Source organism: Cricetulus griseus, chromosome 5 (genome assembly GCF_003668045.3).
Source record: "Cricetulus griseus strain 17A/GY chromosome 5, alternate assembly CriGri-PICRH-1.0, whole genome shotgun sequence".
NCBI lineage: Eukaryota > Metazoa > Chordata > Mammalia > Rodentia > Cricetidae > Cricetulus > Cricetulus griseus.
Window position 1 is genome coordinate 4,965,030 of NC_048598.1, and position 72,089 is coordinate 5,037,118.

General features: G+C 46.3%; 1 long non-coding RNA gene across 1 annotated transcript; it reads right to left on the reverse strand.

Moving 5' to 3' along the window:
• Positions 1 to 29,701: 29,701 nt before the first annotated feature.
• Positions 29,702 to 50,535, reverse strand: LOC118238871. The gene is made up of 3 exons (XR_004770206.1): positions 50,134 to 50,535; positions 45,562 to 45,741; positions 29,702 to 31,608 (listed from the first exon to the last, which is right to left on the reverse strand). It is a non-coding gene; the product is annotated as an uncharacterized LOC118238871 (long non-coding RNA).
• Between the last annotated feature and the right edge of the window lie 21,554 nt (positions 50,536 to 72,089).

Below are 72,089 nucleotides of genomic sequence, written 5' to 3' on the forward strand. Positions count from 1 at the left end.
GGGACCCTCTTGTTCTTGCTGTTGTATTGCTGGCTGAAATGCTAGTACTTGGGGCTAGCTGACCCACGAGCTCAGCGTCAAGGCAATCCTCCCGTCCTGTCTCCCATCTTGCCATAGGAGTCCTGTCTCCCATCTTGCCATAGGAGTTTTGCAATTACAGATGTGAGCCACCACATCCAGTTTTTCACATGGGTTCCAGGAACTGAACTTGGGTCTTTTGGCTTGTGAGGCTAGTCCTTTTACCAGCTGAGGCAACACCCCTGTTCTCAAAGGCTCTATTAATCCTCACAGGACTTGATAGTTACCTTACCCAGTGTCAAGTGAAAAGTTTAGCATGTCTGACCCCTAGACTTCTTTTTGCTCTGTACGGGTTAATCTTACAAGAGTTAAACAACCTCAGAAAAGCTGTCTAGGGACTGAGTGACCTTGGAAAAGAGGATCTAAAGATACCCATCTGAGGTGCACACATAGGTACACACCTAGACACTTAATGCGTGATAAAGGAGGTATTTCAAGAACCATTTATGTGGGAAAGGAAACTAGTCAGCCCCTCAGGTTGCTAAGGAGAATATTTCTAGGATTAGGAATGGGGGGGCAGTATTTTTTAAAACCACAACTCTTGCATCTAAAACAAAAAGAGGGGTGCTTAAAGATGCAATCAGCTCCATTCCATCAGAGTCAGATGTATGCCGGCAACAGGGGCGGGCCCACGGCGGGAAAGAGCAGAGAATAAGCAATGCAGGCACCAACTCTTGTGTATTTCCCTGACTGAACCGTCTCCCAGTCCTCCTATGCTATATATGTTTTCCCACTACTTTAAAAATTAAAATAGGGGGCTGGAGAGAGGGCTCAGTGTTTAAGAGCACTTGCTGCTCTTGCAGAGAACATGGGTTCAGTTCCTAGCATCCACATGGTGGTTCATAGCCATCCATAACTCCAGACTCAGGGGATCTGACACCCTCTTCTGACTTCTGTAGGCTTGCATGTGGTACACACACAGAGGGGGGGAGGGAGAGGGATAGAGAGAGATTGGACAAAGTTGCTAAGATTTCATTAACTGGAAAGTTAAGCACTGCATCTTGAGGTCTGTGCCATCCACAGAATATTTACAAAACTGCCGAAGAACAGATGGTGTGTATTTTCATAGATGTGTCTTTAGCTATATTCTAAGCATTTCTATTTTCATTGTCATTAAAAATATTTAATTATAATGATAACCTCTAACCTTTTTTTTCCCTTACACAGCACCTTCACAGCCATTCACATTGCTTTTCTCAGAGCAGCCCTGCGGGAGGACACAGCGTGGAACGTGCCACTGCCCTCCACATACTAACCCTGTGTGGGCATCACAGCACCTCTGCAGTGTGCAAGGCTCACACTGTTGTCCAGTGTGCAAGGCTCACACTGACCGCCCAGATTCCCCACTGTTTACCTGAGACCTGCTGAATTCATTGTCAGTGCCTCCGTTTCCCCAGTTGCAAAAGGGCTACTTGGGTTGCCATGCCCTTACTAGGGTGCTTGGCATATATGACTCTCATTAGTACTAGCTGGACATCAACAGGGTGACAACTGGAGAGAGGCCATGACTGCCCAGGGGGAGGGGCAACACAGCAAGGGAGACACAAGAGATTTCATACTGCAAAGAACACAGGAAGTGAGGGCAGCAGAACAGGAAGTGGATGCATGCTTGTGCTCATGAATAACCATACCCCAGACACACTTGGGTAGCTTTCAAAGTGTTGCTCTTGTGCTGTGAGAACACGCGCCCATGAGGCAGGCAGGACTGAGACCATGCCAACCTTATTTCTTCCTGAGAATCCGTGTCTCGGGTTCAACATTTGTTCAAATGCAGTGGTTTAAACAGGGGAGCTGGCACAGAGCCAGCCAAGGACCCTCATTCACTGGGCTTCGAACCCCCACCTCAGTCATTTGTCCAGCTAGTCTTTAGTGGCACCAAGAAGAACAAAATTATCTAAAATAAAGAAAGTAAATAAAGCCTCAAGCAGTTAAAAGATGAAAACTGCAAAATGAAGGGATGGAATGGAAGGAGGGAGGAGGGAAACAAGAAAGGAAGAAAAGGAGGGAGGGCAGAAGGAAGAAAGAGGAAGGGAAGGATGGCGGGCGGGAGCCTAAGAAGAGGGGTTAGGGTGGCAGTCTGCACTGAATTAGGAAACCCTGGAAAGCTGAGGGTTGATAAAAAATAAATAAATAAAATCAAAAGTCCCTTCTCTGTGGGAGACATTATGGATGTCTACTCCTCCTCCAAAGGTACCAATGACTAACCAGTGTATGACTCCACCAAAGCTCACACTGGGAACCAGTGAGTTCATTAGGCTCCCTTGCTGAGCAGTGGGAGTTATGGGCAGGAGAATAGGTGGCCTTCAAGTAGTCACACTGGAAGGTCTACATCCAGCATGGATGATGACTCCCCACAGGCCACATAGATAGACACGAGCGCGCGCGCGCGCTCTCACACACCCTGCAGTTCTTTGCAGCCTATACACTCCTAGCCCCGCCCTGAGTGCAGTTAGGGCAGAATTACACAGACCTGGCTGGGAGGGGCACTTAAGTGAGGATCTGCCCCTTTTTCCCTCTCTGATGAGGGAAGACTAACAGTCAGCAAACCCAACCGTGGTGATCTTCTGCAAGCAGACACAGCTAATGAAGATGGTGGCAGTTGGGCTCAGAGGCCAGTCCTGTGGAACCCTGAGATGTGAACCATCCTGGTGGCCCCATTGAGCTCTGAAATCCATTCCTCACCTGTTCCTGGGTCACCACAAGGAAGCTTCCTCCTCCATGTCTCAGGTGCAGAGACTTATGGGCAACACCCCCACCTTGAGCCTTCTGGTGCAGCAGGACCCACAATCCCATTCTGATTCCTTGTCTCCTCTTGAGAAAAGCCCCCTCATCCTCCACACCCTCCCTAGAGTTGAGAGAGAGCGCAGTGCATGACGGGTTTTCTTCCCATGAGCAGCAAGCTCGCCTTCAAGAACTTATACAGTGAAGGCAAAAGACCTCATGCTCACTAGATTCGGTATACGTTGGTTGTCAGTCTTGAAGGTTTGGGGGTTACTGTTTGCAGCGCTGGGGTTGAACCCAAAGCATCACGCAAACTAAGCAAACTGAAGGCCTCTTTGGTCCCGAAGCAGAAGGTTCATTTGGCGCTGTTTAACATAAAAAGCATACATGGGCTCTTATGTTCTACAGAACATGGGTCCTCAAATCCAGACTGCAGTGCCAAAATATTCTGTAGACCTTCCCATGAGTCAGGAGCGCATGCTCACTCCAATGGGGGCCTCACCGGGGACCCTACCGGCCCTGTGACCCGATCCGTGTTCTGGGCTCCTATGGGGTGCTTTCTTTACATCTGCACCTTGCATCAGGAAACCAGTGGTCAAGTTTTGAAGTCCCTCCCCGTCCACCGGGTACACAGGGGGCAGCCTGGGTCCCAGAAGGGTGGAGAACAAGCCCGGCCCTCCTGGGCACCCCAGCGCCTAAGCAGAGCCCGGGGTGCAAAGCCAGCCAAAGGCGGTTCCCTGAATCACCCCCGGCTCCACCTCCCAACTTTCAACCTCAATAAAACCAACTTGCTGGCGGCTCACAAAGGCTGCCCAGCGTTGAGAGGCGAGTTGGGCTCTTCTTCAGCGTGCCTGCTTTCATTTCCGAACGTCTTTGATTTGAGCTGAATGAGCCACGGCAGATGGGCCCGGGCTGGGGTTTGAAAAGACTTTGGTAGGGTGCGGGATACCACGTCTGCCCACGCGGAGTCGCCTAACCAGCGGCCACGTTTCAAGGGTTTTCCTGTGCAGTCCAGTTTCTTAGAACTGTCCCACGGCAGCGCAGACTACAGAGGACTTCTGTCCTCCCCTGACCCTGCCGGCCTTCGCAGCTGGGGGACTCTGGGAATCACTTCCGGCACTGAAAAGGTTAATTGTCTCCCGCTGCGAAGTGGAAGCTGAGAAAAGGGTCCAGGGCAGGGGAGGAATTGCGGTAAATGAGATTTTCTTTATAGTGCGGGTTCATTCTCTCCGAGATGAAAGGGCACTTTCGCTGGAAATTCCAAATCTGCTCAGGAAGCCTTCATTAGGATATTAAACAAGACTTAATAAGTGAAAGTGATTTGCATGGCTGATAATCACGGCCATTAATCAAGACAGCTTCTGTCTCTCTCTCTGCAATATGTTTCATGTTCCATTGAAAAGCCCCTTTAATTCTGGAGGGCTTCTTAAAGGGGAAATATTGCATTTAGCCATTTTTTAAATGATTTACTTAGCAAAGATCACTATAAATAATGGTCTCCCCCCCTTCACAGCTGTAACGATCAGAATAATTAATACTGGGAGGTTTGTGTCAGAGATGGGGCCAGATGTGTCCCATTTATCAGTCGCCGGCTGCACTTACTCTAATAGGTTCCCCGGCTTTTAAAGAGAACATTAAGTATGACCCAAAAAAATCAAACATTCTGTACTCCTACTCCAAACGCCTGCTCAGCCAGGTCCTAGGTCACGGTGGGGGCTGATGCCTTCCACGTCAACTTCTCTGCCACTCAAATCATCTGACATCCAGCAATAAAACAAGACAACCTGTTTGTGGCGGCCAATAAAATTAGAAACAAATAAAAAGAAAGCTATTTAGCAGTGCTGGCCTCCTTCACGGGCAGCTGCCCCTCTTAAAACCAGTGACTTCAGCATCCAGACACTTTCATGGGGGGGAAGGGGCTGCTTTATGACAATTTAGGAAAGGAAAGAAATAGGAGTTAATACTTTGACTCAGGCAAGAAAAACATCAAGGGTTTTTTGCTGAATTTTTTTCTCTTTTCTTTTTCCTTTTCTTGCCTTTTTTTTTTTTTTTTTTTTTTTTTTTTTTTATTCCTCACAAATGAATTACTTCTCAAGGTCTTAGGAACAAAAGATCAAGGCCATCTTCTGGCTTTTCATGGTTGGAAACTGCGGGGACACCAGGTTTTAGATGTCGCTGAAGTCAAGGGTGGCTGGCGGAGGTGAGGGCAGGGCTCTCCACCCAGGACTTCTGCCCCCGTGTAGGTCTTTAACTTGACGGATGTCCTCTGACACGGTCCCGGCAGCTGCCTATGGCATGTATGGACATCTGGGAGTTTGTATGTAAACACGCGCTCTCACGCTCCATCAGGAAGATTTCCATCTTTTGGCAAAATTCAGTTGCTGCCTCTGTCCTACTTGGGTGACAAAACCTACTGTCCCCTTCCCTGCTGCTCCCATGGCCTCACTCTGCTAAAATTCACTCACCCCAATCTCTGGAGGCTTGGGAGTTTACTTGGGGGTGGTGTTGCTGGTGGTAACAGGGACAGGATAGTTTCCAAACACTGGGACTCAGCACACCGTTTAATCCTATGCAACAGAAGAGAGCAGAGGAGCCCTCCCCAGTGCTTCCTCACAGACCAGAGACATTTCTTCTAGAGCTGGGCATCCAGCAGACAGGACTGAATTCCCAGCCATGGGCTCCATCACTCTCTTTTATTTACTTTCTTATTTAGTTTCCTTTTTTTCTTCTTAGATCCCTCACCCCTACTCCTCTGCATTATTTCTCTAGCTTGCCATGTTTTACCCCACGGCCTGAGGTGGTTCATCTTCATTGTCAATTTGAATGGATTTATAATCACCATGGAAACACACTTGTGGATATGGATCTCTATTACGGGATCTCCAGAAAGGTATAACTGAAAAAGGAAGGCCGGTGGCGAATGGGTCTCCATTCCATGGGCTGGATTGCCAAATACAAAGGAAAAAGCTGGTTACCCCCCATGGCTTCCCCTGCATGGGGACGGACTGTGACCCCTCAAACTGTGATCCAGGACAAACCCTCCCTCCCTGGGAGGTCCTTCATGTCAGGCATTTGCTCACAGTGATGAGAAAGGTAACAAATAAGTTGCCATAGTGACCCAGTGATCACCTCTACCTGGGCACTTGTGAAATATCAAAGCGCAGAGAGGCCCCAGTCCTTCCAAGAAAACAGCCGCATCCTAACTTCCAGGGCAGGAAAGGGTCCAAATGTACACAGGCCTGCAATGAGGCCAGATGGAAGTTGACCACAGTTGTCATGTTTTCCAGATGCCAAACCTCAAACAGCTTTTCAAAACCACCCTGTCCCTTGCTACCATGCCAGGCTAGAAAGAATGGCTACGCAGGTGTTAGGGGGTGATGTCATTTCCCTGAACACTCTCAGTAAGTGTACAAAGGTCCTCATAACTGGAAGAAAAAAAAACCACATGGCTATAGCCGTGCCCTCTGCTGAAACCCCAGAATATACTGCATGCAGCCTCTCAGCTATTCAGGCTGAAAACCAAAGTTGGCTGATATGAAACACAAGGCTGAGGAAATGGCCTAGTCAGTAAAGTGCTCACTGCATAAATGAGAGGACCTGAGTTCCATTCACCAGTGCCCAAATAAACAAGCCACACACAGCAGTGCATGCTGGTGACCCCAGCACTGCCGGGGTAGAGACAGGTCATTCCTGGGGGCTAGCTGGCCAGCTAGTCTAGTAAGCTTTAGGTTCAGAGTCTCAAAATTAAAGTGGAGAATTACTGAGAGAGACATATGACATCCTAACATCTTCTTCTTCTGGCCTCCACATGCATGAGCACACGTCACCCATAGCTAAAAAGCCCCCACAGACACTCCCACAGTCCAATGTGATGGAGGCAACTCCTCAGTGGAAATTTCCTCTTCTCACCAGGTAGGTCACGATGACAACCAGCAATAGCCATCTCAGACTGTGTACAAGGACTGAACCTCAGTTTCCTTCACATTCTCTGCTAATAGAACAGACTTTTAAAGAAATAAATTCATGAGAACAAAGATTGGAGGGGAAAAATCAAAATCTTATTTTGGAATCTTGACAGTGAATAAGTGAAAAAAAAGTCCTCAGATTTGGAAAAAACTGCTTTGTCACCACTCCTGAAAAGTTCAGAGTCCATAAAGACTCCCAGCTTGGTAGCACCTGGTGCCATGGAAGCAGAGGTGTGGGGGCTAACAGCAGCCTGGAGCAGGGGGATTAACACCCTGCACAATCCACCAAAGACAAAGAACTAACCTCCCCATGTGGCCAGCAGAGTGGCTTCCTCTCTTGAGACCTGGAGGCTGGGGCAGGAGCACCTGAGATGCAGTGCCAGACTGGAAACTGAACAGAGAAAATTCCCATCAGGAATGTTGCTCAGAGCCACCCTCATCCCTCACCACCATTGCTCCCAGAAAACTGACTGACAGCAAGAAGGTTGAAGTCTCTCAAACAAGGAGTCTCATCAGCACTCCCCAAAAAAGGCTAGAGATACCATCACAGTTCCCAAAAGAAAAAAGCGGATGGCCACAAACACAACTAGGCACACACTTCCCACCCAGAGGTGCATTTTTGTCTGTCTGTCTGTCTGTCTGTCTGTCTGTCTGTCTGTCTGTTCCTGTTTAGTTTTTCAGATTTTTAAGACAGAGTTTGCTATATATCCCAAGCTAGCCTTAAAATCAAGATCCTCTACCTTGGTCTCCCCGTTGCTAGGATTATAAGGGTATTCCACTAGGATCTTATAGCTACGTTCTATAAAATTTGAGCAGGTAGCTGTTACTGGCATTTGGAAAATTCATCTAGAATGAAAATACAAACTTGAAGTTATAGAGGCCATGCCAGAAGAAACAATAAGATTAGCAAACAACACTCCCTAGCCTACAATCATGACTATTTCCAGAAATGAGAAGCCAGAGCAGGATGTTCTGCAAAAGGAGCAGTCAGAGAAGAAAAGGGGACTGGCTAAAGAGATGGCCCAGGGTGTAAAGTCTTGCCATTCAATCGGTGAGTTCAAATCCCCAGCACCAATGCAAGCTTGGATATGTAGTTTATGTCTGTAATTACAACATTCCTGTGCCAAGACAGGAAGTAGAAATGAAGGACCCGCTCCCCGTTTTGGCAGCCATAACAGCTTGTCTGACCTTGTCTTAGTCACTAAGGTCAGATGCCTGTCGGCAGCCATAACAGCTGAACACATGCTTGTCTGACCTTGTCCTAGTCACTAGAAAGTCAGATCCCTGCCTCGTGGCAAGGAACCAATCAGAAGTTAGCTGGTGGCGCTATGCTTTACGGCTCTGGGTGTGCTTTACGGACAAGTGCACAGCAATGACGCACAGAGCATAGTAACCACCCTGGGAGGGCCTATGAGCCATAACAACCAGTTGACCAATCAACACAGGGCAAGCCCTCCAAGCCTGGAGGCACACCAATCGTGAGCCTGTGCGTACCCCTAGACACTCCCCCTACACTGCCCTACAAGATCTCTATGCAGCCTGTTTGAGCTGTCTTTGCTAGCCATCCGCCATGGCGGGTGGGTGAAAGACCAGAGCTAACATGGGGTTAGCTCCTTAAACAACAATAAAGCCTCATGCTGTTTGCATCAAGCTTTCGAATCTGCCTGGTGATTGGGGTGACCGTGGTCCTGGGCTGAGACCCCGGAGGCCTGAGTTTTCCAGGGGTCTAACAGAAACAGAAGAAACCCAGGAAGACCAAGGCACATGCAGAGACAAGAAGGCAAGAGACCCTGTCCCAAACAGGTGCAAGATGAGGGCCAACATCTGAGCTTGTCTTCTCACCTCTACACAGGAACATGGCATGATCTCTCCTCTCTCTCTCTCTCTCTCTCTCTCTCTCTCTCTCTCTCTCTCTGACACACACACACACACACACACACACACACACACACACACACACACGGGATGATGTCTGGTGGGAGAGGAAACTGAGACAACTCAGAAAAAAACACAAAGACAAAAAGATGAAAAACAGATTAAATATAAAATTAGAAGACTAGTACATGAGGCCAAATATCCCTGTAATTGGAGTCCGAAGATAGAATAAAGGCAGAGGAGATGACAATTAATGAAATAAATAAAATCTCTCAGACACAATGACAGTGATTCCCCAGATTTACAGGACCCACCGTGTACCTCCAATAAAGAGTAAGAAACGGAAGTGCACAATAAAGAGTAAGAAACGGAAGTGCACAGCACGTGAAACACCATCACCGTGACAACAAAAGAGAGTGTCTACAACCTTCTAGAGACAACACCAGGTACTCTAGATGGCATCAAGCCTGTGCGTAAGACCAGACTTGGACCCAGCAACCCTGGGGGCTGGGAGACACTGGAGAAATGATCTTCAAGTGTTTAAAGGAAAATGATTTCCAGCCTAGACTCAGATGTCCAGATGAAACTGTAAGCTGGCATTAAAGTAAGACGAAAACTCCTTCAAACAGACATGCTATCAGCGAATTTATTCCACCTACACCCCACTCAGGTAATTACTGAAGAGTGTTCTAGAATTAAAGCATCAAAAGGAAAACGAAGACTGGACTCACTGGGGGCTAGAGAGTTGGCTCTGGGGCCCAGTGTACACTGTTCTTGCAGAGGGATCTGAGTGTGGTTCTCAGCGCCTGTGTCAGGCAGCTCGAAACCACAGTGACTCAAGCTCCAGGGGATCTGACACCCCCTCTGGCCTTTGTGGGTAATGCATTCACACGTATACATGACCCTCCCCCAAGACACTTATATACACACAATTAAACACAAAGTAAACCTTTGCAGAAGTAAAAAGACTGGACTCTGAATACAGTGTGTGGGTCTCTGAAAGTGGTGTGTCCAATGCTTGAGGAGATGTGGGGAATAGCCAAGGTGATGACAGACAGACAGCTGCCCTCTGATACAGACAGGGGAAGCCCGCTGGAGAGGAGGAACTAAGGAGAGTACCTAACGCATTTGCAAGTGTGGACAGGAGACTTACATAACTGGGGAAAGAGACGAACGCACAAAGCACGGAGCAGGGTTTTTAGAAAAGGCAATAGTGAAAAGGTGGCAGTAAGCCTGTGTGACTATTGTGCAAGCTAACCCTAGGAAGTCATCGGGCGTGTCTGCACTTGCCCCTTGCTCCAATCAGAAAAGAACGCTAGTCAAGCCCACATGGTGACCTCGAGTCTGAGGACCAGAAGTGAGAGTGAGGTGAGGGAGTGAGGGCCAGCGGCCACGGTCATGTTCCAGAGAATGCCTGCCATGGAAGCCTCAAGAGTTGGAGGCCGAGTTCTATGCATTTGTGAGGGAAATATCCAAAGGCTCAGCTTCAAGAACTGAAACCAGGGGCTGGGGAGTCAGGTCAGTGGGTAAAGGACTTACTGTACAATCATGAGGACCTGAGTTTGGATCACCAAAGGCCAGGCATTGCAGCACACATCTGTAACTCCAAAACTGGAGTGAGCATGCACTGAAACACATAGCTCCCTGGAGCTCCCTGGCCTGACTAGCGCCGGCCTAACCAACCAGTGAACGCCCAGTTCAATGAGAGACAGATGCTAACTGAAAACAGAAGGTGAAGAGTGATAGAAAAAGACAACTGGTGTTGACATCTGGACTTCACCAGCTCAAATTCCCCAGGACATTTCCAAAATGCAGATGTCCATCCATAGTCAGCCAGTATGCACAGTTCTAACACTTGGAAGTCAGTAAAGCTAGGGGTTTGTCCCCTTTAAAATACTCCCCAAGCTGATACCCAGGGACACACTTAACCAAGGGCAGAGCCCACTGAGCATGGACCAGTGAGCAATGTTCAGGTCCCACCAACATCTTCAGTCAGATGCTCTCTGGGGCTGCTGAAGAAGTCACACAGATGGAATTGGGATAATGTGTCCCTAGATTTAAAAGACCTGATAACCCCTGCCTCACGATAATGCCAAAGAGACCCAAGTCTGCCTTCTAGTTAATAAGATTTGACCCAAGTTAAGATACAGACGCTGGCACAGGCAAACTGCATACAGCCCTGGCTGCTTGAGATATGAGTGTACAACTGGCTCCCTGGGTATGCAGAGCAGGTGATGCTTGGGAAGTGAGTGCAGGACCGGCTCCTTGGGGTGTGCAGGACAGGCAGCAAAGGTTGTTCCCATAGGAAAAACAGGCAGGAGTTTGGCTCAACAGCCTGCGAGTCTCTCTTCCTGCACATGTGGTAGGAACTGTCACCTTCCCCAGAGCTAAATACATTTTATACCTAAGCAGGCTTTATCCAAACACACAGTGTGTCTGTGCTGGGACGAATCTGGCTTGCTCCTTGTTGGAGCTGTGGGATGAGCTGGCCTCGGTCCGGCAGGGAGGGCTTTTCATCTTTTTCATGGTGACAAGCAGCCTCTGGGAGCCCCGAGATCAGGCTCAGGCAGCACACTGGTGTTAACTGCTGCTGACATCCGAGAGCATCATCTTCCTCCAACGTTACCGCGTCCATCACACTGTCACTTGACAAAACTCCACGGCAGTCTCCCTTGTCTGTCACATCCATGACAGCCTAACTCTGTTGGCACATCTGTAGCCAGCATCACCCACAACTCCGTCATCTTTTTAATCTGAGCTGTCCCCTCCAGAGGCAGGGTCAGCTTAGCAACTGCGCTTCTCTCTGGTCAGCTTTAGTCCCCAGAAGGAAGGAGGCTTTGTTCTAGTTTCATTTCTGCTGTAATTAAAACACCCTCACAAGAAAAGGCAGAGGGGAGGAAAGGGTTTATCTGGCTTTCAAGTCCAGGCTACAGCCCCTCATTTCTGGGAAATCAGGGCAGGAACTCAGGTAGAAAGTCAAAGGTAGGACTGCTTGCTATTGCAAGTACCATTACCCCTAGCCAAGGAACTCACTTCATATCCAAGAGTATGGCAAGAAACATGAAGGCGGTGGAGGTTTGCTGGATGGCAGGCTTACACTTAACTGGCTTTCTTATACAGTTCAGGACCACGTGCCTAGGGAATGGTGCCTCCTCAGTGGGCTGATCTTCCTGCATCAATTAATAATCAAGATATGCCTCACAGAGACACTGGTGGGCCCATCTGATGTAGACGCTCTCTCCCTTTTCAGATGATGGTAGGTCATGGCAAGTTGGCAGTGAGTGCTCGCTGGGACTCTACAACTCCCTAAGGATTCCAAAAGTTCAGAAACGAGACACTCATCCAAGAGGGGGCTCCCCGAGGGGGCTTTGTTCATATTAATGTAGCCCTCCCCCAGCACCTGGCCTCAAGTCCTGGGTACATCTAATCAGGCTGCACTGTCACTACAGACAGTGCTGGGGACCTGTGGCTCCACCCAAATTCCGTCCTGACTGGGCCACCTCTCCACACAATTCCCTTGCTGTTTCTCGGATTCAGACCACAAGGTGATATGTTTGGCTCAATCATCTTCAAGGTCCCTTCGAACCAGAAGGCAGTGATGCACACAAATGTGTATTGGTGCCAGGCATTGGTGGCACACACCTTTAATCCCAGCACTCAGGAGGCAGAGGCAGGCGGATCTCTGTGAGTTCGAGGCCAGCCTGGTCTACAGAGAGTGCCAGGATAGACTCCAAAGCTATACAGAGAAACCCTCTTAGCCTGTTTAGCTATTTAAAGTGTATCCTCATCTGGGATGCTCACCAGTAGCTCCTCCTGGTTTGGAGTCTGGAAGGCAGAGGCACCACAGGGGGTAGGGAGATGGGTGAGGAGAGGTGGGGGAGGGGAGCTGCTATGTCCAGAATGAGCCACGAGGGAGGAGACACAGCTGAAGATGATGGGCATGGGTTCTTTCTCTCTGATAGAGTTTGGGGGGAAATCCCAGGAACTTGAAGAACCATTGTATCAGATCCCTTCACCACAGTCCCAATAAATACAGCAATTGAACCTGGACCTACTTTTATTTTTTTTAAAAATGTTCTTCAAAGGGACTTTTCTTTCAAAACCGCATTTCCAACCAGCCGTTCTCACCACCTCCTTGTGCACCTCCGAGTTTCTGTGGGGCAGATTTATCCTCTCCAGATGCTGGGCTGCTATAATTCCACCTGCCACATCTGGCTCTTTGGCAGGCCAGGCCGGAAGCTTCAAAGTTGCCTCTCCGCTCCATACGTGGCCAGACTGCTGGCTCTGCTTCATCTCCTTGGATGTAATTTTTCCTTTGATTCACCTATAATTCTGAAGAGTTGATGCATTTGTGTCCATTTTGAATAAGGTTCTATACAAATGCTTCATTTGATCTCCCAGCACACCCTTTTATTTCCTCTTCGGTGGCCTCGCCTTTAATTCAGGCGGAAACCTTAGAGCACAGGGCCGGCCCGGGCATCGCACAAGCAGGTTTGTTTGTTCCATCCAAGTGCCCTGCTTCCTGTTCCCGGGAAAGAAAAGAGAGTGGTGGGGGAGGGGAGACAGACAGGTGCGGGCTGGGAGGTCCTAACTCCACTCTTTCTCATTCAGATGCCGCCTGAAAGTGACCAGCTTTGACGGCACAGTCCTTCATTTTCCTAACAATCCGTTCCTTTGGGAAGTGCTGTCTAAAAGTGAGTTCCTCCTTAAAATGTCCTAGAGAACATTCGCCACCTAGACGGTGGTTCTCTACCTTCCTAAGGCTGCAACCCTTCAGTACAGTTCCTCACCTTGTGGTGACCCCCAACCACAAAACTATTTTCATTGCTACTTCATAACTGTAATTTTACTACTGTTATGAACCATTATGTAAATAGTTTTTGGAGATAGAGGTTTGCCAAAGGGGTCATGACCCAGAGGTCGAGAAACACTGTTCTACACACTTTGAGCACCGCATCACGCTTCCGTGAGATCAAGACCACAGAGCAAATGAAGGTACTAAACACTCCAGTAACCAGAGTTTTAGGATAGAAATCCCGGGCTCCTACAGGACATATGCTGGGCCACCCATCCCGAAAGCCAATTAAAGGGATGAACGTGAGAGAAGAGCGGGAGAGCAGTGATTTAATGGGCGGATGGAGTGAATATTATTAAAAAGGAAGTTATTAGAATGGGTTATACGACAATGTCCGAGTAGTCCAACAATGCCTGGCTGAATCCTGGAGAGGCTGAGAGCCCCATGACTTCTCAGTCAGTGAGACTGGGCACCTCAGAGGTCTCAAGTAAATACAGAAGGCCTGGAAGAGTCCTGGAGAGCTACTAGCTTCCCCTTGGTGGGCAGCTGGGAGAGGCTGGGTTCAGATTCCAGTGAAGAAATGCAGCAGCCACAGCCGCAGGGGCTGCCGTGAGGGAGCAGGTGACCTCACAGTAAGAATGAAAGACAGTGAGGAAAAAGCCAAGCTTCCACCGGAGGGGCCGTCCACATTTGTGGTGGGTCTTCCCATTCCAAATACCCTGGTCCAAAGTCTCTCCCAAGTATGCCTGGCAACTTGTCTCTTAGTTGAGTCCAGATCCATCCAGTCCAGTTGACAGCCCAGAATAACGGTCATAGTGTCTGTAAAGTGTATGAATTAAAGTTATAAAGGTCTGAGGATAAAAAGGCTTAAGTGATGATAAAGTGAGTTGAGACATTAAAAAGAATGAAATATGTTCCCGAATTCTCTATTTCTCATGCTACTGTTCATAGTCAGTTCTACAATACCACCGTACGATCATAACTACAAGGTCATGATTAAGATGCTTTTCATTGTCCTAAAAAAAAAATCTGCCAACTTTAAAATGTTAATGCTTTCAGTCAAGTCGCTTCTAACATGAATATGCTGCTAATGTGTCTAATACTTACATTTCCACAAACTCTAAGGATTCTTGTAAGTTCCAGGGAGCTGAATTGGATCCAAACAAACAGGTCTAAGAGGTGCCAGGGAGTTCCACACAGCCTGGACTGCAATGAAACAACCAGCTACCCCAGGTCATGGCAGCACCCCAGGCTTCTCAGGTCCCCCAAAGATGGTCAACGCCCCCCACGTCAGCAGGAAGCAGTCTTGAGAATTTGATGCCCTTATTCCTGCCATGTTTAACACCCCACCTTTTTTTAATAATAAGTAGAGGTGGGAATGAAAGGTCCAGGCTTTGATGCTGATCCGCTCTACCTCTTTAAGAGACAGACCCTGCCCCTGGCAACAGTAAGGGCACGAACAAGAAAACATGCTACGTCATCACCACGTCACCCACCACGCATGAGGACTCTGGGCATGTTAGAGCCTCAGTGCGCATGTGCAGTTTTCCCTTTAAAAGCTCCAACTTTCCTGCTTTACACTCTCTCTGCTTCCTCTCTTTATGCCGCTCTCTGCTCTCTGTTTCTTCTTGGCTCTCTCTCACCTACACACTCTCTCTGTCTCTCTATGGCGGTCAGCCATTACCCCTGTTCCTCTTCTCTCTTAGTCTCCCTATTCTGCCAGGCATCTAATAAACTAGTCAATATGTCTCATCTGCCTCTTTCCCTCTTTTTAAATAAAAACATAACAGTGTCTGCTGTGGTGTGGAGGCTTTTTAAAGAATTATTACTTTTAATCTATGTATATGTGTGCATGACTGTGTGGGTTCATGCTACCAAGTGCCCTCGGAGGCCAGAAGAGGTCACTGGATCCCCCGAGCTGTCGGCCATGATGTGAACACTGAGAATTGAACCCCGGTCCTGGGAAAGAGCAGTGAGCCATCTACCCAGCCCCCGAGCATGTATCTTTATGCATCCCAAAGGCCCATCCATGTAGTAAGACTTGTCCACTGTGAGCTCCATACCAGTGGTAAATCCTTGAGTCCTTGGGGGGGGGGGTGCCCTGAAAAGGATTATGGGACCTTAGCTTTTCCTCATCTTTTGCTTCCTAACCACAAGGTAAATAAAATGCCCTGCTGCTAATTAAGTTAGAAATTCGAGAGAAATGGACATGGATTGCAGAGAGCTCATTAACCAGTTTATTGTAGGGCAGAAGAGTGAGAGGAGGGAGAGAGGAATAGAAGAAGAGAGCATGGCAGAGAGTAAGAGAGAGGAGCGACAGAGCAGAGGGTGTGAGTGAAGAGAAGAGAGAAGAGAGGCAGGGGTAGATGGAGCTTTTAAAGGAAAACCGCGCATGGGCACTGAGGTTCCACACATGCACAGAGTCTTCACACAGGTCTGTAATTGGAGAGAGTGACATGGTGATGGCATAGCATGTCCCTGTGTGTGCCCTGCCCGTCGTCAGGGGGCGGGGTCAGCCTGGTGTGGGTCCTAACACCTGCCACACACAACTCCATTATTGCTTCAAGGTGCGCAACCAGAGGTCCAAAGCAGTGGGTCTGGCCCATCTTGGACTAGAATGGCAAAATAAACATAATCACTTTACAAATTCATTGGCACTCGCTCTGGAGACCAGGCTGGCCTCAAACTCACAGAGATCCGCCTGTCTCTGCCTCCCGAGTGCTGGGATTAAAGGCGTGCGCCACCAACACCCATCGACCTTGGCCATTTCTAAAATCACTGAGAGCCAGAGGCTATCATGAATGTTTCCGTAATCTACAGCATTAACCAAAAAAAAAAAAAAAAAAAAAAAAAAAAAAAAAAAACCCAAAAATCAAAAAAAAAAAAACACAAATCTGTTTTATTTGCTTTTATAGAATGTTTTTTTTAAAGGTCCTTAAACAGTGATGATTAATTTTAATTATCAGCCTGAGTAGACTCACAAATGTCGACAGCACCAGTGAGGGCCATCTTTGAGAGTGTTTGTGAGGGTTTTTCCAGGAAGGACTCCTGAGGGGGAAGACCTGTCCTGACTGTGGGTGACTCAGTGTTGAAGAAAAAGGAGACAGTGACCTGAACACCAGCATTGGTCTCCCTTTTTCTGCTTCCTGATCCAGCTCGATAGGAACAAGCAAGCTCACACTCTCGCTGCCACAGCCAGCAGTGCCCCTGCTAATCCTTCCATCAGGATGACTACATCCCAGAATAACCCCTGCCTCTTAACGGTTTCCCTCAGGTGCTTGCTCATTCCCTGGAACAAGGAAGGGAACTAATAACGTTGTCTGTGTCACTTGTTGGCCTGTTTCCTTTAAATTGGTTCTTCTCCTAGCCTGTCATTTTTCTATTTCTTCTATGAACAAAACAAATTTGCTAGAGCTGAAGTAACTTGAAGAGCCAGTAACATGTTAACAGAGCTTTGACAATAAACCACAGGCCCTGTGATGTTGGCTGTAACAGATTCTTTCCATCACTGTCTAATCAAGACTTCTAATGGTCTGTACACAGTAGCAATGACAGCAAGGCTTCAAGTTCAATTTCCTACCGACACCTTGTCTCCCCGTAAGCAAATAAGCAGTACAAACCTGCAACCCTTGGCTCTTATATAAGGAGTTGGAAGGCAAGAAGTCAACCAACAGACCCCTGAACCCTGGGATTTCTAGAAGCCAGGCAAGCATTCTTTCACTCGGCTTCATCGCTGTCCTTTGCTTTTTGTTTTAAAGCAAGGTCTCACTGAATTAACTATGCTGGCCTTGAACTCACCCGGTTGCTCAGGCAGGTCTTGAAGTTATGATCTTCCTGCCTCTGTCTCTGGAGTCACTGGCATGAAAGGAATAGGTCTGGCTGAGCCACTGTCATTCTGTGTTTTGTGTTTGTTTGCTTTGTTTTTCCCCCATTTCAATTTGGAGCAACTGGGCTGTAGTGAGCAGAACCTTCAGCAAGAAAGCAATGCTTCAGCAAGGAAATAAGCCACGAATTTTACAAAGCTTGCATTGACTAATGGAGGTCAATAAGAAGCTCATTTTCTTCCCACTGAGGAGTATTTGGCACTTGTCACTCCACCCCTACAATGCAGGGTCATCTCTTTTGAGGGCACCTTCCAAGAGGACAAACTGTCCCCTATACCTTGTAATGTTTCCAGTGTTTAGCTGTTACATGCAATAAAAGTCCAAGGCTAGGATGATGACTCAGAGAATAAGATGCTTGCTGTGCAAAGATGCCGATCAGTGTTCAAATACCCAGTGCACACGCGTGTGCGTGTGCCACACACATCAGCTGACACACACAAAATAAAGGTAATCATTTACCACTCAGTTTACTTAGACTTTCTTCAACAGAAGCGACTTCCAGTGCTTCTCCGTAGCCCTGCAGATGTTCTCTCTCTCTCTCTTTCTCTCTCTCTCTTAAATTAAAAATCATAAACTTTCTGTCCCAACCAACTGAGCACAGGATTACAGGTGTGCACCACCACACCTGGCTGACCTCTTTTTTTTTTTTTTAAGAGGATTTATTTATTTTTATTCTAAAGGTATTCATGGTTGTCTGCATGTATGTATGCACCTCATGCATGCCTGGTGACCATGGAAAGAGCATAAGGTCCCCAGGAACATGAGGGACAAACATTTATCAGCTACCATGTGACTGATGGTAACTGGGCAGAGGTCCTCCATAAAAGCAGAAAAAAACCCTTTACTGCTGAACCATCTCTTCAGCCCCCTGGCTGGCTTTATTTATTTATTTTTATCAGGATATCATTTTCATGTCACATGTAGTCAATCTCAATATAAAAAAAGTATTTTCTCTAGAGCTTAAAAAATATTTTATTCCTTTAAAAAAAAAGGGGGGAGCAGCCAGGCTGAGATGTAGTGGAGTGTTTTTTGTTTATTTTTTCTTATCTTTTATGCCATTAATAGCAACTAAGAGTTTGTATCAAATAACCACACATCACATTCATAGTTAATTTCATTTCCTACCAACATTTCTAGTCTGATTTTTAATTTTCCATTGTTCAGCTTAGCTTTTCTAGTGAGTGTGCTACCTCACACAGGTTAAAACTAATTACTTTAACAGCATTTAGTAAGCAATCCATTATGCATCTTACAGTAGACCTAAGGTCAAATCTTATATTTTTTATTGAAATATTTCATCTTTAGTCATACCTGGAAAACACAGCACTTAGTCTTTGAAGTACCCAAAGAATGTCATCACTACCGGTTAATGTCATGTCTCTTAGTAACAAATGGAAATTCTACATGGCATGAAGACACATCTGACTTCTAGAAACACTGGCAATACACCTTTCTCTGACCAATCATGTCAGCTCCATCATGATAAGTGTGTTCTTGACTTTTTCAGTTAGTGCCTAACTCTGAAGATGTTTTCTTCAATTTTTAAAATATCAATCTGTATTTCAGGTGCAAAAACACTAGAATTCTCACTCTGGTTCCTCCATTCTTCCTTAGATAATCCCAACATTATGTGTAGCAAGCATTAGACTTGAACATAAGTTGGTCCTGTGCACAACCTTGTCGATCTGCATAAAGTGTTCCTGTTTTTATTTCATGCGGGATTCCTTCTCTCCTACTTTGTAATCCTTTATAACAGGTAGCTTTGGCTGCAGTAACAAACAACCCCCAAGCCGCAGTGTCTCACAAAAATAAACATTCACCTTTGCCCACTGAGGTTGGAGGAAGGACTTGGCACCATACTAGGCCTGTCTATGGTCATCTTTTGGGCTCTGTGTCATAGACATTTCTTCACATTCCAGAAGCATCCTTGATTGCAGGCATGTGAGTCTCATAGAAGGAATGGAAGACCAAGGGTTGGTAGACATGGGTCAGTCCATACAGTCAAATGATGCCTCTCCTTGATGATCGTGTGAGTGACCGCTCACATCTCTCAGGTGGGCTTGCAGACCTGGTACCTCTGTCTGATAGTTTGGGAAGTGGGATGAATAGCTCCACAGAGAACTCCAAACTTCTGACAGCCAAGTCACCACCTGACAACACTAGGTGAATTCTTCTAGGTGCCTATGACATTGGATAAAGTCTGTGACAGCCAGGAGTGGGAGACACCCCTGCTGGGAGGTCAACCTTGGTTGTCAACTTCACTGGGTTGAGAACTGTCTGGGGAGCAAAGTCGCCACTGAAAGAGTTCTCCAAAGAGTGCTGACGTGTGGAGAGAGGAGAGAGCAGCCTGAAACATGAGCATAGCCCCGCAGTAGACGCTCCAGGAAGGATAGACATGGAAGAAGAGAGCCATCCAGGACATAGCCCTTCTTCTAGAACAACAGTGTGAGCTGGAGGCAGGAGGAGAGTGGCTTGTAGGTAAAGTGTGTGAGAACCCGAGTTCAGACACCCCAGAACCCACATTAAGAAGCTGCTGTGAGCCAGGCAGCAGAGGTGCATACAATCCCAGCACTGAGGAAGCAGAGACAGGCTAATCCCTAGGGCTTGCTGGCCAGTTAATCCAGCCTAGTGGGCAAATTCTGCTCCAGTGAGAGAGCCTAGCTCAAAGAGCAGAGTGAACAGCACCTGAGGAGCAATATGTGAACTTGATCTCTGGTACACGCACAAGCACGTTTGTGCACACACACATGCATCCACACACAGGTGTGAATACACACAAGCACACTCACACATAGAGAAAAACAAAACAATAGCCTGGTGTTTGTGGTGCATGCCTCTAACCCCAGCACTTGGGAGGCAAAAGCAGGCAGATCTCTGTGAGTTCAAGGCCAGCCTGGTCTCCAAAGTTACACAGAGAAACCCTGTCTTGAAAAAACCCAAACCAAACCAAACCAAACCATGTTGTTGCTGCCCTCCTCTTTGGTCATCAGCTTTCAGCATCATCAGCTTTTCTCAGAGTCTCTGGGCATTCCAGGTCTTCAGCCTCCTTCTGGAGCTGCCTTGTTACATAGAGCAGGCTGGCCTCAAACTCACAGCAATGTATCTGCTGCCTCTGCCTCTGAGCGCTAGCTAGGGCTTAAAATGATCACCACTACATTCAGCTGGGACTCTCCTGCTGTCTCTTGTCCAGGGGCTTCCAGCTTCTTGGAGTAAGCAGCCTATCAATTCTCTACCTCCCAGTCCTGCAGACGCATGTTGTTGGAGCTTCCAGGCTCCCACCACCTGAGCCAAGAAACAAATCCCCTTCATGACTGTTCACTGCAGTGAGATAGGCTCTGCTCATCTAGAGAACCCCCGATAATACATTAGAGCAGAAGGCTCTCAAACTCTCCTATATGGTATTGTCAGAAACAGCCAATTAAACAAAACTCTGAAGGTCTAGGGTAGCTTTTGGGAAGCCAGCTCTTTCTAATAGGGGGGAAAAATCTGGGAGGTGATAGCATTTTCAGTCAAGCTGGATACAAACAATCTCTGTAAATCTCTAAATACAGCAGTGAGCTAGTACACAGTGAGACAAGGCAGGTAGGCCAACGTGGCCCAGGAACAAATCTTTGTGTAAGAAAATTTTAAACAAATTTATCTTCTTAGGTCACAGAAGGAAATTTCCAAGTAGAAGTCATTTAGTAATGGCTTTAACGAATAGATAAGCATCCATTGAGGTTGGCACATCTAATTAAGAGAAGGAATACTTCTGTCTGCCTGGAATTACTCACCAATAGAATGTAAGCAGACTTGAGCACAGGTGTTTTTGCTATTTTTAGAATTTTCCAACCAGGGGCATCTGACTTGTTTCAATTTTTATTGTTTTGGTCAGTTAGTCTAAAGAAGAAACCAAAGAGATAATCACAAAGAAATAATGTTGCTAATTCCTAGAGCGTCTAGAAGCTATATAGGTAGTGGTTTAACAGCATCATTATTTTCCATGCTCTGGGAGAGTCTGTTCAAGGGTTCAAATGTTGGGACCTGACAAGGAAATCTGCAGCATTGTCTCTGTAAGCTGCCACCTTGATTGTGGGAACCCCTGTTTGTGGGCCTTCTGTTGGATCCAGCCAACTAGCCCGGTTCATCCCTGAGAGGGGCAGTGCTGATTGAGAAAGGGCAGGTAAAGACGAAAAGAAGACAGAGACACAGGATAGAGTCAGGAGGGCAAGCCAGGGAATACTAACACACCAAGTTTATTCTTCAACATTCTTAAGTACCCCAACCAAAAAGAGGGAAATTGCAAGAGACTTCTATTATCATGTATAAGGAACAAACAAACTTGCTTCCCTTAATCCTCCAAGCATTTGGTAACCACACCTGTTATCCAGTCTTGAGAGTCAAGAGTGAACACACATGAGACCAAGTCTGTTATTTAGACAAGACATTCTGCAATAGCCAAACCTTAGACCTTTTGACTTACTAAGTTTTGAACTCTCTGACCTTGAGGCAAGAGGAAGTGGAGACATCTTTATGGGCCCTGACACTTGATGATGGACTGTCATTGCTTATTGATAGTGGTAAAGAAGTCCCAAATCATACGAGAAAGGCCGTCTGAAAGCTAAAGGACACTGCTTTAATTTGCTTCGCTGTGAGAAACACTGACCCAAAGCAACCTGGGGAGAAAGGGCTCATTTTATCATACAGTTTCAACACATTTCCAATGCACATGGGACCACAAAGGTCCAAAGAAAGCACCCAATCCCAAGAAGCTGGAGTCATGGGAGGGTTGGTAGATGCCCTGTGTGGGTGATTGAATGGAAGAAACTCTGGTTGTCTGGAATCGCAGCGAGCACTCCTACTGGTCCAGTGTCTCTCCAGCTCCTGGAAGTTCAAATTCTAAACAGACCTGTGTGTTCAAACAGTTCACGGGGAAGAGACACCAGGGGCACTCAGTGTAGGTCTCAGTGATGCAGATCTTACTGCAGACCTACCCTTTAAGGTTCAAAATGATGAAAAAAAAGAAACCAAGTGAAACTTCAATAACTCACAGACGTCCGGAGGATCACAAAACATCCAGATGTTCAACAATGCAAAGTTCATAACTTATGTCTGACAAAGACTCACAGTCCACTGCTCAGTGAGAGAGCCAGGTTGAGACAGGCCACAAAGTCTCACGTGCCAAGCACATGACAGTGGTGCTGGTTTTCCATCCAGAGCACATCAAGTGTGGCTCTGCACAGGGAAGGGCCCTCATTAGCGCTCCCTGGCTGGCTGTTTCTCACTGTTCATACACCAGCTCATCAGAAAACTGAGTTCCCCAGCTACCCGACAACCACTGGGCCTTCCGGTAGCAGTCACAACCACAGTAGTCCTATATTATTATTTATTTGCTGGGCATATGGTATTTCCTTCCCACCACTAATGTATAAAGCATAGGTCTTTCTGCGTCATTCTGCCTGAAGAACAGCACCAGACACTGATCCTGTGTTCAACAGACAGCCGTCACAGTGTAGGAACGAGCATTGGGAGAACGAGGAACATGGAACAGGCTTCCCAAAGATGGGGAAGGGTTGGGGGTTGGAGAAGACTGGACAGTGAGTAAGGACCCAGTGGAAGGGTAGAAGGAAATGACCTTTCAGAGAGTGGAAGAAAAAGTCAGTCAAATCATCAAAAATAGAGAAAGAAACTGGCCTTGGATAGGAAGGTGCGGCCCAGTAGCCGGTATTGCAGGGGCAGAATCTGTGACATAAAAGTTAGTTCTGAGAGTTCAGGACAGGATTCTGAGCAGGTGAGAGCATACAGGGACAATATGCTGACAGGCCTTTGCATCTCACCTTTAAAAAACGTCCTTCTATTCCAGGAATAGTGGCACACACCTTTCATCCCAGTGCTCGGGAGGCAGAGCGTGAGGCCAGCCTGATCTATATAGTGAGTTCCAGGACAGCCAGAGCTACATAGTAAGACCCCGTCTCAAAATAATTAATTAATTAGTTATGTCAATTAATTAATTGATTGATTTTTTAACCAGTCTGGCAGGAATGAAGATATTCTAAAGAGACACTTGTGTCTTCCACTCTATCACACTGTTGACACAATGGACCCCACATAAACAGGACTTTTCCCAGGAATCTGTGCTGGGAGAAGGTGGCAGCCAGAGGAGGATCTTCTCTTCTTGAAAGAGATTCCACCCAGCTCTAACTAGTCAGTCCACCTTCCAGGAGGAGACTGAAGCTCAGACAAGGGTGGGGAGGGCCACAGTTCAACCAGGACTGCTTAGCTGTGATACCCTGGGCCTCTATCTAAGCTCTGGTTTCACTGCAGGACACCAAAGACTGACTTGAGGGTTCTCTGGATCCCTTTGTCTCTCTTCCCCATGTGGCCACATTAAATAAGTCTCCTTTTGCTGCCTCCCCTTTTAATTTGGCTCTTGCTGCCTCCCCTTTTAATTTGGCTTATTGAGGAGAGGTGGCTGGACCTGGCTTGGTGCATAGATTGTGACCGCCACCTTTAATAACATTTTATTTATTCCTCTGTGTGTATGCAAGCATGTGTGTGTGGGCGGGGGGGGGGGGTAAGGGGGGTGCATAGGTCAGGGAACGACTTTCCGGAGCTATGGTTTTTTTTCCTTCCATGATACAGGCCCAGGGAATCTAACTCAGTCTTGTAGCTTCACAGCAAGTAGACCAGGTGAGTTATCAGCATTGTCTCAATTTTCAGGGCAATAGGAAACTATTGGCAGAATTAAGCTTGGAATTAACCAGGTTGGTGTTTTGAAAATTGTCCTGTCTGTGGCCTGGCTAATCTCTCCAAACATCACTGGATGATGCCTAGGCAGATTGTGAACCTGAGATAGGGAGACCAGCAAGGATATGAGGACTGTCATGTAAGCGAAGGGACCAGCTCCCTGTTTTGGCAGCCATAACAGCCTAACACGTGCTTACGTGACCTTGCCTTGGTCATTGGAGGTCAGATCCCTGCCTCATGGCAAGGAACCAATCAGAAGTTAGCTGGTGGTGCTGTGCTTTACGGCTCTGGGTGTGTTTTGTGGACAAGGGCACAGCAATGACACGCAGAGCATAGCAACCACCCTGGGAGGGCCTATGGGCCATAACAACCAGTTGACCAATCAACACAGGGCAAGTCCTCCAAGCCTGGAGGCACACCAATCCTGAGACTGTGCAACCCTAGACACTCCCCCTACGCTGCCCTATAAGATCTCTGTCCTGTGGCTTCTCGGGGTCTTTTCCCAGCCATCCGCCATGGTAGATGGATGAAAAGGCCCAAGCTAACTTGGGGTTAGCTCGTTAAACAGCTACAATAAAACCTCTTGCTGTTTGCATTAAGCTTTCGCCTCTGCCTAGTGATTGGGGTCGCCACAAAAGTGATTGTGGTCGCCACAGTTGTGGGCCAAGATCCTGGGGGCCTGAGCCTCCAGGGTCTTTCATAAGGATGATTCCAGCAGCTTCAGCAAGGGTGAAGAGAGGGGCTTGAGTGTCCCCTAGGCCTCACACCGTCAGCTGGAGCCGCCATCTCTGCCCTGCAGGTAGATGCGGGTTTTCAGAAGGGCAGAAATCACCTCCCTAATGACATTCCCTGTGATGAAAGTGTTAGCTGACAACTGACAAAATACAGAGTCTGTGGGGAAATTGGGCCACTGGGCATGGCTGTGAGGGACAGTCTCTGTGGCCGTAACTGAAAGACCTGGACTGTGTAAACAGAGGAAGTGCTGAACAACAGCAAGCACCATTGCTCTCTACTTTCTAGTTGTGGGTGTTCAGTGGCCTCCATCTTCAAGCTCCGGCGGCCTGGCCTCCACTGTGATGACCTGCACAGTGATGGACAGCAGCACTTTCTCCTTTCTTTTGCTTTGCTCTTATTCCATCACAGCAACCATCCCCCAAGAGTCTGCCGGAAGGAGTACTTAGGAAGGAATGGTAATTAGAGTTCCTGTGTTTGAGGAAAACACTGTTGAAGTGATGGGACCACTGGTAGGCGGGGGAGGGGCAGGCATCGCCACCAGGCTGTGAGGCTACTGCTGGTTGAACCTGAGGTAGATCCAGGTGCTCAAGGGCAGTGGCAGGACAGACAGACAGACTTCGATTCCACCTTAACTCTTCCCTTATTTCACACAGACCTGTCTCTTTCCCAGGTTTCTGCAACCTAATCGTTAGCCTCAGACAGCCGGGGAACTGGTTGAGCAAGAAGCCCCATCTTCCAAAACAAAGGCCTGGAAAGGAAATGGCAGGAGGAACTCTAAGGCATCTCTCAGAGAACATTTAAATGCTGGTTTTCCTCAAGGAGAAGGGCTCATTAAGCCCAAGACCCCTCGTTCACTCCCGGCCCCTGTTTACTAAAAAAAAATGACAAGAGGGACTCTACAAAGCCAGCCTGAGAAAGCGGGGAGTCCACTTCGTGTCAAACCTCAATCCTGGAAATTGAATGTTTAATTCATAGAGTAAATTATAAGCGATTACTTCTGCAAGTAACGGCAATGTCCTTAAAATTATTCTTTAACTGAGGAAAAGTTTTTTTTTTCTTTGACCTTTGGAGAAAATGCTTGCTTCTAGCTATGACTAAAAAGAGGTCTTCTCCTCTCTCTGTTGTGTTAAGAATCGTTTCTTCTTTATAGAGAAGGCACCACAGTGATTTATAACTGTCATAAAAGCCTGGAATCCTTTTGAGGTTAAGCTACTCAGCTATTCAACTTTTACTACAGAAACTTTGAAATTCAAAAAGAAAAAATAATGTAAGTTTTTGAAGGACATGTGTTGCTGTAGGTGAGCCCGTTAATTAAAAGTGATTGCCTGCTAGGAAATCAGACTTTAAAAAGTTTCACGAATTTATTAGAGCCTGAAGGTATCTTTGTATGCACAGAGCCGCAAAGCCGGCTATGCAATTTGGTTTCAGATCTGCTTAAAGCCCTCCCTACACTCCCAGTGCAGCCAACAGCTCGGCTAGCATTCGTATGTGTTTTGGCTAATTGAATTGTGTGAAAATACACACTAATGAAGCCTTAGCAGGGGTGTTTGCCGAGTAGACTCCTCAGCTAATTTCCTGTGAATTAGCAGTGTCTTTTTTTTTTTTTTTTTTTTTTTTTTTTTTTACCACAGATTAATGTTTTAGAGAAGGCTACCTCCTTGGGGGTTGGGAGAAGCAACACATTGTAAAATACTGGGCTTCATTTTTTGCATACTTAAAAAAATGTCCTGTACTCTGATAGCTACGGTGTGAGAGAAACCTAAGCGGGATTTTTAATAATAATATTTAAATGCACCATTCTAGAAAAAAAAACACGTAATTATCAATCAAATTAATAAGCAAATTATTAATCTTCTCTAAAGCATTTGGAGTTCTGTTTCCATTTCCTTCTCAAACACTTTTAAGAACGATTCTGTTCGGTTTGGGTTGGGTTGGGTTTAATGAGGATTATTATTTAATGGTCCTATTTGGGTTTTTTTTTCAGCATGTCTATTTAGAAATATTGCCTCATAACATTTGTTGCTGTGATTCTGTGGTCCCTGGATGCCGGTATTTGAGAAACACGCTCTGCAAGCGCCGAGGCTGTTTTTCAGAGTAACCAGGGGAACTATCAAAGTCTGTTTGCCGAGAGATGGGCAGAGGGAAGACTCCAGGCGCAGGACTCACCCCACTGCAGTCTGCTAATTGCCTACCAGGAAAGGGTGACCAGGGCGCTCCCTGTGGTGGCGTGGAGGGTCACAGACACCCCTGGGGCTCATTCTCCTCACTCCTGCTCCTTCGCACTGAGTCTCTACAGCAGAGGATGAGGCCAGCTCCGAGGCAGCTCCTGGCCCTGTTCAGAAAAGCATCGGGGTCCCTTGTGCACCAGGAAGCCAATCTGAGAATCCGTGGAGCTGAAACTTGTCAAAGAGATCCAAGGGCCACACATCCTGAAAACAGTCTGGCAAAGCTTGCGTGTACTTGGGATACAGGACCGTACTCACCCACACCTGAGACACAGTTGCCCCTGTGCAATTAAGATGGGTAAAGGGCACTTCATCAAATGAAAATGAATAGGATTAATATTTGCATTATTTTTACTTTATTGGTTTTGAGAGGAGGTCTCACCCTGCAGTCCAAGGTAGGTTTGAATTCAGTAGGTAGGCCAGGCTGGCCTGGGAACTGGTGATCCTCCTGCCTCAGCCTCCTAAGGGCTTCCATGACAGGTGTGTACAATCACTCTGTACTGTACACAGCGTACTGTCTCTTCGTGAATGCTTTGAACTGTGTGGGACCCTCAGATCACAAATTGAAACATTGCTTTTCAGTTTGAGGCCAGAGGTACAATCCCAGACTGTGACTTGCCCAGATGCTCAGTTTTTACCATTCTGGCAGAAAGGGTAGACATGGTCAATAACTCCTTATCTCTGGTGGCCACCGTCTCCCAGGATCCAGGGCCATCTGTGGCCCATACTCCTGCCCTGTCAGTTAACCCTGGTAGATCCTCGTGGTGGCCCTCACCCTCCCTGCCTGTGACTTCCTTCTTCTGTTTTAACAACAGCCCCATTCTAGTTTATTTTATAAGCTTTCAAGCCATGTTCAGTGAGTTCTCTTGCTAGCACTTCACTCTGCCACAGGCATTGGTTCCTCTTCATGTTGCCAGTCCTTGGCAGCCTCAGTTTCCAAACTTGGTCAAAGAAATACCCTAAAGCAAGACAGTATTGTAGAGCAATAATCAAGGCCAGGCTTGGGCCCAGCCTCGTCTTCCTGTTTTAACTGTATTTCCACAGCACACCGTCAAACTATTGTGACCAGTCTCTTGCCACCAGCTGACTGCCAGCCTAGGAGAGTGTCCTGGGCCACAGAGTCCCTTGCAATGTTTATTAGGGACTGCTCTAGTATCAACACCTCAGGAAATAAAAAGAAGGAAGGGAGAAGCCAAGACACCTCAATGCCAGCCTCAAGCCACCATGTGTGGAGTTTTAAATCTTGGATTTGCCTTGGGGGCTTTAGCAGCTGGCCTGAAGGAAGCATCTTTATTCTCCAGTGCTAGCAGCAGTGGTGGCACCTGGCCTTCCCTGGACCAGGGTTCTTCAGAAGAGGCTGTTGCCTGGGCCTTGCAGCATGTAGAACAAGCTCCACACCAAGGGTTTTGGAGGAACCCATATGGACGCTCATCACACTCACCTTCCACTTTGGGGTCTTTACTTTTGCCCTGCACTCTGGAAGGACAGACTGGTATTTGGTCTCATCTTTGGGAATTACCCAAGAGTCAGGACACACAGGCTATGAGTGTCATTCTGTGTCTGAATTAGTTATGTGTCTCTATAGACTTAGCTGGCTGGCCTGCCCCCACTCCCTAGCCCTTCCTCACGCATTCCTAGTCTACTCTCCTACTCCCAACACGCGTGTGCACACACACACACACTCACCACACACACACTCACACACCACACATACACTCACACACACACCACACACACTCATACACACTCACACACCCCCACACACACCACACACTCATACACACTCACACACCCCCACACACCACACACACACCACACACACTCATACACACTCACACCCCCCACACACACCACACACACACTCACACACACCACACACACTCACACACCACACACACACACTCACACACACCACACACACTCATACACACTCACACACCCCCACACACACACCACACACACACTCACACACACTCATACACACTCACACCCCCCACACACCACACACACACTCACACACACCACACACACTCATACATACTCACACCACACACACACACACACACACACACAATCATACACACACACACACACACAATCATACACACACACACACACACACACACACACCAGCTCCTCACCTTGTCTTTGGGACTCAAGTAATGTGCCCAGGGTTTGCAACCTCTCATCAATTCTGTACATGTGCCCAGCCCTGGACTCCAGTCTACAGCAGAGTCCCCAGCCCTATGTTTCCCCACCAGAAGAAGCCAGACAGTACTAATCTATTACACATCCTTCAGTGAACTCAGTCAGTAGCTCACTTCAACTGTGAAGCAAGAAGTCACATTCTTTTATGGTTTTCCAGGGATTGTTTATCTTTCTAATAAACTCAGACAATGATGGCATGCACTATATATTTGTGTTTCGTGTCCACGTGTGCTTGTTGCACACAAACATTTTTGCTGAATGGGTGTGCGTCAGCTGATACATAGTTCTTTCTCTAATAGATGTCAGCAACCTTCTTAAAACCCATGGCCATACATGTACTCATTCATTCACTCATTCATTCATTCAGCACAATAACTACTCTGTGTCAGACATGCCCTCGTCACCACAGAGGGGCTGTCACTAACTAGAGCTCTTCTTCCAGGCAGCAGCCAGAAGCCTTAATGCAAATTCAAACATGACCATAAAAGATGAAGCCAAGCCCACAGAAAATGATTATCTTTTTTCATAACGTCTGTTTTACTGATATTTTTAAATGTGCTCAGCTTTACAAAATCTTATAAAATTACAATCTAGAAACATTTTCTCTGCATACTACGAAACACAATAGTCAACTACTTCAATTCATGTGAAAAACAAATTTTGTGCTCTCAATCCATTTATGTGTGTGTGTGTGTGTGTGTGTGTGTGAGAGAGAGAGAGAGAGAGAGAGAGAGAGAGAGAGAGAGAGAGAGAGAGAGAGAGAGAGAACATGTGGAGGTCAGAGGACAACTTGAGAGAGTCTCTCCTCTACCTTTCTCTGCCTGTACCTATGGAGACAAGGTCTCTCACCTAACTTGAACTTCATCAGTTCAGCTAGGCTGGCCAGCCAATGAGCTTCGGGGATCCACGTCTCTCTACTTCTGGGGTTATAGCACCAGCATGGCTGGCTTTCCATGTAGGTTCTCAGGGTCCAAACTCAGGTCTCCCAGCGTGCACAGCAGACATTCACTTCACTGAGCCATCTCCCTAGACCCAAACTCATTTTCAACTTTATCACAGTATGTACCTCTGTAATTTTATACAACTAACATTACCCATTTTTTTGAGATAGGGTCTCTTTATGTAACTGGCTAACAAGGAACTGGTTATATAGTAGACCATGCTGGCCTCAAACTCATAGAGATCCACCCTCCTTTGCTTTCCTAAGTGCTGGGGTTAAAGGAGTGCACCACTATGCCCAGCTTATTTCCCAAATCCTTTCCACAATTTCAAAAACAGTAAATAGAGGTAGAAGCTGCCCACAGCCCGTCCTTGCTGACACATTCTTTTTTGTTTGTTCTCTGTTTCATTTGCAGATTTCATTTCCTCCAGGAGTCACCGATTCCCTCTTGCAACTTCTAGATGCTTCCTTTAGGGAATTTTGTACATATTAAATTTACATGGCAATGTCATCCATTCAAATAAGGAGAGGAAGCTGCTCTGATCACTTCAGACAGCCTCCACTGTCCATCTTCCACAAGTTGGAATGGGGACCTTTTGTTTCTTGCAAAGAACAGTACTGGACAGCAGGATTGTGGGGACACTGTACACCAGTTAAAAAGAAGAGGGGTTGGGGAGATGGCTCAGGGGCTAATTGTTCTTGATGCTCTTCAGAGGACCAAGTGTGGTTCCCGACACCATAGCGGGTAGCTCACAAGTGCCTGTGACAACAGCTCTAGGAGATCTGATGCCCTCTGCTTGTCAGGAACCTGAACACAAGTGGCAGACACTTGAGCCCCACCCACAAACACAAGAATAAGGTGTAAGATGGTGTTGTGCAGTCTTATGCATCCAGAACTCATCTCTACTGACAAGACAGTATCCATCCTTCATCTCCAGAAAGGTGACCTCCCCAGGTCAGAACAAAGCTATTTATCATCTTTGGCAAGGTGGCGATTTCATCATTTGTCTGTAATTTGCTTTTTCCAGTGTGGTTCCTGGTGTTCCTCTCGGAACCAGTGGAAGTCAGTGGGATTTGTTCAGTAGCGCCCCCAGTGGCTGCTTGTGAAAGGGGAATTCAAGGTATTTCATCAATAGCAGGTCCTTGGCTTTGCACTTAACATTTATTTTAATCCAAAGGGAAACCAGGCCCAGGATTTCCATGGCTTTTTTTTTTTTCCAGCAAAAGTTGTTACAGCAACCTCCCCAAGCTGCCGAGGCTTCTCTGGATGGTTGCAGCATGGCTTTTCTCACTGGAGGAGAGGAACCAGAGGACAACAAATTCTGGAGGGCTCCTACAACTTACTCTCACTGTAGACTCAAGTCTCAGTCTCTACTTTAAGCAAAGGAGTTAGGAGAGAGTCTAACCCAGGCTCTGGGCCCCTCTAGGATGTGACACCTTGGCTTCTTTCCTGATGCTGTGACAAAAAAGAAAACAACAAATCAATTACGGGAGAAAGGGTCTATCCTGGCTCACAGTTCAGAGGGACATGGTTCATTATGACAGACAAGGCAGCAGGCTGAAAGGGTCTATCCTGGCTTACAGTTCAGAGGGACACGGTTCATTATGATAGACAAGGCAACAGGCTGGGGAGGCACAGTGCAGGAGCAGGAGGCTGGCTGGTCACATTTGTCACATTGCATCTGAACTCAGGGAGAAAAACAAATGATTGTGTTTAGATCTTTTTACACACACACACACACACACACACACACACACACACACACACAGAGAGAGAGAGAGAGAGAGAGAGAGAGAGAGAGAGAGAGAGAGAGAAAGTCAGGATCACCATACCACCCAGGGAATGGTTCCACATAGTCCCACTGAAATAACCCCCATGGACATTCTCAGGAGTGCCTTCATCTAGATGATCCCTCACAGGCATGCCTAGGTGCTTCTTAATCTAGATGATCCCTCACAGGCATGCCTAGGTGCTTCTAGATTGCATCAAGTTGACAGTGAGATTAATGGCCACATGTGTTTTCCAAATCAGTGAACACTATCAAGGGCATAACACATTCTGATTCCCCCCAGCAATAGAGACACCTCCCTGCAGCTGCTGTGCTCCAATCTAGAAAACAGAGTCCCCAGGGTTGACTTGTCCTATGTCAGAGAAAGTGTGAAGGAGACACCAGATCTCAGACTCTACATTTGCTCATAGTGTCCACTCAGTGGAATTCCTGTAAAGAGTCAATGGTCACAGTGTGACTCCACTGTGTGAGTGTCACTGAGAGCTTGTATGTGTGACTGAGTGTGAGTGTGCGTGTGCATGTGTGGTGTGTGTACGTGTGTGTGTGTGTGTGTGTGTGTGTGCATGTGTGTGCATGTGTGTGTGTGTGCATGTGTGTGTGTGTGCGCGTGTGTGTGTGTGTGTGTGTGTGTGTGTGTGTGTGTGTGTGTGTGTGTGTGTGTGTGTTCTGTAAACAAGTATTTAACAAGAAGTGATTTAAGGAAGGGCATGTTTATTCTGGTCCATGGTCTATTGTGGTAGGAAAGGCAAGAGTCAAGAGTAGCTCAGGGCCGTGGCAGTCATGATGGACGTGAAGCTGCCTGCTCACATCTGGGTGAAGACACAGGAAGCTGGGCTATGAACTTCAAGTCCCCACCCCCACCCCTCTACCCAGAGATCCATTCTATCCTCAACCTCCCCAAACAGAAGCACTAGCCAAGAGCCAAACGGTCAAACACATGGGCCTGAGGAACATTTACATTCTAACCACAGCACCCACTTGTCCTGTATACAGTGGCAGTGTCTTCCTCCTCAGGCCACCTTATGGATTCTACTGGGTAATTCACTCCTTAGCTTTCTCAGAATAGAAGGCAGGAGCTGACCTCTGCCAGCAACCTGCCTTTGTTGAATGGATCTTTTGTTCCCTCCAACCTGTTTGTCTGTCTTCCTCTTCCTTCTCTTCTCCTCCTCCTCTTGTGTGTGCATTTAAGTGTGTATGTGGCTGTGAGTGTGTGAGTTGTGTGAGTGTGTGTTCGAGTAAGTGTATTTTGCACACATATTTGTATGTGTGCAGCATGCAGGGGGGCATGCTTGCATGTAGGTGTACGTGTGTGTGGAGGCCAAAAAAACCCAACTTCAGACAATATTCTTCAGTCAGTCCTCTGTGTTTTCTTGAGACAGAGTCTCTCACTGGCCTAGAGTTTGCTAAGTAGGCTAGGCTGGTTGGCCAGACAGCCTAAGGGATCTCCCCGTCTCTGCAGGCCCGGGGCCAGGTTGCAGACACACATCACCACACCTTATTTTCTACTTTTATGCTCTAGGATTGAGCCCATGCAAGCGGAATGCTCACAAAGCAAGCACTTTACCCCCCGTCCCTAGAACATGTATCTTTCTAAGACACTGCCCTGTCTATCTCAGGAGTTTCCTCTGGGTGAGTTTTTGTACAACATAGGTTTCACTTTAACGCCTCAAGTTTGCGGGTTCCAAATTTGAACTGCAGTTTCTCCTGGTTCAAGTTGCAGTGAGTGCTGGGGGAAAAAAAAAGTGACCTTTTAGTGGAAGAACAAAGGCTCTGGGGATGTCTTAGCTCTCAAGTTGCCCTTGCAAACAGAGATTCTGATGAGTCCAGTGTAAAAGAATCAGGCTCTTCAGGATTTGGTTTCTCTTCTCGGGGAAAGGGGGTACTTATTAATAACACATATGTGGGGTCTCACTCATTCCAAGTGTTTGAAAGGAGATGAAGGTATTTTTCCAATACTACAACCTTGCAAGGTCCTCTGTTCCTCTTCTTCCTCCTCAAACCAAGTCTGAGAAGCCGCATTCAAATAGTCACAGGCTAGTTTTGTACCAACTAGGAAACAATAGCATGGTCCAACTTTGACATGAGGCAGAATTGAAATTCAAATCTTGTGACTGAGACAAGAAAAGATGTTCACATTTGTCACCTATGCTGGATTTTAGCAACCTTAAAACATGGACCTAGTTAGAGTGTGGAATATACATATATACTTTTAGTGCTTTTTTGTTGAAGGAGAGCTGCCTATAGCTATAAATATTTCTTATGACTACCTCAGAAGGTTCCAGAGGCCACTGGCCTTTCTCACCAAATATGGGCTTCTTCTGGGCTCAGAACAATCATTTACCTTTACACTTTTACTGTCTGGAATGCATTAGGGAAGCGCTGGGAGGAACTGTGAGTTCTCCGGCTCCTGCCGCTGCTGTCTAATTCCGACAATTAAGGGATATAGACAGAGTCCTTAAAGGTCTGCTTGATGCTTGAGTTCAGGAACAAGAAGAGGGAAAGACAGTCTCTACTTGGGGTTTATCATCTGTGACTGGATCCAAGATTTTCACAGACAAAACAACTTTGTAGGCAAGAACACTATCATGACTTGAATGTGAAATGTCTCTCATAGCCTCACGTGCTTAAACACCTGGTCCCCAGCTGGTGGTACTGTGGCACTCTGGGAGGATGATGTCTACTTGGTGGACGTAGGCCACCAGGGCCAGGCACATAAAGGTTATCTTTACCTCCTCTTCTCTTCTAGCTCTCTGTTTCCTGTGTACCTCGTGTGATACACCACCACGGCATCCATCACTCCCCACCAGGGACCAAAATGCTCCTTTGGCTTTGCCCACCATGATGGACAGAAATCCCTGTGAAATCACCTGCCAAAATAAAATCTTCTTCCCTTAGGTTGCTTCTGTTCAGTGTTTTATGACAGCCATGAGAAAAGTAACCAATAAGATAGACCAAAGATGACATATTTACAGTCACTAGTGTGTGGTGCACGTTCTGAACACTCCGAGTATCGCACAATGTCATTTTACTCTGGCTGCCATCTTACAAGATGGCATGCTAGCATCACAATCAATTGTACAAGAGAGGGTCTCCATAGCTCAGAGACCTTGCCCAACACCAAACAGGTGATACAAACATCCAGAGCCAAGGTGGACCACTCTGCCACCTGAATGCCAAACCTCTCCCCACCACTTCCTTCAAACCTATGTGTGCATACAAAGATCAATCCAAGTGTGTGAGCACACATGCGCGTGATCCGGACAAACCGAGAACAGGGCTTGCTAGTTCAGTCCAAAAAGTCTCAGGACTGCAATATTTCCCATGTGCTTTAACCTACATTTGAAAATACATAGTAGACCCTTGTTATGCACGGCCCAGATTATCAGCAATGTGAGGGAAAAAAAAAAAAACACTAAAAATGCCTTTGTAGTGAGACATGACCACTATTACCTCTAGGGATGCAGAAACGTTTCCCTGAAAGACAGACAAACTGAGTTCAATGTACAAGAATTTAGGGGTTCTGTCTCTACTTCCCAGGGCTGACATTACATAAGTGGCGGTGCCCAAACTCAACCCCTTATGCCTATACAGCACACACGTATCTATGAGCAGTCTCCCCAGGTCCTCCTTACCGTGCCTTCTAAGAGCCTGCATCCCTCCTCACCGCCTCCACCCACACTCACTTCCTCTCGCTGCCATCTCTTTGCCATCCAGTCTGTCCCGACCTTCAGTACAAAGTCTGATCTCCACCACTCTGCATCTCATCTGCCTTACTGGATTCTGGAAGTAGGAGTCCCCTTCCTGCTTTGATGGGGCCCAGGTGAACTAGTGCAACAAAAGAAGAAGGCTAATAGAACTGCAATAAAAGCAGGAGAGGTTATTGAAAATGTTCTCCGGCTAAGTAGACACATCCCCCAAACATGCTCTGGGATAGTAAGTGTGCAAATCTAGGGAGGAAATGAAACAAATACAGAGATGCCTGACATCAAAGGATGCTCACATCATGGCAGGATGCAAGGGCCGCTCAAACTAATGACAAACACAAAAATGGTGGGTCCGTGGCCCAGTCCTCTTGGAACAGCAACTTGTACCAATAGCACCTGGTGCATGACAGGGATACATGTACCCCCACTACAGTGACTGAACATACCCCAGTTCATTCTCTGTGTCAGCACATGAAGACTGAGGAAAGTCTGCATTCCATGAGCCCTGCCAGGCCTGGACCACAGTAAGAGAACACAGATCACAGAGGACAGCAAATGTATGCTAATCAATGTGGCAAAACCCTGTCTGGAATATCCCATGTTTTTCTGGTAACTCCTATAAGAGACCACTAAGCAAGTAAAGGGCAGGATCCATGTACACAAATTACTCAACAGAAAGTCTGAAGAGAGCTGTGCTCACACTCATCTGAAGAAGGAAAAACTGAAGGCTGGAGAAATGGTTCCACAGTTCAGAGCCTGTGCCGTTCTTGCCCAGGACCCAAGTTTGGTTCCGAGCACCCAGGTGGCACCAGGCACTTACAGCCCCAGCCGCAGGGCATCGATAGGCTCTTCTGACTTCATTCACACTGCCAAGTCCACATACCCACGCATAGACACACACATGTACACAAAACTTAAGTAATAACAGCAACAGAGAGCTAATGACTGACATATGGCCAGGTGGCTCCATGGGTAAAGGCATTGCTGCCAAACCTGAAGACCAGAGTTCAGCCCTCAGGATTCATGTAGTAGATGGAGAGAGTTACTGGGTCCTCTAACCTTCACCCACAAAGTGTCATCACACACACACACACACACACACACACACACACACACCTACACTCACACTAAATTACATGTTTTAAAAAGCAAAAACAGTTGATGACTGAGGGTCACACAACATAACTCTACATGCCTTCCTAGAAAGTGGACTCCTGAAGGCCCAAAGCTCCTATCCTCTGCACCAACAATGTCTACCTCCTGAGGGTGTAGGGAAACCTGAGGGAGGAGGGGAAGAGAAGAGGAGGAGGAGATTGCTGGATGGGGCAATTCGGTTCTTCACATGGCAGAATGAGAGTTTTAACCCCCGTGAGGTTATAGGAGAAGGGCCTGACTCTTGCACCTGGACGTGTGGACAGAGGTGACCACCCTCCTCGTTCCTGTGCCACAGTGTGAAGGCGGGCACCTGGGACAGGTGTACTTGCCCTCTACTCGGGCTGCATTCACTTGGATTCCCTAAGCACTTAGAGAGCTTTTGAAATATTTCCCTGTCAGAAATGACCTGAAGTGAAATCTAGGGCCTCTGTGTCTACAAAAGCAATCGCTATGTTACCCAGAGTGAACAGAATAAAAACAGAGAAGGTTAAGTCGGCTTCCGGGTGTGTGTGTGGGGGAATGTGTGCTTGTTAGGCAAGGGCATGCATGTGAGGGCTGGAGGTGCCTTCACTGTGACTAAGGAGAGGGCCCGGGAGCTCTTTCTACTGGGAAGCCACAGCACCTCCGAGGTACCTCACACTACTGTGTGTCTGTTACAAGGAAGACACAGCTGGACGCTCCAAGCCCCGCTTGTCATAGTGTCCTCACCCCCGCTGCTGGCCCCAAGCTGTATCCTGGTCTTTGTGGTAAAGAGTCTATCTTGCTGATTCACCCTGATCAGACCTCTGGCCTGGGAAGTGTCACTTCTAATGAGCAAGAGATGGACTGAGATTCCTCAGCGGGGCTTGAAAGAATGAAGGAACGCCAGTTAAAGGCCATTCACACTTTAAATAGCCATTCAGACCATGACCATGGCTCCCAAGGGACTAATCCTACATTGATGTGTGTGCAGACCCCTTTCAAGGCCAGTGACCCATGCAAGGCTGGTGGTGATGGGATCCGACCTCTGGAAACCTGAACCTGTTTGGCTCAGAACAATGGGTCATTCTGAAGTTAGCCCTTGCAACAGACTCTTTCTCCAAACCCATGAGCACAAGAATACCTTATATCTCTTGAATCTTGGTGACCACCATGCTGAATACTCTGGGGCAATTCAGAAAGCAGTATACCTATACCAGCCATGAAAATTACAAGTGTAACGATGCAGACGGCCTGGCCACTGGAAATAACGTACACCAGCCATGTCTTCATTCCGCTGTCAATAAGGCTCAAAGGACTGGCTAGAAGGAAGAGTGTGGAGGAGGACACACTTAAACTTATGTGATGAGCACATTGGCTCCTGCAGGATTCCAGGCTCACTTCTCATGCTGGTGTGACTTTGGGTGAGTCACACCACTGCTTTTCTGAGCAGTAGGGAGAATGTCACCCTTGTAACATCATGGGGGCCCAGAAACTGTCTTTGCTTTGCTTCAGTTCTTCCCACCATTAAAGCTCTGAACTAAATAATTGCTGCTCTGTGTGTGTGTGTGTGTGTGTGTGTGTGTGTGTGTGGTGTGTAGTATATGTGGTGTGTGTGTGTGGTGTGTATGTGTGTGTGGTGTGTGTGTATGTGTGTGGTGAGTGTGGTTGTATATGTGGTATGTGTGTGTGTGTTATGTGTATGGTGTGTGTGTATGTGTGTGGTGTGTGCAGGGTGTGTATGTGTGTGTGTGTGTGTGGTGTGTATGTGTGTGTGTGTGGTGTGGTTGTGTGTGTGATGTGTGGTTGTGTGTGTGGTGTGTGATTGTGTGTGTGTGGTATGTGGTGTGTGTGGTATGTGGTTGTGTGGTGTGTGTGCAGTTGTGTGTGTATGTGGTTGTGTGTGGTGTGTGTGTGTGTGTGTGTGTGTGTGTGTGTGTGTGTGTGTGTGTCTGTGTGTGTGTGTGTGTGAAGTTCAAATGGAATGGGTCATCGTTCTCCAAGCACTGCCTCTTTGTCACTGTGGCTCTTATTCCCTGGGAATCCCATCGAGTCTGCACGACTGGAAAGACCTAATCTTATGTGTGAACAAGTTGCTGTGGAAATCCCCTGCACTTGGCACTCCTTGCTTGACAAAGCTTGGGATGGACGTGATTGGGAGAGGAACTTGGGTACCTCAGTCTTGGGTTTGAATCACTTCTTCCCACCTAAATGTGAACTCAATAGAACAAGGCCATTTCTCTAGAGCAATCAGGTGGAAATGGTCACCTCAGGTCAGATAGTTGCAGGTCTACATTGTTGCGGGCATTGTTGCATGTGGAAACATCTGGGGGGGATGACGACACTGGTTTTTAACTAGATATTAGGCACTGTTTCAATACAGCCTTTCCTACACTTTGTCCTTTCAGTAGGAATTGCTTACCTTATGAGAAACCTTAGTGGAGAACCCCAAAGTATCCCTGCCTCCCCGTAGTGTGGAGCAGAGGGAGAAGAGACCTGGAACACACTGACATTCAACAAAAGCCTGACAACAGGGCTGTCTCCTTTATGCCAGAGGCCATGCTAAAAGCATCGGCATTTTTACCTTCCCAGCACAGTGTCAGTCCTGCCATGAAGGGACCTGCTGTCAGAGGGTCACCGCCACTGAGCATTATGCCACCCCTGTGACCTGCTAACCTGCTTGGCCCCCTTGCCTGCTCTGCTCCTGGCTGAAGAAAATGGGCCCTGCCTTAGAGCCTGAGGAGGACAAAGACATTTATCCATTTGGAACACGGTTCCCTTGCCCATCTCTTCCAACACACACCACTTATCTTTATTCACCAGATAACAGCTTTCCCTACAGAGATACCAGAAGGCACAGTCAAGGAGGCAGAGGGACAGCATGTCTGCAAAACAGCCAAGGAGACAGCAGTTTCCATCTAAAGAGATACACAGATGTCCCTTAAGCAAATGACAATTTGTCATAGATAGTTTGCGGACAGCTTTGAACAACCTCTCGTAAGAACTCCATGTAGCCTACAGGGACATGTCACTGTTTAGTTTGTCCTTCTCCTGACTAGACTAAATACCCAGTGCAAAAGAAATCTTAAAGTGAACTGTAGTAGGGCTTCGGAATGGCTCAGTCAGGAAAATGCCTGCCATGCAAACATGAGGGCCTGAGTTTGTTCCCCAGGACCCACGTAATGAAACCAAGCCTGGTGGCATGCACCTGTAATCCCAGCAAGAAGGGGTGGCAGCAGTCAGGGCTTGCTGACCAGATAGCTTAGCTAAATGGATGAACACCGATTTAGTGAGAGACCCTCTCTCTAAACAAACAAACAGTGGAAAGCAACTGAGGGACACACCCAAGATTAGCGCTGGCCTTTACATTAGCAAGCATACATGTGCACACACACACACAGAGAGCCCTAGCCATCTCTAAACAGAGTCGCTTTGAGACACACCACGTTCTCAGATTCATGAGCTTAGCAAGAAGCCCTGGTTTCCAGGCCCTCCTCCAGCCAACCCAGAGCAGAGGACCCCTGAGCTCAGGTGCAAGAGGCGCCCTGCTCTGAGACACTTGCGAAACTCTTACATCATTTTAACACGTTAGGTGCCCTTTCCTAACTGATGGTTCTTGTGTGTTACAAAGCACTCTGTCTAATTTGCTTTATAGAACTTTGTGATACTCTGGATAAAGCTTGCGGGGGACCTTACCTGGGGGGACCTTGGCAGATTCCATGGCAGACAAGGGTGGCTTAGGCGGAGGGACAAACACGCCAGGCAGACAGAGCTTAAGTGAGAAGTTTTATTAGAAAGGGGAGGAGGGGAGGAAAGAGAAAAGCGGTGAAGACACACAGAGACCGAGACACAGAGACAGAGAGACACAGAGACAGAGAGACACAGAGACCGCGAGAGGACAGAGGGAAGAGGGAGCCCAGGGCCACAGCAGGAAAGGTAGAGGGACAGAGAGGGCAGAAAGAGAGCTGGAAAAAGAGAAGGAAAAAGAGCTTAAGTGGGCCTAGGCCTTTCTTTTAAAAAGGTCCTTTATACCTGGACTGACCAGAGTACTGCCTGAGTGCATTCTGCCAGGTGACAGGGGCAGGCCAGCATAATGCCTGGATCTTTACAGTATGAACTACAGCTTGGCATAAATATGCAATAAAGGACACAGTGAATTGGTCTACAAGTTCGACCATATATATAAAATTATAAAGACCTAGCAGTGTGAGCTTTAGTACTGAACAAACCACCAGGTCTAGTAAAGTCATGTCTAGATCTCAGTTTCTTGAGGAGCTCTAGGGAAACTCATTCCCCAAGTAGGTGCAGTTGGGGTTAGAGCCAGAGCCCTCCTCCAGCTTACAATGCTGCACATTTCCCAAGGGAAATCTTTTTCTTTTCTAGAAAAATAAATTATGTTCTGCCTGGCTCTCCCATGCTTGCCAGCCACAGGGAAGAGAGACGAGGAGGCAAAGGCAGTGGAGGGCTGTGTCCAGCCGTCTCCATGGACAGACTCTGGCTTCTGACATCCACTGTTGATTTTCTGTAACTGTCCTAGTAAAAGAGAGCAGATGGAGGACCAGATTAGACCGGCCAGCCCAACCCTATCAGTCATTTTATGAGACTTCTGTGATTTCTGCCAGGCTAGCAAGAAGAGTGATCTGGAGAGAGAAAACAAGGGAGACAGAAACTCAGAGGCACTGGGCCAGGTCGTTTTTGACCTGGAAAAAGCCTGAGCAGAGTTGGGATGTCAGAGGTGGACAGACAGACAGACAGATGCACTTCAGCTCCCATCATAAGTTTTCCACTACCAGGCAAGTCATTCGCCTATGCATTTGTTCCCTCGTCTGAAAAAGGATGCTAATCACATATTCCTTTCAGAATTATTACAGGGGTTAAAAAATGCATGTGAAGTGTGGGTTGTGAAAGTTGGCTATCTCAAGGGACTTTGGAGTACGGAAACTAATGATAAAATAATGTTCTGTAACAAATAACGCCTTTGCAAGTCAGTTAGGAGAGGAAAATAGGGAGGGAAGCAGCCTGCCAAATTCCATTCAATCTCAGTTTGGCTCCATACACATATATTAAGTACCTACCATGGACCAGACTATGCTATCACCATAACTCAGCTCCTGAAGCCAGAAAGATCTGGGTTTAAATCCCATCTCTACCATTTCCCAGAGGTGTGGCTTTAGGAAATGATAGACCCTCTGATGTGACAGTATATCTCTCTGAGTAATGTTTATGGCACTTGCCTCAGAGGTAAATGAGAGGAATAAGTGAATTAATAATAATGACTCTGCCATGCTGCGAGGGCTCAATACATTACACTTAATATCATCTTTGTCATTGGCATCACCACAACTACCGCTACCAACTGTGTATCACATAAAGAGTTAAAGAAGGAATTAGATGGGCTCAGTTGTAGCTCATTGGTGGAACCTGGTCTAGCATGCACAAACACCCAGCATGAAAAAACAAACAAACAAACAAAAACATGGGGTAAGATACATTCCCTGATATCAGGCACCTTCCGGTTTTGTAGGTCCCCGGATTTTAGAGAGGGTCGTGGGATCCTGTGGCTAAGTATTGAACATCATCAGCAAACATGGAGGTCTTTAAAGTATAAAGAAGGAATGGATAATAGTAGAATTGACTCGCCTACTGCACCTAACAAAACGTAATAGGGCTGTTCTCATGGGATTCTATGGCCTGTCAAGAATTCCAGATTCGGGGCTGGAGAGATGGCCAAGCAAATAAAACCACTTGCCATTCATACCGAAGGCCAGAGTTCAGTTCCCAGCACCCATGACAGGTGGCTCACAATTGCCTACAACTCCAGCTCCTAGAGACACAGCACCCTCTTCTGGCCTCCTCAAGCACCATACACACATGCGCATATACACATAGACCTACACATAAACAAATAAAAGTAAATTTTGAGCCAGGAAGTGGAGGTGCACACCATTAATCCCAGTATTTGGGAGGCAGAGACAACTGGATCTCTGACTTTGAGGCCAGCCTGGTCTATAGGGTGAGTTCTGAGAGCCAGGACTACAGAGAAACCCTGTTTCAAAAAAAAAATGAAAACAAAAGTAAATAAATAATTGATGAATGAATAAATAAATAAGTTTTGGACCAGAGAGATGGTTCAGTGGTTCAGAGCACTGGCTGCTCTTCCAGAGGCCCCTGGTTGGATTCTCAGCGCCCACAGGGGGCTCACAACCACCCATAACTCCAGTCTCAGAGCATCTGTCACACGCTTCTAGACCCTGCAGGTACCAGGGATGGGCAAGGTGGACAGAAAAAACACCCATACACATACATTTAAAAATAACTAAAATTTAAAAGTATTTTATAAAAAAGTTAATTTGGTGAACAAATATTTTGACATCAGTATCTAGTGCACTGTTCATTTCAGGGCTAACGGGACTATTAGACACAGGACAGCAAAGGTGACAAATGTGACCTCAGTGATGAGAACACACGTGCACTGGACAGGATGAGGTATAGAGGGCCAGCTTCAAAGAAGGGACCCTTCCCTGAGTCTCTCAAGACAAATCCAGATGGCTGCACCTGGTTAAACGTGAGCCTTGATACGACAGACTGGTCCTGACCCTTAGGGACCTAGGCAATTTAGGCCGCTATTCCCAGACAGAAATGAGCCGTCACAGCCCAGAGAGTGCATTGTAGGTTCTCACAAGGAATGTGAACTACTCTGTCAGGAGGCAATAAGGAAGATGCAGGAGCACGAATGGATAATGTTTGCACTGACTGCAGTGTTGAAAGGGACGCTGTGTGACACAAACAGCCGGTACAGACAAATAGACATGAGTAGCTCCCAGAATGCTTTGCGTTCCCTACCGAAACTCTTAGGTAGATCCAAGAGCATGGTGAATGGGAGTTACTGAGGGCAGGTGGGCTATTACAAGGTGAACACCTGTAAACTCCCATCATCTGGATCAAACTCATTACAGAAAAAGATCTAGTATCTCTCAAGGTCCACAGAGGAGGAGACAGAGGACAGGTGACATTTGTTGGCCGACATCATAGATAAGTTATAGAGAGCCAGGGAGATAGCTCAGCAGGTAAAGTCACAAGTCAGCAAGCCTGACACCTGAGTGATTTCAGTCCCACATGGTAGAAAGGGAGAACCAACCCCTGAATCTACACACACACACACACACACACACACACACACACACACACACAAACAGACACCTGCTAAAATAAAAAGATTATGGTCAGAATTTAAACACGGTGTTCAGATTTAAATGTTACCTCTCCAGTAAAGGGATAAAAATGACAAGTTGATTCTTCAGATATTTAACTCTCCTCAGAACTGTGATTTTGAGGGAAATAAATTTTGGATTTTGGTGAATTGTGACACAACTTTTCTCAGAAGCCGCATTTCAAGTTCAGAAAGTATACAGTAATCAAACTCCCCTCCTTGAGCTAGGCATGGTGTCCCAATCCTGTAGCTCCTCAAGTGAGGAAGAAGAGGAGGCTTCCCCAAGCACCCCCTGGACCCCACAAAACAAAACAGAATTCACAGGAACCACCTGAAGTCACTCAGGAGCACTTCATGCTGTGGCCGGCAGATGGCAGAGGGTGACAAGAGAACGAGGGAGCCTCAGTCACCGACCCCCACCCACCGCCATCCTGCAGCTCTCAAGTAGAAAATGCATTTGCCTCAGTACTATTTGTTTAAAGTCACGCTTGACCCCGAAAGGTGGTTTCTAGGAAGAGGCCTTTCTGCTCAATTCTTTTGTCACCATTTCCATATCACACCAGGAGACCGGGCATCCTCCCTGTACTCCACCCTGATGCTCTGACCAGACGTCTCCTCAGGTCACCAGACTATTTTAGCTGAGGGGATGCTTGGGGTGTAAAAGTGATGACTGAAGCAAAGGATTTGGTAGTGTACAAAGAGGTCAGTTCCTGTTGACGTTGGGAAAACAAAACAAAACAAACAAACAAACAAAAACAACCAAAATAACCCTGGATAATTCTCCCTAAGAAGGCGGATTTTAAGAATACCTTCTGCTCAGGATGTGGCCCTTTGGGAGCAATGGGGCCCTGCTCAGGTCAGTTTTCTGTTACTTTAATAAACATCATGACCAAAAAACAACTTGGGGCAAAAGGGTTTATTTTATTTTACACTTCCAGATCACAGTTCTTCCAGGCAGGACCCGGAGGCAAGAACTGTGGCAGAGGCCATGGAAGAGCACTGCTTACTGGTTTACCCATTGGCTCACATTAAGTTACCTTCCTTACATAGCCCCTGCCTACCTGCCTAGGGATGGTACCACCCACAGTGGGCTTGGTCCTTCGACATCAATTAGCAATCAAGAAAATGTCCCACAGGTGTCTCCACAGGACAATCTGATGCACACAATTCTTCTGTTGAGGCCCCATCTTCCCAGGTGACTCTGGGTTGTGTCAAGGTGACATAAAAACTAACCAACCCCAGCTAGCCAGAAGCCACAGATTTTTAAAGGGTCACATGAATGGCCTGGCTAGAGGCTTTCTGGGACTCTCAAACTTCTGAAACTTCAGGAGCCAAAACTCAACAATCCTCATTCCTGTCAACTGTCTCACCTCCCAGGCTCCCACAGAATAGCCCATTGTAATGGCTTTGAGATAGCTTTTCCAGACCAAATTCCTAACACTTCCACAGTCCTCCCCCAAACAATGTGATCAGGACTGTCACAGCCATAACCTGGTCTTTAGTACCCATTTCTGTCATAGTTTGCTTTCATTTGCTGTGATAAACATGGTGACCAAAAGCAATTTGGAAAGGAAAGGGTTTATTTGGCTTACCCATCTCCATCACACTCCATCAGGGCAGAAACTCAAGCAGAAGCTGAGGCAGGAATCGTGGAGGACGCTGCTCACTGGCTCTTCTCCTTGGCTTGCTCAGCTTGCTTTCTTATACAACCCAGGACCACTGCCTGGGGGGAGCAGCACTCATAGTTGGCTGAGCCACCCCACCACAGTCATCTGTAAAGAAAACGATCCGCAGATTGGCACACAGGTAATCCCTCAAATAAGGTCCCCTCTTCCAGTGATCTAACTTGTGTCAGCTTTACAAAAACTAACCAGCATACTCAGTTTGTTTTGGGTTGTTTGGTTGCTATTGCTATTGCTGAGTTTTGTTTTGTTTTGTTTTGGAGTTTTGGTAAGTTTTATTTATGTTTTTATTTTACTTACTTATTCATTCATTTGTTTATTTATTTGACACAAGTTCTCACCCTAAATTCCAAAGCCATTCCTTGCCCCTGGGAAATCTCTATGTAACTCAAGCCAGCCTTGAACTTGTCTGAGCTTCCCAGGGCTGATATAACAGGTGTACATGACCACGCTCTACAGGCTCACGGTTTTGGGGGTTCCAGTCCCAGGTCAGGTGGTCCCGTTACTTATGGACCAGTACAATTCTGTACCTTGGAGCCTCATGTGACCAGGAGATAAAGACAGGGAGCCACTGAGGTCCCCCAGTCCCTTTTAAGGGCCCCACAATGACCTGTGCATTAGGGACCACCTCTTAAATGGCCCACTTCCTCCAAGTAACCCCATATTGAGGATGAGGGCTTTAATCCAAGGGCCTTTGGGGGACACTTTAGATTCAAACTGCAGCAACTTAATTTTGCGCTTTTTAACTTCAAAAGAAGATAGGCATCTGGGAACCAGAGAAGCCAGGGCTCCTTGCCTGTCAGAGAACACGCTCTGTGTTTGGGCTATGGCAGTGAAATGTGATGAGTCTCCAAAGATCAGACCATAGGAACTTAACTCCACCCTACCTGGAGTGTTCACTAGGATGTCTGATGTAGTGTGGGGACGAGCTGGCAAGCGCGTGCTTCTGTCTGCTGAAAAAATTCTAATCCTTGAATTTGATTTTGTAAACAAGACCACAGGATGACGGTGAGTGTTAAATGAATTCATGCACATGAAGGGCAGAGCCCCTGTTAAATGCCAGCTGTGCCAGAATCCAACACAGAAAGAAACATTTTTGAGATCTGGGGAGTTATTAAATGATATTTGCTATTTGCTCTATTTCACTGAGAAAAAATTATTGAATATCAACTATGTGCCAGGCCCTGGGCCAGGCATGGGATGCAACAAGATTGTGCTGACCCCTGTCTGCCCTCAGGAGAATTCCCTCCTTGAGTATTTGGTTAGCCAGGGCTTCCCGCAGTGTAGGTATTTGTAACAGGAGTTTTAAAGTGAAAGTGTGACCCCATCAGCCCCTACAGGCCAGTCTCCCAGCACACCAATTAAAGATATGAGTGATGGTGGATGCCGAGGATGGAAATCTAATCGATATTTGGAGACATGAGGAACAGACAGAACAATCCAGTGGCCCCAAGCTGTCTTCGTGGTACTGACATGGGTTTGGAGTTAAACAGAGGAAGAGCTGGGACAGGGACAAGAAGTGTTCATGACTGAGCAGTCCTGATGAAGAGGCGGCCTGGGTCAGCTCTGCTTCTTCAAAGGATTTGAAAAGTCCTTGTTGCAGCCATCACTTGGAGGGAACGTGGTCCCTGGGAGGTGGTTACTCCCATCCAAGTGCTACCTCACCATTGTGGAAAATCGTCTGCCTATAATGTGGTGTGTGCTGCCAGGCTCTTCGGGTCCTGGTATCCAAGGTGACAGCAGAGTTAGGATAAGGACTTGGTTTTCTTTTTTCTTTTTGGTTTTTCGAGACAGGGTTTCGCTGTGTAGCTTTGGAGTCTATCCTGGCACTCGCTCTGGCCTGGAACTCAACAGAGATCCGCCTGGGATTAAAGGCGTGCTTCACCAACGCCCAGCTATGACTTGGCTTTCAATCATCGGTCTTGAAGGGGAGTGAAGTAGGTTTAGCTGACAGATATCCCTTAGTAGGCAGCACACCTGTGAGGAGTCAAGCAGGACTCTGACTTGGTATAGGGAACAGGCACAAATTGAAGGTAGAGATGCCAGGCTTTCAGCCTGCTTTGTGTTACCCTATGAGCCCAAGCAGAGAGTCCATGCTTGTTAGTAAAAAGCAGAGTCTAAGTGCCTGAAAAGGGTTCATGCGCGTGCAAGTGTGCATGAGTGTGCGTGCCTGTGTGTGTGTATGTATGTCTTCTAAAATTAAATGTATAAAATAATGGAAACACAACAATTACAGGAGTTCACTGAAGGAACCGGCTTCCCTTTTGGCAGCCATAATGGTCTAACATGTGCTTCTATGACCTTGACCTAGTCACTAGAAAGTCAGATGCCTGCCTTGTGACAAGGAACCAATCAGAAGTTAGCTGGTGGTGCTATGCTTTACGGCTCTGGGTGTGTTTTACGGACAAGCGCACAGCAATGACGTAGAGAGCATAGCAACCACCCTGGGAGGGCCTATGGGCCATAACAACCAGTTGACCAATCAACACAGGGCAAGCCCTCCAAGCCTGGAGGCACACCAATCGTGAGCCTGTGTGTACCCCTAGACACTCCCCTTACACTGCCCTATAAAGATCTATGCGCAGCAGCTTCAAGCCGTCTTTTCTAGCCGTCCGCCATGGCGGGTGGGTAAAAGACCCGAGCTAACATAGGGTTAGCTCGTTAAATTACAATAAAGCCTCGTGCAGTTTGCAGCAAGCTCTCGAATCCGCCTGGTGATTGGGGTGACCTCGAACCTGGCCTGGGACCCCGGATACTTGAGTTTTCGGGGGTCTAACACACAATAGCATGAGAGTTGTCCACAGACAGCAGTCTTCCAGAGAGGCAACACCAGTGAAATAACGTGCCGCATCGTTGATGGGCTTCATTTCATCTGTCACACGGCACTGGAGGCCAGGACAGCACAGGAAAAGTCCACACTTTGGGTGCACACTGGGACCAGGTACAGTATCCCCTACAAGTGAAATAGGTAAGTGTTCACCACACCCAGAATCAAGCTTACACAGGTCCTCCTGTGATAATATCCCTGCTAAAAGGGACTTGAAGCTATGAAGACGGAATGAGAGAAAGGAGGCAGCCTGGGATGAAACTGCAACGTAACCTTGGCTAGCAGCTTCCCGACTCCAGGCTTGAAGGCCTCTCACCACCCAGTAAGATCTTAAGCCAGAACAGAAATCAAACATTCATGACAATCCACTGACAATGGGTTTGTTGAGCGAGTTCCCTGTCTAATCATTTTATAAGTTTCTTTGAAATCTCCCAGTCAAGGCTGGGGAGGTGGCTCAGTGGGTAAGACAGTTTACTCTGCATGCATGATGACCTGAGTTTCATCATTGGCACATGTGCAAAATGCCAGGCACTGCTGAATGTGTCTGTAACCCTATCATTGTGGAATGGAGACAGGCGGCTCAATGGCTGGCCAGCCTAGCAAATGGAAAGCTTGAAGCTCAATGGGAGACTCTGTCTCCTCTGTCTCAAGGCAGATAAGGTAGATAGCAATAGAGGAACACACACACACACACACACACACGCACGCACGCACGCACGCACGCACGCACGCACGCACGCACAGAGACAAATCTGCTATTCACCTAGTTGGTCAATTTGTTTTGAGACAGAGTTTCATGTAGCCCAGGCTAACCTCAAACTCCTCATCCTCCTGCTCCTTCCTCTCAAGTGCGGAATAACATGCTTGTACCCCCTACCCAACTTTCATTCACCTTTATCCTCCATTCATGGGGCATAGACGGCAATGCAGTGACTTACAGGGTCGACAATCCCCAAACTATCTGTACATATTGAAGACAAAAACGGAGCAAATAGACTACAAAGCCTCAGTCTGATGCTCTTGGCCTACAGAAGCAGTTAGAGCCCTCCCGTGCTGGGCGGAGGTGCTGGTGCGAGGCAGGCTGCGCTGTGTTTGTGAAGAGAAGGGCACGGAGCTGAACTGCAGCCACCTGAGACCTAGAGACCCAGACTCAAGAGGACTGTGGTTCGGAGACGCCCTGGTGCTGATCCCTCAGGACTGGCATATTCCATTGGCTCCCTATGAGGTTGCCTTTGACTAAGAGATCTTTTGGGAAACGATTGGACTTGTTCTTCATCTGCTGCCTTTTTTTTTTTTTTTTTTTTTTTTTAATCTTAGAAATAAGCCAACCCCACATCACTTCATACCAAAGACCCTGAGTGCTGGTGGCTGGTGAAGGTAACCAGCAGGGAATGAATGGGAGAGTCACGGGTCATCATTAAAGAATAATTTTCATGACAGCTTCTGGTGCTCATTTGTAGAAAATTTGACCAGCTCTTAAAACTTTTCAGTTACATCCCACACGGTTCTATCCAGATGTCTATTTCTTACCAATTTTAAGACTAAGTGAATAGGTTTTGGGGTGAGATTGAGTATATTCTATTTACGTTTGTTTTTGGTAAACAAGATGCCTCAGACACGCCTCCACTCAATAACCATAACCCTTTCTGTCTTACCTCCTATGTTGAGGTCAATGACCCCTAAAAAACATTCTGAAGAACTCCCGCTTAAATTCAGCAATTGCCACACTGAACCTTCATCCTCTGGATTTCCCCTGCATGTCTGCAGGTCCTTTCCCATCATCCTCTCAGTCCTGTCTCCCCCAGTCATCAATACGTGCCTCAGCAGGCAATCCTTCCTCAGGGCAGGTCAGACAGGAAAGGCTTCCATCAACTCAGCAGGAATCTGGGTGGACACATCGCTCACCTCCTTCCTTGGCCATTGCTCACCTCCTTCCTTGGCCATTGCTCACCTCCTTCCTTGGCCACCGCTACCCACATCATGGAAAATTCAGCCTTGCTGTGGTGAGAGATAATGTTGAGTTTGTTATGGATGAGTCATTGGAGGGAAAGCCATGGGAGGCTGGAGAGAATTCTTATGAACAGGATGTCACTATGAAAGCCAGCGAGACTGCACCCTTGTGTGGGAAAGGTTCACTAGCAGAGAAAGCCACTCAGCACTCTGAGAATCTAGTGATCTCCCTGAGGAATACAAGAAGTTTGGCTATAAACTTGAACCCTAAGGCTTACACTTGCAGGAAGCCGGCTCAGTTCTGCTGTGATTCACAATAATGATTAAGCATCACTTAGGGCCAGTGATATTGTTAAATTAATGGAAAGGTAACTGTGTGTGTGTGTGTCTGTGTGTTTCTGAGTCTGTGTTGGTGTGCACACACATGTCACAGCACATGTGTGGAGGTCAGAGGACAACCTGGAGTTTCAGTCCTTTTTGAGTAGAGTGCTTTGTTATTCAGCTTTGTGTATATCAGACTCATGGGCCTATGAATGTGGTGATTCTCCTGTCTCTGCCTCCCACCTTCCTGCAGGGGTGCTGCTGCATAGACACCTTCCTGAAGGAGTGCTGTCATATAGACGCCTTCCTGCTGGACTGCTGCATAGATGCCTTCCTGCAGGGGTGCTGTTGTATAGACGCCTTCCTGCAGGAGAGCTGTTGTATAGATGCCTTCCTGCAGGAGTGTGGCTGTACAGACACTCACTTTTGTACCTGCAGAGGTGCGGCTATACAGATGTGTACTTTTGTGCCTGGCTTCACAGGGGTGCGGGGAATCCAAGCTTGGGTCCTTATGCTGGTGTCCTCAAGCACTTTATCCACTGAGTCATCTCCTTAATCCAAGATAAATTTTAAAAAATTGTTTGCACTGTGAGAATTAAGAAACTTTAGCCTATTCCAAGAAGGAGTCTGCATCTGGAAAAAAAAAGTCACCAAGGAAACTTTCTGCAGGACTGCTGTTGTATAGACACCTTCCTGCAGGAGTGCTGTTTCCTAAAACTTGAAGATTCTATGTTCAAGTTGTTTCCTAAACTTGAAGATTCTATGTGTCCTGAGAAACAGGCCACAAGGAACTCACAGCAGTAGAAGAAAACCAGACACATGACAATAAATTCACAAGGACTAAGAGAAGATCTAAAATTTATTAATAATGCAAATATTAAAATCAGTTTCTTTTAAAGGGTCAAGAATCAATGTCCCAGGAGAATATAGCTGCAATGAATAAAAATTTTAAAGAAAAAAAAATGCTTCCAACATGAATTCTCTACCAGGAAAAACTACCAGACAGACATGAGGATAAAAACTATTTGAACATTCAAGGTCTCAACGTTTTCCTTCCATGCTCTTTCCTTACGAAGTGTCTGTCATAAGACGAAGGAAAAGTGGATCAAGGGAAAAAGTGGTATGACTTTAAAAGCGCATCCGTAGTCTTAGAACATTCCAGAATGTCTGTTCTGCTCCCATCCAGACTGGACATGGTGGGGGGAGCGTTGGGGGGGTAAAAAAGATCAATTATGATATTTTGGGGTGCAAACCTCAGCTCAATTCCAGGAGCCTGAATCTCACATTGTCTTTCAGATGCTGGCTAATTACCACCTGATGGCTTGGCCTCCGTGGAGAATGTCTCCTAGTTTGCATAACAACAGACCTAGGCCCTGGGTGGGCCCACACCTATTCTGAGGGCTTGCATGTGTGCCTAGGACTGGTGAGAGGCTGGTGAAGATGTGCAGTTTTAGGGGTGCCTCTAGTATTAAATGAAAAATTAGATATCAGCTTTATACAACAAACCATCTATTCACCCGAGGTAGAAGGCACAGACAGATCAAAGGATTCCATTCAAGTCCAGCCCGATGAAGCCTCCTCCTCCTCTTCACTCTCTTCCTGTTGCTCCTTCCTCACATTTCTTTACTCTCTTGCCTCCTGCCCTCTCACTGTCCCCTCCATCTTCCCTCTCTTCTCTGTCTTCTCCATTAGAAGCCACAAAACCTGACAGAGATGCTGCCTGGGCATTTACTGCTCTTCAATCCTGCCCTGTGAGCCTTGTCCCTGTAGCCCTGACCTCTGACTGCCGCTGTCAATGTGTGGTCGGCTTCACTCTGAACGCTAACTCAACACTAAGGAGGAGCCGTCTTAGCTGTGTGCTTCTTCGTCATTCTCCATTGCCCCGGCTTGGGTTCTTCAGTGCTCTGTGTGTTCAGTTCCCAGCTCTGTCCACTTTACAAGAGGCCCAGGGGTCTTCCTTATGGAGAGTCACTCTACAGTTGAGCAAGCTATGGGGTGTGGTAGGGGACACCATGCCAGGACCGGTCTGTCTAGCCACCTGCTTTGCCGTTGCCTGGAGCTGCAGACTTGGTTCAGATTCTGTCACCTGGGCTGAGTCAAGTGCCCTTCACACTTGCTGATGGACCTCTTTTAATTAATCTTCCAGGAAGCAACTCCTGTCACTTCCCTGACCTTAATTCCTCCCTCTCATGGCACACAGCTGACTTGTCACCTCTTTGGAAGTCTTTCCTTCGGGTCATTTTCAGATTTGAACTGAAGATAAAAGCATAGCTCTGACAGGATTTTCCCACTTGGACTACTTTATTGACAGGTAGCAAAAGCAAGATGGAGGCGACCCTTTGGGGTTCTGAGGCAGTGACAGTGAGAGGAGCCACCAGATTCTTAACAACTGTCACTTGGGACAGGTGTCCCCATTGTTACTGTAGGGGCCAGAGGAGCTGTCCGCCATCATTGACCCCTTAGTTTTCTCTAGAGCCCTTGACTCCGGGAAAGGTTCGCCCCTTCCTTGATCAATCATCTCTTCCTCATCTTTCCTTTATTCTTCTTGTATCCCTCGTTGTCATGGCAGTCATAGTCTCCAATCCCTCATCATTTCACATTCTTCTTTCAATGGCTGAGTTTTCCTTGCTGTGCCAATATTTCTTCCATTCCATCTTTTAAATTATTAGCATGGATCTTTCTGGTCACAGGTCACAGTTTCTATTTGGAAAGTCTGTTTTGGAGTGGTAGCAGTAGAACTCCAGTTACCAGGTGTCTCCCAGGCTTCTGTACTCCACCCGATTCGGTTGGACACTCACCTGTTCCTATTCAGTTGGAAGCTCTCTTGAGACTTTTTTAAAAACTGTCTTTTCTTGCCCTGTTGGGCCTCACTCAGTTGTTGGGATACCCATGGATCCCAGGTCCCCGTCTTTAATAGCTCAAGTGCCTGGCAGCCACTGAAACTCCCTGGCTCGGGACTACTAGGTTTAGAGTTGAGAATGAAGGGGGAGTGGGATGAAGGCAGGCCGTTCTTGGATTGCAACTCTGTGCAAGAAAGCCACAGAGTTGAACATTTAAGTCACATTACACTGTAGTCCCAAAAATCTCAAAAGGGGTGGGGAGGTGACTTTGAGTGTTGTGTTCTATACAGCACTGGAATGACAGCCTTTAAAGCACTACTGTGGAGTGAGTGGGGCCAGTTTCTCCTCCGTGAATCCAAGCCATCCTTCCTGAATTCCCATGTAGCAAGCATGTACCCTAGTTTGCTTTTCTGTTGCTGTAGTAAAACATCGTTACTAAAACGTAGGATTTATTTCAGCTTACATTTTATAGTCTATCACTAAGGGAAGCCAGAGCAGGGACTTAGGGCAGGGACCTGGAGGTGGGGACTGAAGTAGAGACCACGGAGGAAGCTCTTACTGGGCTTTTTGTCTGTCTGTCTGTCTGTTTACTTGACTTAGTTTGCTTTTTTATACATCTCAGGATGACCTACTGAGGAGCAGCACTAACAGGACTGGGCAGGGCCCTCCTACATCTGTTTTTAATCAAGAAAAAGCCCCACAGACTTGTCTACAGTCCAGTCTGATGGAGCCATTTCCTCAACTGAGGTTCCCTCTTCACACATGGCTTTATCAAGTTGACAAAAACAAAAACCTAACCAGCTCAGCATGCATTAAAACAAGTGTATGCTATAAGCCTGCCTCATCCTTATGATTGCCACGTCCTCCAATCCTTGTCCACGTTTTCTCTTTGACTGCAGAAATAGCAATGGTAGGCAGGGGTGACGCTGGAGAGATGGCTCAGTGATTAAGAGCACCTGCTGTGCAATCATGAAGCCCTAAGTTCAGATCCAAGCACTCAGGTAACAAGCCGGCTTGAGGTCCAAAGGATCTGATGCCCTCTTCTGGCTTCTGTTTGTACACACACACACACACACACACACACACACACCACAGATTAAATAAAATAAACCTTACCAAAAAAAAAAGAAAGAAAGAAAGAAAGATAGATAGAAAGAAAGAAAGAAAGAAAGAAAGAAAGAAAGAAAGAAAGAAATAGCAACAGAAGACGAAAGCTCTTGGGAAAATTATGGAGTGTGTGTAGTTGCCAGAGTGTTACAGAAAAATGCTGCAGCTGCAGACAGGGCTATCTGCATTTTCTAGAAGACACTGAGATTTCATCTGTATAGCACAAATCATAGTCAGTGAGATGGGGGTGCACCCCCAAAGGCACAGCAATGCCAGATGCACACAGTGTGGCACTGGGGTGTTGGGGAAGGTGACTGATACACACAGAGATTGGAGGACCCTCACTAGTCAGGCAAAGTCACTTTCTTGTGCTAAGGCAAGACTGGCCAGTCTGATTTGCTCCCTTGCCCTTTCTTCATTCAGTCTCAATATCCATCTCCCCCTCCTTCCCTTATTCAGCATATGTCACTCCATTTTGGTTTGGTCCACTGGGCATGAGTTTAGCTCCGGGGAATAGTCTCTGTGAGGTGAGTTCATTCAACACTACTTTAGGACACTGGGCAAGCTACGTTCCCTCTATGAACTTAACTCCCTCATCTTTAAAATGGCAATTAATATAATATAATAGCTTTGCCATTTTGTGATGATGACGTGGGAGACAGACATTTTAGACACAGTAATTCCTGACATCAGTTCTCCACACATGAGAGGAGACTATGCCCCCCTTTATAACTACTCAGACTGCATTTGCTTGAATTTACAAACAGACTTTTCAATTTTAGTATTTAATCTTCAACAGACTAGTTACAAAATATGGGGGATGGCTCTCTTTCTTGAGTTACAAAATGACAACTCTCTGAAATTGGCGTCAGTGATGCTGGAATTTTCTCTGCCAGGAATAAAAATAGAGTGAAATTCGCACCCTCATCAGCTGAGTTCAGGCCCCAGAGAGACTGGCAACTGTTAGCACATCATTGTGGGGACACCAAGTGCCTGGCATAATTCGAGGTCTAATTGTAGGACCTTAACATCACTGGCCTTTTTGGCAGGGGTGGCTCCTAGTGCAGATCAACGAGGACAAATAGCTTGGACATATTAGCACTTGACTTCACAGCCAAGTGTGCTCACAGGACACCTGCCCAGCGCTAAGCATGGAGCATCAGGAGGAATCCATAGAAGTGTAAGAGGCAGAATGTTCCTTTGAAAAGTCAACCATCTCCAAGACTTAGTGACTTCTACATTATTTGCTTTAAGGTGGTGGTGTGGATCTGGACAAAATAAGACACAGAACCTCTTCACTTCAGAGTCTAAGGATCAGGAAGGTATATAGTTCACGCAAAACTCATAGTAAGTAAAGGAAAATAGTTGGGTGTGTTGGATCATGTCTGTAATCTCAATGCTGTGGAAGATAAGGCGAGAGCATTGTGAGTTCAAGGCCAGTCTGGCCTACACATTGAGTTTGAAGCCAGCCTAGGGTACATAATAAGCTTGTGGTCAGTCTGGGATAGTTAGTGAGGCTTTGTGTCAAAAAATGGGGAGCAGAATGGATAAATGTCCCAATGGTTAAGAGCATTTGCTGCTCTTACAGATGACCTAGCTTTGGTTCCCAGCACCCCAAGCAGGCATGTGGTGCACAGACAAATGGAGGCAAGGAATTTTATACTTATTGAATAAATAGGGAGAATAATTTTCAAATGCTAGTTTCTGAATGCAGATTTAATAATAAAGTCCTTCCAAATCCTGTAACTTCCTTTGATTATATCGGGCAAGCTGAATGGGGCATGTGACCCGGTTTTTATACATGGTCCCCTTTTAGCAAACACACAGGTGCAGAAAGGATCCCCAGGAGAAAGCATGAGAGTATGCAGGTTGACTGGCGACACAATGACGCAGGCCACGTACAGACCACAGGTGGTGGCTTTGGTGGCTCCCTTCACTTCTACAGTGCAGGTGCAAGATCCCTCACACCATGGCTCTGGCCATGCTTGAGGGCCTTTCAAGAAGCTCCTGGGAAGAAATACCCTGAAAGGGAGATCTGGTCTACCAGGATTTGGGAAGGAAAAGGGGTTCCCTTATCCCCATACTAATACTAACAACCTGATAAATATTCACAGATTATTTGTTTAAAAAGCACAGTGAAGAACCCGATATGGGGCTATTCCTGCTTCCAGGGCTAGTCTGCCCCAAAATCCCTCTCGAGCATGTAGGTTATTTGCAATTTTCTGCTCACACTGTCTGTCTCCTAACTGAATTCTTTCCCTGAAGAAAAGAACTAAGAAGTCTTCACCCGTTAACAGCGGAAGCAGACAGTCCGTGTCAGCAGCTTCTCTTACTTGTTTCACGATGGGGCCTGTTTTCTCAGGTGGCTCCATTGGTATGACTTTCTTTCAGCAAGAGGTCAGTTCTAGGCTCCTTTACAAAAATGTCCAGAGAGACTGTAGGGGGAAAAATCCCTGGAGACAGACGGCCAGAGAAGCTACTCACATAAAACCTCCTCCTAAGGGTGACAGCCCTGGTCTGGATTTCACAGTCCCTGGATTCTCCAGAGTGGGCCCTGAGGCAAGCTGTTAGCTTCCCAATGGTTTCATTCTCATGGGGGGTAGTTACTACTGCACCTACATCTGGGCTATTTTAAGAGTTTAACTTTTGCATCTATGGTGCTGTGCTAGTAATAGCTCATGCCTGCAGTGAGAAGAAGAAGAAAGAACAAACACCTTTAGTTCAGTTCCATCAAACTGATGTCCAACTATGAAATAATTTACTTTTATTTAAAAGAGACGTTGGGGCTGGAGAGACGGATTTGTGGTAGAGCACTCGTGTTCATGCCGGACAACCCAAACCTGTCTCCTGGACTTGTGTGCTGAGGGAGAGCCCACGCCCACACCAAGCATGCCATGACGACATATCCACAGCTTCTCCTGATAGCAGAGACAGAGCTGTGCCTTAACTCCTCTGCCTTCTGTGTAAAATTCCCAGTAACTTCCTGTTCTCAGTCACACACAGCACGTTTTCCCTCCCCTCTTCCTCCGCCACTGTCAGAACTCTGCTCACACATTTCCTTTTTGCATCGAGATTAAGTTGTCGTTAGACACCTTGCTATAGACTAACTCTTGTCAAACCCCCGGTTCACACACTGTCTGGAGAGACAGGCTCCTTAAGACAGCAGATGAGAGGAAAAGAGTACAGAAGAGAGGGCCCTGGTCCAACAAGGTTAATGGCCTCAGAAGAGGGTGAGGCACCAACTGTGTACACACGGAAGACCATACGAGGCCACAGAGAGACAGTGGTCAAAGGAGAGGCCCCACCAGAAAACAGTCCTTCCAGCATCACTTTGATGTTGGACTTTCAGGTCGCAGAATTGCAAGAACACAGATTTCTCCTGCTTTAATCAGCCAGTCATCGTGGCTCATCATGAGCGCTCTAACAGTCAAACACAGATGCTTCCAACAAACTGAACTCTCGGCTCCCAAGATGCCAAGAGTGAAACCACTATCGCTAGTGAGGAGTGAAGCCATGGGAACCTCAACTGTCCCTGTCTGAACGGGAAGTGTTTTAAAACTAGAGTCTCATAAAGAGAGCTTCGGGGATGGCTCAGAGGGTAAAAGCGCTTGTCACACAAACTTGAGACCCTGAGTTCAAATCCCCAGAACCAGTGTAAAATCAAGACCCATAGTGTCAGTGTCAGCAATCTCAGCACCACTACAAGGAGGCAGAAGCAGAGACAGGGGAATACCCAGGATCATATTCTGCCAGCCTGGCACACACACACCAGCAAGCCAGAGACCCTGCTTCAAACAAGGAGGAAAGGGAGGATGGGCCCCAGCTACCGCTCTTGTTTCCACACAACTAACATGGGCACCTATAGTCCTATGCATGCATGTGCACGCACACATGCAATTTTTGCATAAGGGAGAAAGAAAGACAACTGAATGCATGTGTCATCTACTATTTAAACTATCTTCATGACAAATGCGAAAGCCTGCCTGTCACGCCAGAGTGACAACAAGGAGTTCTTTGGCATCACATTTGCTGTTGAAGATGTGAGTTCTGGGGAATAATGCTTGAGGTTTCCCAAGTGTTCTTCATTTAAGCAAATTAGTCAGAGGGTCCCAGTCAGAGCAAATCCATCATTTTAGCTGTGGGTCTGTGAATATGGCCATGCTGAGGTCTGAGATAAATCTCTATGCCAGAAAACCTGTCATTTGAAGTGTAATAAAAATAACAATCAGGGCTGGCCTCGGGGCAACGAGAACATTGTGCTGCTTTGCAATGCAGAAGAAACCGACTTCCGCTCATCACAGGCCAACATGACAACCTGGTATCTACAAAACATCTGGTTGGCGCCAGCATAAACATCTTCTGTTCTCTGGGAAAATTATTTTTGCACACCATGGCTTGAGAAAGGTCATTCTCATGGGCCCCAAAAACACCTTCTAGAGATGGCCTGGAAGTGTCACTAAGTGAGGTGGGGACAGATAAGGCCCTGTCTCTCACTGTGGGTAGGCAGCTCTACTTAGATGTGGTGATGGCTGCTGTCAACACATCCTTCCTCTGGCTCATCTAAAGACATCTGTGGGACCATTGGTGGAGGAGAAGAAGTTGGCATGGATGCAACGCAGATAAAATTGAAGAGATGAGGTAAAGTGAGAGGAAACATCTGGAGGCCCTGGCAAGTCGGCCTCAGGCTCATCGCCCAAAGTGGCTGGTGTTCGATTCCTCTTCACTGTTGGTTTCCAATCTGGTGTTTCCTGATCCTTGCAGATTTCTCTAAAAACAAGTCAGATGGAGCAAATACTGCCATTTGCTTGGAAGATGCACAAGATGCCCTCTTGGATGTGGGGACCTCATTTCAGTGATTGGCACCTTGTTGAGGTTTTTACTTGGTGGTGCCTCAAGCTGACCCAGCACTTAAACCCAGTGGGAGTTGTCAGTCTCCTCTTGTCACTTCTTCTGCCTGATCGCTTCTCTGAGACAACACCTTAGACTGGCCCTCACAGGCTTGTTTGTCTTTTACTTCTAAACAACAGTGCAGTTGTCTGGAATGTTCAGAGAACATACAGGGCATGCCCTTATATAGTCTTTAATTGTAGGCAGTTGCACGGCAGATTTCCAGGGTGAAGGGCTGTGTTGTCAACTATGGATAAAATGCCACAAAATAGGCCTCTGGATCTTGTTTGCTGGACTTTACTGAAGCCTCTCTCATTGAGTAGCAACCCTGTGCTTCCTTCTCTCCCCTCAGCTTCAGCCACTACCATCCCACTGTGTGTGTGTGTGTGTGTGTGTGTGTGTGTGTGTGTGTGTGTGTGTGTGTGTGTGTGTGTGTGTGTTGTATCCCTCTGTGATGTAAGTAGTGGTTCCTTCCTGAAAAGCAATGAACTATCCAGTGTGCTCTCTCAGGTAGTATATTTTTAAATCAAGCAGGAAATTTTCCAACTGAGAGTAAAAAGCAATAAAAAAATACCAACATAAATACAGTGTTATTTCTATTCCCTAGGTAAAATGAAGATTTTAATATACGTGTGGTTATTTTCTCCAATTTTCTTGAGCATTTCTGACTTATCCTAGGAACATAATCTAATCCTAGGCTGATTTCCCTAAGGGATTAGTCAGCATTTATTGTAATGACTTTTAAATCTTTGGACTCATAAAATCTTACATCTCTCAATTTAAATCAAATCTTGATTTCCTGGAAATCCTGGTTAATGGCAACAATCCCTTAAGTCTCTAAAGGGTAGCTGGTAACATATGAACATATTTGAAGCAGGTAAACTATTGGGAACCACAGCTTTTCTACATGGGAAGGCAATACAATTTTAACTCTGCTTTCCCATGGTCCTGGTTTGCCTTCTGTTACTGTGACAGACACCATGCCCAAAAGCAACTTGATGAAGAGAGGGTTTATTTCAGCTTCCAGGATATAGCCCACCACTGAGGGACGCTAAGGTAGGAGGCTGATGCAAAGACCACAGAGGAAAGCTGCTTGTTGGCTTATGCTCAGTTTGCATTTTTTATACAGCTCAGGCCAAGTTACCTAAGGATAGCACCACCCATGGAAGGCTGGGCCCTTCTACGTCAACCAGAAATCAAGAAAATGCCCCATAGACATTGCCATAAGCCAATGTGAAGGGGGCAATGTTTTAAAGATTTATTTTATGGGCCGGGCGGTGGTGGCACATGCCTTTAATCCCAGCACTCGGGAAGCAGAGGCAGGCGGATCTCTGTGAGTTCGAGACCAGCCTGGTCTACAAGAGCTAGTTCCAGGACAGCCTCCAAAGCCACAGGGAAACCCTGTCTCAAAAAAAAAAAAAATTTTTGTTTTATGTGTATGAGTATACTGACTGCACACATATATGTTCATGTGTCCAGTGTGAATGGAGTTGGATCTCCTGGAAGTACAGTTCTGGGTGCTTTTGAGCTACCATGTATGAGCTGTTACAAGCCCTGGTCCTTGGCAAGAGCAAAAGTGTTCTTAACTGCTGAATCATCTTTCCAGGCCATGATGGAGGCAATGTTTCAACCGAGGGTCCCTCTTCCTAGGTATTTCAAGTTGACAACAAAGATTAGCTTACCACACCATTTTAATTTAGTAAGCAAGAGTAAACTTTGAAGTTGATCACCAAATACTGATTGAGCACTTTTTGTTTTATGATACTTCCATATGAATAGAATGACTTACTCATTTCAGTGAATCTTCAATTATTTGGGTTTTCCCTCTTCATAATGTATTTATATTCCTTCATTCATAATTGCTCTTCGGTGTCCCTTCCTCCACTTGTATTTTGTATAAAAAAAAAAAGGTCAGGGTGAATAAAAAACATAGTAAAATATACAATGTACACCCCTACACAGATAGTGTGTATCAGATGCATGTGTTGGCTTTGCGTAGAGTTCCAATGTAAGCGTAAAAACTGGTGAGGACTACATTGTCTTAAATAGATAATCTTCCCCCACCCTGCCCCTCTCTCTCTCCTTCCTGGGCTGGGAAGGAGACTGACTTATCACTGACTTATCCCTGCCCTTCTGTGCAGCAAACTGCCAGTGCTAAAGACCTGAACCTCCTCTATGGCATCACAAGGGACCTTTTATAACATTAGTCAAGCGCTGCGGAGTAAATCCATTTGCCACCGCATTCTTATCAACCTGGGGTCTCCCTGGGTGAATCCCTCTAAGGGGATCTGAATCTGTCACACCTCATCATATTTCTCTGCTCTGGAAGGGGATAAGGAGAGGAGATTGCAGAGAACACAGTCCCTGTGGCTTGTGAAGTAGCCCCAAATTTACTCTGGTTGTTGGTAGAAGCATGGAATGTGAGAAGAAAGTAAAAAAAAAGGATAAAGATGTAAATAAATAAGTAGCAATAAAGTAAAAAAGCCTTTGTGTGAGCGCTGGGAATTCCATGAAGACATGACAAGAAGAGAAGAAAAGAGAGAAACGAAGGAGTTGAAGGGCCCCTGGACAGAGCTCTGGCTGGACCGTGGTTGGTGGTGTCTAGAGGTGAGTGCACGGAAGGCCACAAAGGCAGGCCTGCAGGGCTTCCTTCATGGACCAAACACACAGCCCGTTGACTTCCTTGAAATGAGAATTCTTTGGGGCAATAATTCTAACACCACTTCTTTAAAAATCCCATTTTAAGACCTGTAACACTCTCCTCTGTGCACTGTTAAACTATTTTAAGTGGCAGTTGTACCAAGAAAACACTTAAAGTAACGTCACAAACCTAGAAGGACCGTTTACAGTCTATGTGGCCAACTGCAGACACCATAGGATGAGCAGAACACGGGTGTACAGACTCACAGGCAGCATGGCCTAGTTATCATCCACTCTCTAGATTCACAGGCGCCTTTTGACCTTGTGACAGTACCAAGCCCCATAACAGTATCACTTCCCAAACCAACCTACGTATGGTTCTCCAAAGGCTAGTCACCCTGACGTCAATGGCCGGCCTTAAAGACAGCACCGGAGAGTGAAATGGCCCTTGACTGAGAAACTATGCTTGGTTCTGTGTTTTCATTGGAAACAGGAGTCAGAGTGCTCAGGAGCCACCTGGAAGCTCAAGGTCAGAGTACATATCACTCGTGGGAATTACCCAAGCTGATCGTTGGACAAGATTGCTCTGAACTCTTTGCTTTACACACCCCATTTCCTCAGCCCTTACTACTCAGGACTGGAGTGCAGAGATCTGCTCTTCAACCATGCTTCCAGGAGATTTTAATGCAGCTCATCTTTACACAGGGAAATACTGACTAATTCTGTGTGTGTGTGTCTGTGAGTGTGTTTGTGTGTGTCTGTGTCTATGTGTGTCTGTATATGTGTGTGTTTGTGTGTGTGTGTGTCTATGTGTGTCTGTATATGTGTGTTTGTGTGTGTGTGTTTGTGTGTGTGTCTGTGTGTGTTTGTGTGTCTGTATATGTGTGTGTGTTTGTGTGTGTCTGTGTGTGTGTGTTTGTGTGTGTCTGTATATGTGTGTGTTTGTGTGTGTGTGTTTGTGTGTGTGTGTTTGTGTGTGTGTGTGTGTGTTTGTGTGTGTGTGTGTGTGTTTGTGTTTGTGTGTGTTTGTGTGTGTTTGTGTGTGTTTGTGTGTGTTTGCGTGTGTGTGTGTGTGTGTGTGTGTGTGTGTGTGTGTGTGTGTGTGTATGTGTGTGTGTATATGTGCCTCAAACCTTCCTGATGCTGTGATGTCAGGCATGTGACACAATGTATTTTTAATGTCACATCATAACATTTACCACATTTTAGTCTTTCCATGTCTAGAAAATTTAATTATTAGAAATAAAAGTCTTTACTAAAAACATGAAATCATAAATAATAAGTCAGTTTCAAGAAATGGATGCAGATAGAAGATTGGTATATAATAGATGGATGGATAAATTTCTAATTGATAGATGACAGATAGATATAGATGATAGCCAACTAGATAGAGATATGGGTGAGAGATAGATGATAGGTCAATGATAGATGATAGATAGATAGATGGAAAGATAGATGGATGGAAAGATGGATGGATGGATGGATGGATGGATGGATGGATGGATAGACAGACAACAGACAGATGTAGAAAATAAGCCACTCAGAGTGCCTTCAATTTGAGATCCATGTAATTGTGTCATGACTGGTATTTCCTGCCCTTGTGTTATCGATTGAGTAATATACTTTAAAGCAGGTAGCTGCATTCATAAGAGAAACAGTATGAATGCCCACACATGCAATCATGTTAAACTTAAGCTGACATAAAGTCTGAGTACCACAGTTGCTCTATTTAATGAGAGAGGAACAAGCCAATATGCCCTCAAAAAGACCGCTATTCTCAGAGGATCCTGAAAAAAGATATATATGGAAAAGCAGTCTGTTGGCGTCCCTTTTGAATCCTCCAGATCCAGTGTATTTATACCTTTCGAGGAAGTGAGAAGTGGGCTGCAGACTCGAGCAGGTGGCTTTGCCTTGGAGTCACATTTTAGGCTGCTTTGGTCCTGGCTGAGCGCTCAGCCGAAGAAGTGGCTGGTGCTCTATACAGAGGAATGGGAGTAAGGCGGCCTTCTCATCACTACCTCCCCGCCACGCGGGTTCTCAGCGTATCCAGGTTTCCAGTCACAATTTATTTAATTGGCCCTAATACTACACTGTTTGGAGCCGTAATGTGTTAAAAAAAAAAAAAAAACCCTACATTATCTTTCATTACAAACTAAGCTTTGAAAATATATTTTAATTGAAAGAGAATTACATCATTTCCCCCTCTCTCTTCTCCCTCCACCCACATCCCAGCTACACTCCCTTGGACCCCCCCCCATCCTCCCTCAAGTTAATAGCCTCTTTTTCTTTGATTATTGTCCTTACAGGTGCATGCATTATGTACATAGAGATAGATAGATTAGATATAGATATGTAACCTGGTAAGTCCATTTTTTATTATAAGTCTGCATAGAGTTTCAGGGCTGAGCACTCTGCATTGGATAAGCAATAAGGTGGTCATCCCAGGGAGATGCTAGTTCTCCTTCTCCCCAACCATCCTTAGTGCCCACAGTTCCTTGTCTAGGGATGTGACCCTGTGAAATATTCCCCCTTCCATGTGAACATGCCCACTGACATTGCCATTATTCTGGTGTTGTTCATGCAGCCATTTCTAGGAGACATTGTTTCATACAAGACTTTCTGATCTTCCAGTCTGTCTATTCCCTCTTCCTCAGTGCTCCTTGAGCCATAGATGAAGGAGCTGTGATATAGATTCATCCACTGGAGCTGGGCTGCCCATGATCTGTTGATTCCTGCATGTGTGCAGCATGGTCTTCTGTGATCGTCTCCGCTTGCTGTGGAGAGGGGCTTCTTTGCAAGAGGGCATGGGTACACTTACCCAGGGAAGGTGGCTCCATGTATCTAAGCCATTTTTTAAAAGTGTCTGCACCAAAATGGAGAATCTGCCGTCTCTTATGATGGTCTGAATCTTCTCCTTGATATTGATGGTGAATCCATAGATGTCCTCATGTTGCCATGATGGGATATGCATCAAGGGAGACAAATCTCTTCTCCCAAAGTATTCTGTGTGGTTTTAGGGGCCCTCTGGTTTGCTAGATCATCAGTGGCTGCCCCTCCCACCTTCAGGATCCTAGCTGCTCTGGAATGCTAAGTCCACCTAGCTTATATCTGGTGGTATCAGAAGGCTTGCTGGTTAAAATCACAGCTCCAGAGAATAAAGAAGAAAGCTTTGGCTCAGTTGCTATCATTGGCCATTTGGGTAAACGTCATGATTCTGTAGTTCTCTTCTTTCTAAAAGTGGCTGAAACTAAGGAATTTTGATATCTTTTCCTTGGCCCTCTTCTCTTCCCTTCCCTCCCCACCCCCCACCCCTCTCTTTCTCTCTCTCTCTCACACACACACACTGTTGGTAACAGGGACAAAGTCCAATTGATTGCTTCTGGGAACAAGAGTTCAGCAAACCAGATCACACAAAACTGCCAACATCTTGTCTCTTTGGCTCCAGCTTTCTACTCTTTATTTCTATATTTAACATGAGCTTAGAATCAGGAATGTTTCCATTAAATAACTTGAAGAGGAAACCTCCCTTCTCAGTTCTGTGAACAGTTACTTCATGAATAGTTACTTCCGGCCTCCCACCTTCTGCTCTGTAGCTTCACCAGGACACTCACAGTCTGATGGCTTAAATATGTCACTCTGCCCAGAAGTCCAGCCTTGTCTGTGGAGTGGACACAAACAAATGTGATCCCAAACTTGTTTATTTAAGAAAGGCAGAAGTCACCATCTACTTAACTACTGCAGCAAGACTGGGAAAGCTGCCGGCTGAGAGTGACAAGTGGAACTGTCTGTGTTAGATGACAAGGCCAAAGCCCAGGGTGATTAGCAGGTCCAGCCCGCTCCCTCCCGTGGCTCTGAATTCTGCACTTCATCCTTCTTCCCTCCTGCATGGACCCTTGAGTACCAGAAGAAGCACACCACACTGGAGATACCTGGGAGGAGGCAGAGAAGACGATGGGCTGCAGTCACTGCAACACACTTCATGCATATAAGCCATGACAGCATCAGAAAGAGCTCTCTTCTGGAAATTGTATAAAGACAGCATCAGCAACCGACATGCTGTATTTCTTTCTTACTCTTTTCCTTTTAGTATGATCATTTTAAAGATGCCATGCCTTTACTGCTCACAGACAAGAGATCTGAATTTAGCTGCCAGCAAGGAGTTAATGATAAACACCAAAGAAAAGGCATGATAAAACCTTCTCTTTTCAGAGAATCTTAAAGGTAAAAGGGATTTCAGAGCTCAGTGGTACATGGGACCTCTGATTTAGCTTGATCGGACTCATAGATAGAGATCTTGCTTTATAGACAAGGAAGGAACCTGGGCAAGGGTCCACATCTTGTTTGTACATGAGAAGCTAGAGACCAGAGGCCGAGTAAATTATTAGTCTCTTCAATTCTTTTTGAAAAAACATTTAATTATATAACTAACACTAATCACACAGCTCCTACATGTTCTGCTAAGTATGAGGCAATGACAGCAGAAGACAAATAAGACCTTGCCTTTCACAGCTTACCAACACCAAAACAAATAGAAAACGAGCGATGGCATCTTTTAAAAATTGTATTCATCTATTTTACTTTATGTGCAAGAGTGTTTTGTCTGCCTGCATGCATGCATGTGCACCAGGGGCCTGTTGGATCCTCTGGAACTGGGGTGACAGATGGTTGTGAGCCACAATATAGATGCATGGGAATTGAACCTGGGTCTTTACAAGAGCCACAGTGCTCTTAACCTCTAACTCATCTTCCCAGCCCTCGAATGAGTGACTGCATATCAGGCTCACTTGTAAACTAAAAAAATGCCCCACAGGTACAACACAGAAAAATCTCATTTTTCACATCTAAACCCTTGCATTCTACTGGAAGCAAAAGCCCCTGCACTGGGGGTTCCTTTTGAGAAAAAGAAGTGACTTTGCCATGAGAAGAACATGACCTGATGAGTCCACGTCAGTGGCTCACAGAGCCTCACAGCCGGCACCTGCGTATCTGCTGAGCTGGCAGGTCAGCCAGCATGCACCCTGCTCCTGCCTCAGCTGACCTACCGGGACACATGTGCTCATTCATGTGAGGGAAGTGTGGACGTCAGCTCTTTCAGAGCATTCTGAAGCCCTTCTGCAGAAGGCAACACAACCAGCATTTTGCTTGCAGTAAGTCCATCATCGTGGGAATGCTGTCATCTACTGGTTTGCACCTCTACTAACCCTCCATCTGCTGATTCCGCGTGCCACTCCGTAGCCCCACAGTGGAAGCCTGTGTTGCTCTGAGTACCCAGATGGACAGGACCTGAGTTCCTCTGCCGTCCCCACAGCTAGTGTTGTTGTGTTGGTCCCTAATAGAGTCCCCAGACTAGAAGATTAGTAAGGCAATTCGTTTTCGGCTAACTGCATACAAACACCAAGAGGCAACTCTAGGGCTCGCTGATACCTCAGACAATTCTGTTTTCCAAGTTTGATTTTCACTTCTGGTATCTTTTTTAGTGTGCCATTTGGCATCATAGTGTTTCCATTCTGTAGGAAGCTAAACTTTCAGGGTTTTTTCCCCCCTCTCATTTATATCCAGAGTCTCTTGTTTCCCATTTTGAGTGGAATTTTACTAATAAATGCTTAAACAGCAACTCCACAAATAAGAGTGACTTTTTGATGCCAGAACAAACACCATCACGAGTTATGTAAGTTGGTCTTTGGCTGGCTTAGGAAAAAAAATTTTTATTGTTAAGAGCAAATGGGAAAGCCCCTACGGACAGAGCTATAACAGGGTGGGGAGAACTGAGGATATTATATTTTAGAATGCATCACTAACAATTTGAGAAAATGTCTGAAAGAGCAACACCCACTCTCTAGCACAGAATGCTTTTTCCACTCTGTTTTCTGGCAAGAATCCCAAGATGGATGGACTACACAGCTCACAGAAAGCAGCCCCTGAGAAGCTCATTTTTAAGAAGGAACATGGCCACAAATAGAGGTTCACACTTCGCCCAGAAGAAAGCCCTCTGGGTCGATAAGGAATGTCCAGCCATCATTCAGTTGTTTGCCTCTTTATTCTTACGTATCTCTGGCCTGAGTTGGATAGAAATGAAATGACACCAAACCTTAAAGTAGAGGAAACTCTTGATTCGTAAGTGCCCATTTCCTCTGGGAGTGGGAGCAGGGGGAGATGACCCTTCCTGGGACAAAGCCTCCAACCTGTCACTCTCTCCGAGACCAAGTCTCGTCTCGGGTCTACTCTGAAACCCAAGCATCAGTGGCCATCTTTCAAAGTCTTTTCCTGTTTATTGCCCTAAAACTGGATATGACTCAGTGAACAAAGGTGGTCCCCCAAGGCCAAGCAGTGAACAACACACTAATAAATATTCAAGCCCATGTCTTTCAAATGTCACTGTGAGTCATCTTTCCCTCCTTCCTGCCCATGGTTCAGTCATCTTGCTGGCTCTGGATTTGCACCTTTTGTCTGGGGCCTCGGTTCCCTTCGCTTCCCTACCCACCACCCAGTTGTCTTTGTCTCCTTTATCCGCTCCACTGTGCCCCATTTTCCTAAAAGATCTGGCACCCACCTCTCCACAACGTTATCCCTTTGTTCCAGGAAATAAGGAAATTTTTGGAGGCAGCAGAGGCATGGCTCCGGAGGCCACAGGGTGATATCCTGTTTCACCTAATCCTTATTTATATCTGGGTTTTAATTGCATTTCCCCCCATTTCTCAAGCACTGCACACCTCCCTTCCTTTTTTACAGGAAGGGACATTTTATTTCTCATTCAAAATGCCTTCCTCCTGATCTCAGCCCCTCAGAACTTCCAGAGGCCCTTGTTGCCTGTTGGTTTGCTCGCGTTGGTTGATCTGTTGGCCTTGCTGTCATTTATGGCCTTTCAACCTCCCCCACTTCCCTCTTTCCCAACTTAGGCCGTAACTTACAGCCTGCTGGCTTTTCTCATCTTCACTATCATTATCTTCAGACCGAGTCTTCCCAAAATGGATTTTTCTCCCACCAACCCTGTGCTCTTTAAAAGAAACAAAGAAGAGGAATGTGATGGCTTCCACTGTCGGAACGTCTGAGGCTTTGTTTGAGCAAGCGCTTCAAACCCAAAGCTAAACCTTGACTTAACACACAAACTCCATTGCGGAGAGGAGTACCCATGTTGAAGCCCACCAATTGGCCGAGGACACAATCAGAGGGTTATTGGCAGGTACCTTCTAATCTCCCTGGTGCACTGAAAAAACTCAATTCATTAAAATAATAAAAAAAGATCTTGGTCCCTCATGTGAGCGGCATGCGATTTTCCATGAACGTTCGCTCAGAAGGCTCCGTGCCTATTATACATCCCGTTTATAAATCAAACACCCCTCGTCCTGCGGCTGCACGCTGACATGTCAGCGAGGTTTGGGTCAGCCGCACACACTTCCACGTGAACAGCAGATGAAGGCAAAGAGACAGGGAAGCGGCTCTTTTTTTGCCCCCCTTTTCCACCAGTAATAGGCAGCTCGAATGTTAAAATTGGGCTGGGACTCCAAAACCAAAGTCCCATGAACCATAGAAGCAAAGGGACTTGAGATGAAAGGCAGGATCTGTCTGTTCTCTTGGAGCCTTCACCTTTCTTTCACTCCCCTTCATCATGTTCGTTGGGAAGGAATGAAGGTGCATGTGTGTTCGAATTAAAGAATATATCTAAGAAAAGATGGGGGGTGATCTGGCCCAAGAAAGACTTTGGCTTCTAAAAGCTAGGGAAGGTGGTTCGGACCTGGGGGTCTACGGCTTTGTCTATGTCCAGAAACGACCACTGAAAGAGGACATTCGGGTTGTCTAGGAGAAGGCAGTCAAGAATCCTACTCTGTAGACCTCCATGAGGGCAATCAAGCCGCTTGAGCCACACTGTGAAGTTCCCTTGCCCTTCCTTGTTGCTCCGAGAACCCATGGCACCTCATAGCTTCCCTTCCACGTCAACAGCATGAGGAGCTGTTGTTAAGAAAAATTATTTTCCTACAGAATGAGGTATGCGAGTCTCCCAGTTTTTGCCCTTTGTCCCCTCACCCATCTCCTAACAACTCTGTCATCTTTTGCCAAGACCAACAGAACACAGAATGAAAGTGACCCTAAAGGGGAGTTCCACTGTGACTTGTGTTCCCTTTATACACAAGGGGGAAGGGCATTGAGGAGATGTAGGAAAAGAAAAACCAAGCAAAACCATGAGGGTGTGAATCAGCCACTGTAGGAAGTGATCTCATGTTGTGGGGTTAAGCCAAATGGGGCGAGCCAAAGAAGAAAACAGGAGCCAGAAAGTGGGGACAAAGATTCTACCAATTTTTATATAGGTCAAACCTAAGACTCACAAACATTCCTGCTCCCCACACTTTGAGAAGTAAAGGATAAATTATCTACTAAAATCCCCTTATAGGAGGAGGATAGGTGATTTTAATTTCCCTTGAAACAATGAAATCTTGTCACAAGAAGTAGGCTGTCAAAGTGAGAGTCAGTACCAGCAAAGATCAGATTAATAAAAAAAAAAAAACAAAAACGGGGAAATACTGAATCCTGACTAAGAAATCTGACCCACTAGCTGACATCAAATCTGGCATTAGTCTTCCGGAGGACCGGTAAACCATGAGCTCACATCCAGGCAGGTTTTAGGATAGACTGGTTCTCTCAGAAGTATCTCACTGAAGGGTTGTCATAGAGAACAACCTTCCTCGACCATGGCTTGATATTTGAGTTGGAATTTGATGTGGTTCCCAAAAGTCATAGATTGGAACAGATTGAATGAAATATAAAGAGATCGGGTCTAGACACATGGGTTTGGGAAAAACTAAATCATCAGCTAATTCTAATGTACACCAGAGGCCAAAATCTGTGTATACAGTAACTTGGCCAATATATAGTTTTAAAAGCACAATCAATCATGTGCAATTTTGTGAACAAAGATCCCATATTACATTTTTTATTATTTTTGTGTATTCAGTGTGTGTGTGTATGTAAGCATCATGGAGCCTGTATGTAGGTCAGAGGACAACCTGTGGGAATCATGTCTCCCCATTCACTATGTAGGTCTCAGGGATTGAACTCAGGTCATCAGGCTTGGCAGCAAGTGCCTCTACCCATTGAGGAACCTTGCTGGTCCTCAAATTTTTTTTTTTTTTAAACAGGAAGAAATTGGCTGTGTCACCTGGTTCTCCTATGTGGCATGGCATTTGCCAGGAGTGACAGAGTCTGTTAAGGAAAATGAAATTGACATGCAGCAGTGGTCCCTCCTTGGTCAATAGCAAACTGAGTCTAGTGTGGCCTCGATGGGTTTGGCACAACCGTGTCACTACAAGCTATGCTGGCTAACTTTTTTATTAAGTACAGTGGCTAAGCAAAGGGAATTTTTCAGTGGTGTGTGGTTTATACTTACTGACCTATTGATATTTTTCTTAATGTTAAAGTCTGAACTTGTGTCCTAGTATGGTTTTTAATTCTTTAATTAACTGAGTATAGGTGACATAGATTTTCAACGTACTTATTTGACTTTGTGAAGTCAGTCTCTGCCATGGTTGGCAATAGTTACAGGGCTCATAGAACAAGTTGTGATGGGTATGAAATTGAATGGAAGGGCTTAAAGCAGTTGGTTTCCTTAATAGCAATACTTAGACAATATGTGTTTGCCTGGCTTACAAACATGTTGTAACCAGTGAAGAAGCATCTGTCCCCAGAATGTCATGTTGTACATCCATAACCAGCATATAACAGAACAGCCATGTTCTGTTTTTACTCTACAAACATTGTGAGTGCTTGTCACCCAGATATTCTGTCTGCCTCATCACTTAGTTCTTTGTTGCACTTATTTTGAACTTCTGGGCTATCTGTGTGTCGAAAGGATCATCAAAAAGTCACAATCACCT